The 72089-nt window shown below is 46.2% G+C and overlaps 2 protein-coding genes across 6 annotated transcripts in view; one reads left to right on the top strand and one right to left on the bottom strand.

Annotated features, from left to right (window-relative positions):
- Positions 1 to 15692: 15692 nt before the first annotated feature.
- PHAF1 (phagophore assembly factor 1) lies at positions 15693 to 64767 on the top strand. 3 transcript variants are annotated; one of them, XM_088471915.1, is made up of 17 exons: positions 15693 to 15748; positions 28041 to 28165; positions 39810 to 39892; positions 41071 to 41154; positions 41245 to 41288; positions 42692 to 42771; positions 42866 to 42960; positions 43161 to 43258; positions 43355 to 43467; positions 43571 to 43704; positions 44669 to 44752; positions 46911 to 46993; positions 49945 to 49988; positions 50166 to 50209; positions 52571 to 52629; positions 59358 to 59430; positions 60301 to 64767. In XM_088471915.1, exons 2-17 carry the CDS (start codon positions 28102 to 28104, stop codon positions 60388 to 60390), a joined length of 1272 nt encoding a protein of 423 aa, XP_088328041.1. In that variant the 5' UTR covers positions 15693 to 15748; positions 28041 to 28101; the 3' UTR covers positions 60391 to 64767. The 3 variants fall into 3 exon arrangements, with proteins under 3 accessions (XP_088328041.1, XP_088328039.1, XP_088328040.1); XM_088471913.1 differs by having other exon boundaries at positions 43337 to 43467; XM_088471914.1 differs by lacking the exon at positions 15693 to 15748 and adding an exon at positions 15773 to 15857 and having other exon boundaries at positions 43337 to 43467.
- Positions 64768 to 70785: 6018 nt separating this feature from the next.
- The window catches only part of B3GNT9 (UDP-GlcNAc:betaGal beta-1,3-N-acetylglucosaminyltransferase 9), a 23407-nt gene continuing 22103 nt past the window's right edge, over positions 70786 to 72089 (bottom strand). For all 3 annotated transcript variants that reach the window (XM_088471980.1, XM_088471979.1, XM_088471981.1), the window contains exon 2: positions 70786 to 72089. This exon is cut by the window's right edge and continues 451 nt beyond it. In XM_088471980.1, the coding sequence (XP_088328106.1) occupies positions 71250 to 72089 (840 nt within the window). In that variant the 3' untranslated portion in view covers positions 70786 to 71249.

Below are 72089 nucleotides of genomic sequence, written 5' to 3'. Positions count from 1 at the left end.
AGAGACAAATAATGCACACCCACTCTATACATTCAATATATTCAAAGTTCATAGCAATAGTCCTGTACAACCAGAAGAAACCAACACTCCAGTTTACATTTTTCACAAACAATCTATATATTGTGCAAAAGCATCCAAAAAACACCTTCAGTCAATATATATATTGTATATATATATATATATATATATATATATATATAGTCAAAGAAGAAGATAGGGTGCGCACCACAATGAGTGTAGTATAAAAGTATTTCATTAATGCACAAATAAAAAAACTTATATCAAAGTTTCCATAGCACAGCATAGATTTGTCAACAATGGCGGGATACACAATACGGAAGTAGTGGTCATCACAGGGATCCGAAGCCGGGACGCTGTTTTTACTGCATGTATTGTAGCGTTACCTTGCTGTTGGTACCAATCATTGACCACATGCCTCCATTAATGAGAGGGGGTGATAGAAACGGGAGACCCATTGGTTACATACTTTGGATACACTGGCTCCCAGAGGACTTAACGAACAAATTAATTGGAATGTATTCTTATAATATTTGCAATATGTTGTTACGGGCCATCTACTATGACTATATATATCAGCGGATCATTCTTGATTTATTACATATGGACATGTGGAACATGATGTATACATAACAATTGTGTAACAATGTATGAAGATTTATTTATACTGTTTCAAAAGATATATAAGTATCTACACATTGAGGGTCTCATTCAGACCCGGTCGCAAGCGCCGATGCGCTCGCAACTGGGTCGATGGTCCCCACAGAGCATGCGCACGACGGAGCCGGCTCCGTCGTGCGCATGCGCGAGACCCGGCTAGCGACGGGCGCTCCGTCGCTAGGGGTCTCGTAGCAGACGGGGCGAGCTGTTGAGTGACAGCTCACCCCATTTGCTGGGCGGGCCGGGGTGTGCCCGGCCAAACGGAGGTGTTCCAGTTGGAACGCTTGCCGTTTGGGGGCGGCCCCACTGACATCATTGATGATGTCAGTGGGGAACTTCCTTCTCAAACAGAGCAGGAAGTTCCCTGGGGCTTATGAGTGCCCAGACCCAACCTTAGGGTCTGGTCTTAAGCCCCGATGGTCGCGTTGGTGATGACCATCGCGACCATCACCCTGATCGCAAGCTAAGCTGTGGGTGGTAACCCACAGCTTAGCTTGCGACCTGGAGGCAGCACTTCAAAACAAGAAGTGCCCGCCCTCATTCAGAGTGAGCGATCGCTTCTTGCGATCGACTCTGAATGAGGGCCTGAGTGTATTATTATTATTAGGGGTGTGCACCGGCCACTTTTCGTGTTTTGTGTTTTGGTTTTGGATCTGGATCTTTCTTCGTGTTTTGGATCTGGATTGGTTTTGCCAAAACCACCCTTCCGTGTTTTGGGTTCTGGGTTTTGTGTTTTGGATCTGTATTTTTTTGAAAAAAAGGATAAAAACAGCTAAAATCACAGAATTTGTAGGTTTTTCTGCTCCTATGCTATTATTAACCTCAATGACCTTAATTTCCACTCATTTCCAGTCTATTCTGAACACCTCACAATAGTGTTTTTATGTCCAAAAGGTTGCACCGAGGTAGCTGGATGACTATGCTAAGCGACACGAGTGGGCGGCACAAACACGTGACCCATCTAGGCGTGAAACTGCAGTGGCAGACAGGATGGCAGTTTGAAAAACTAGGCCCCAAACTGTACATAATGCAAAGAAAAAAGAGGTGCAAGATGGAATTGTCCTTGGGCCCTCCCACCCACCCTTATGTTGTATAAACAGGACATGCACACTTTAACAAACCAATAATTTCAGCGCCAGGGTCTGCCACACAACTGTGGCTGAAATGATTGGTTCGTTTGGGCCCCCACAAAACAAGCTGGCAATTAATCTGTCCCTGCACAAACTGGCTCTACGGAGGCAAGATGTCATCCTCATCCTCCTCATCCACCGATTCCTCACCCTCTTCAGTGTGTACATCCTCATCCTCACAGAGTATTAATTCGTCCCTGCTGGAACCACAGGTCCCTCTGTACGTTCTGGAGGCTGGTCTCCCTGGAAGAGTTGATAATTCATTTTATGAACATCTTCTCCACATTTTGTGGAAGCAACCTCCTACGCCTTTCGCTGAAAAGGTTCCCGGCTGCACTAAACACTCTTTCGGAGTACACACTGGAGGGGGGGCAACTCAGGTAAAATAGAGCCAGTTTGTACAGGGACCTCCAAATTGCTTCTTTTTCCTGCCAGTACAGGTACGGACTGTCTGACATGCCTACTTGGATGCTGTCACTGATGTAATCCTTTAACAGACAGACGCACGCTTGTCGCTGCTGCTTTGAGGATGCAAGTGCGGCTACAGCCCACACAATTCACAAAGACAGAAAAAAGAAGAAGAATATTTTTATTGTTTGTGTAGCACACTTTGAGGGTGTCACCACCCTTTAACAGACAGACGCACGCTTGTCGCTGCTGCTTTAAGGATGCAGGTGCGGCTACAGCCCACACATTTCACAAAGACCGAAAAAAAAGAACAATATTTTAATTGTTTGTGTAGCACACTTTGAGGGTGTCACCACCCTTTAACAGACAGATGCACGCTTGTCGCTGCTGCTTTAAGGATGCAGGTGCGGCTACAGCCCACACAATTCACAAAGACAGAAAAAAGAAGAAGAATATTTTTATTGTTTGTGTAGCACACTTTGAGGGTGTCACCACCCTTTAACAGACAGACGCACGCTTGTCGCTGCTGCTTTAAGGATGCAGGTGCGGCTACAGCCCACACATTTCACAAAGACCGAAAAAAAAAGAAGAATATTTTTATTGTTTGTGTAGCACACTTTGAGGGTGTCACCACCCTTTAACAGACAGACGCACACTTGTCGCTGCTGCTTTGAGGATGCAGGTGGAATCTAGACGGGATTTGGAACCGGGGACACACTACCTCCATCAATTGTCTAAATCCCACTGCACTAATGGCGGATACCGGACGCACGTCTAACACCAACATAGCAGTCAAGGCCTCAGTTATACGTTTTGCTTCAGGATGACTGCTGTCGTACTTCATCCTCATCGCTAGGGACTGTTGGAGGGTCAATTGTTTAGTAAAAGTAGTGATGTTCCTAATTCCTCTCTGGGATGATGAACAACTCCCAGCAGCAGCAATAGCACTAGGAGGAAGTGGTTCTTGATCTTTCCCTATTTTATTTTTATCGGAGAAAGTTTGGTCCTCCATTTATGTTATATTGATATATATGTGCGGCTAAAGCGCACACAAACACAGAAAATATTTTTTTATTTTTGCTGGAGAGTAGTGCACTTTGTGGGTTACACCACCCTTTAAGAAATGAGCCCGCCGGCTCTTTACTTATGGGACACAGGCGCACGCTTGGCGCTGCTCCTTTGTTGATGCACGTGCAGCCACAGTGCACACAAGTCACAAACACAGAAAATATATATTTTTTTGGTTTGGAGTGTACTTTGGGGGTTACAGCACCCTTAAACGGTCAAGCCAGCCGGCCCTTTACTTATGACACAGGCGCACGCTTGGCACTACTTTGTTGATGCACGTGCGGCTACTGCGCACACAATTCACAAACACAGAAAATAATTTTTTTTTGGTTTGGACTGGAGTGTACTTTGGGGGTTACAGCACCCTTTAACGGTCAAGCCAGCCGGCCCTTTACTTATGACACAGGCGCACGCTTGGCACTACTTTGTTGATGCACGTGCGGCTACTGCGCACACAATTCACAAACACAGAAAATATATATTTTTTTGGTTTGGACTGGAGTGTACTTTGGGGGTTACAGCACCCTTTAACGGTCAAGCCAGCCGGCCCTTACTTATGACACAGGCGCACGCTTGGCACTACTTTGTTGATGCACGTGCGGCTACTGCGCACACAATTCACAAACACAGAAAATTTATTTTTTTTTGGTTTGGACTGGAGTGTACTTTGGGGGTTACAGCACCCTTTAACAGTCAAGCCAGCCGGCCCTTTACTTATGACACAGGCGCACGCTTGGCACTACTTTGTTGATGCACGTGCGGCTACTGCGCACACAATTCACAAACACAGAAAATTAATTTTTTTTTGGTTTGGACTGGAGTGTACTTTGGGGGTTACAGCACCCTTTAACGGTCAAGCCAGCCGGCCCTTTACTTATGACACAGGCGCACGCTTGGCACTACTTTGTTGATGCACGTGCGGCTACTGCGCACACAATTCACAAACACAGAAAATAATTTTTTTTTTGGTTTGGACTGGAGTGTACTTTGGGGGTTACAGCACCCTTTAACGGTCAAGCCAGCCGGCCCTTTACTTATGACACAGGCGCACGCTTGGCACTACTTTGTTGATGCACTTGCGGCTACTGCGCACACAATTCACAAACACAGAAAATAATTTTTTTTTTGGTTTGGACTGGAGTGTACTTTGGGGGTTACAGCACCCTTTAACGGTCAAGCCAGCCGGCCCTTTACTTATGACACAGGCGCACGCTTGGCACTACTTTGTTGATGCACGTGCGGCTACTGCGCACACAATTCACAAACACAGAAAATAATTTTTTTTTTGGTTTGGACTGGAGTGTACTTTGGGGGTTACAGCACCCTTTAACGGTCAAGCCAGCCGGCCCTTTACTTATGACACGGGCGCACGCTTGGCACTACTTTGTTGATGCATGTGCGGCTACTGCGCACACAATTCACAAACACAGAAAATAATTTTTTTTTGGTTTGGACTGGAGTGTACTTTGGGGGTTACAGCACCCTTTAACGGTCAAGCCAGCCGGCCCTTTACTTATGACACAGGCGCACGCTTGGCACTACTTTGTTGATGCACGTGCGGCTACTGCGCACACAATTCACAAACACAGAAAATAATTTTTTTTTTGGTTTGGACTGGAGTGTACTTTGGGGGTTACAGCACCCTTTAACGGTCAAGCCAGCCGGCCCTTTACTTATGACACAGGCGCACGCTTGGCACTACTTTGTTGATGCACGTGCGGCTACTGCGCACACAATTCACCAACACAGAAAATAATTTTTTTTTTGGTTTGGACTGGAGTGTACTTTGGGGGTTACAGCACCTTTTAATGGTCAAACCAGCCGGCCCTTTACTTATGACACAGGTGCACGCTTGGCACTACTTTGTTGATGCACGTGCGGCTACTGCGCACACAATTCACAAACACAGAAAATAATTTTTTTTTTGGTTTGGACTGGAGTGTACTTTGGGGGTTACAGCACCCTTTAACGGTCAAGCCAGCCGGCCCTTTACTTATGACACAGGCGCACGCTTGGCACTACTTTGTTGATGCATGTGCGGCTACTGCGCACACAATTCACAAACACAGAAAATATATTATTTTTTTAGCACTTGGGGGGAGCACCCCTGATGGACAGAGCACCCCCTGGACAACACTACAGCACCCCTTTAGGATTGGGACACTGCGCAGGACTTTGGAGTGGACACAGCCCCTATGGAGAACTGACTGCACAACACAGTCCAGCCAGCCCCTATGGACTTTGAAGTAGTGGACACAGCCCCTATTAACAACAGCAGCACAGCACAACACAGCCAGCCCCTATGGACTTTGAAGTAGTGGACAACAGCAGCACTACACTACACTACACAGCCCAGCCAGCCCTAACTCCCACCCTCCCTCTTCACTGTCCACAGCCGAGTGAGAAAATGGCGCCGACGCGGGTACCTTACATAGGATCCAAAACCCACGAGACTCGGAAGGCGGGATGATGACGTTTTGCCTCGATTTCAGATCCGAGTCAGGCGGGAAAAGTCGAGCCTGACTCGGATCGGGGGGGCTCGGATTTCAGAAATCCGAACCCGCTCACCCCTAATTATTATATTACATTATTTTTTAAGTATCTATATATGTATGTTTGACACAGTACATGTTTTTTAGTTTCACACTAGCACTTATTTGCACTTTTGTTTCCCCCAGCAACCGCGGTTGGTAGCGTCTAGGGTTGCAGGGCAACCAACTGACGTCATTGTCCCGGGCTGGGCCCGCAGCAGCTCTTACATGCGACTTAGTCGGTGGCTGAGGGTAATCCAGCATGGATGCATGCACTTGACTAGATTCACACCACTATTTAAGTTAAGATGTGTTTTACTAGCACCTTTACACATGCCCTGAAGAAAAGGCCGGCGGGCCTTGAAACGTTGACTTATATGTGATGTTTTAAACTCTGCGCACAGGATCTCTAAGAAGTGAGAACACTGTAAGTGCTGGGCTGGTCCTACCTGGTGGCGGAGGCCTCCTTCTCCTCAGTTCTTCCATATCTGCATACACTGGGCTGGTAGGGTTGCCTTCCTCTCCCTCTCCTGCCAGAGTCCTGCTGCGCCCATTCAAGCTCCTCACAGAGGAACGGGAGTGGTTGCAGTGGCGGTTCTAGGGGCAGGCAGCAGGACTATTGCCCGGGGCACTGTGGCCTGAGGGCGCGGTCGCAGTCTCTCCCGCTGGCGCCGTCTAGGTAGATGGCACCCGCTCTTGCCCGCCCTGGAGCTGCCATCTAAGCCATCAATCCGGCGGTGCCATGATGACCACCACCTCCTTCCCATTGTCTCTCAGACCTTCCCATTGTCTCCCAGAATACCTGTGCGGCGCACCGCGTGACGTCATCGCGGCCACGTCTGGCATTCTGGGATGCAGGCGAGAGAACTGAAGACATGGAGCAGCCTGCAGGACCGGGACACGGAGGAGCAGCCTTTACCTGGAGGGACACACAGCAGGTGAGTCGACTGGGGAATCGGGGGGGATTAGGAGGTGGTCAGTTGCTGGGGTGGTAGGATTAGGAGACAGTGAAATGCTGAGGAGAGAGGGGACATTACAGTGTGGCATAATGTATTATAAAGGGCATTACATTTGTGTGGCATAATGTATTAAAAATGCATTACATATGTGTGTCATAATGTATTAGAAAGGGCATTACATGTTTGCGGCATAATGTAATAGAAAGGGCATTATATATGTGGCATAATGTATTAGAAAGGGCATTACATGTTTGTGGCATAATGTATTAGAAAGGGCATTACATGTGTGTGGCATAATGTATTAAAAAGGGCATTACATGTGTGTGGCATAATGAATTAAAAAGGGCATTACATGTGTGTGGCATAATGTATTAGAAAGGGCATTACATGTGTGTGGCATAATGTATTAGAAAGGGCATTACATGTGTATGGCATAATGAATTAAAAAGTACATTACTGCTTGCGGCATAATGTATTAGAAAGGGTGAAGAATTGGGGGTGTTCCGCAAGGACACGTCCCCTCCCGATCGACTACGCCCCCTTTCCAGAAGCGCATCTGTAAAGACCTTTTCTTTGGGGGGGGGGGGGACAACTGGGAATTTATGCCCTGAGCTCCACAATGTCTAGAAATGGCCCTGAGTGGGTGCAGCAGGTCTCCGGGAGCAGCATGAGGGGAAGGCAACTCTTCCCGTTCTGTGAGTTCCCATATATACCAACTGTGTACATTACAGCGTCATTCGAGAAATGCATGTTCCCAGCGTTTACAGTGAGAGCAAGAAATCACCTATTAAACCTATATACCTGCCACTATATATAACTATATGTAAATATATATATATATTTGTAACTGTAGCAGCATATGATATAGGGTTAATGAAACCTTACAATGTAGGTGGCATACAATGCTGAGAGTTTAACCCAGCTGGGACTGAAAACAGGGGGGGCAGGACTGGAAGTGGGAGGAGTAATGAATAGAGTGGGGAAGAGTCAGGATTAATTCCTAAACAGCCCCCCCCCCCAAAAAAAAAAAAAAAAATTCTAGATCCGCCCCTGCTCACAGTCACCTCCCAGGAATGCCCATGGCTTTCCGCCATCAGCTCATATAGGAGCGATTCCATACACAGCAGCGGTCTCTGCCTACACTCAGTGGTACACATGCGCCAAAGTGGTTTCCAGGAGATAGGCAAACACAGGGGGGGTTTTCCGTCTGCCTGGAAACCCCCCTCCCCAACACATACCAGGACCACAGTAGAAATAGTAATATAATAGAATTTTACTAGTGCTACATGTTCTTCTCAGTATCACAAATGAAATAATTAGCACCACCTATGGATCTTTTAACATGTATCAGCCAGTAATAAATAACCTGTGCACCAACTAGGAGATCTGGAAAACATGCACTGTTAGGGATGCATTGCTATAGAGGCCAACATGTACATATATGTCCAGGGAAGTGTCTAGGTTCTTCTGCTGCTCCTCCAGGCTCCCGGACTTGCTCCAATGCTCTGGAATGGTGCTTACATCTAAAATAAAAACATTCAGTTCAGGCAGGATGGCCCTACTGCCGCATCAAATTTTTTACTGTGATCCTGTATATGCTGGAATTATGACACACAATACACATTGTATGATGCATATTAAAGCTGGATACTAATTCTGCCCCCTTCATGGACTGGCCAGACATGCTCTAAAATCAAGCATTTGGAAACCCCACTCTAGAAGTCCTACGTTTGCTACTGCAGGACTATTCTCACATGCACAATAGCAAACAATCGCTTAACTGAGAGATGCTGCTCTCTGATCACAGACACATGCAGGAGATGTCTATTTCCTACAGGCACCTCCTGCTGTATCTGCATTTTGGTTAGACTATATTGTACAGCTGCTTCCCTGTGTCTGTACTATACTGTCCCACACCTGTATTAGGCCCTGTGTGTGGTGGTGATTTTATTGTTTGTTTGTTAAAATGAAAAAATTGCAAAACATATTTTTGTCTTGTTGTCTAAAACTTTGCAGTCTTTACTAATTGAATTTAATAATTGTTTTGTGTGTTCAGACGAGTGGCGCAACAGATATTACTGTTCTGTGTGCCCCCATCATATGCACCCCAAAACATCTCTCACAAAGGCCTGTTCCTCCTAGTGCGTGAAAACAATTGAACAATTGCCAGTGTTGTGTGTGTATAAAAAACAGAAATGACTGCACAAAATTTTTTCATAGGATTTTCCTTCCAGTGTAAGCAACGGTGTCCCCCTATAATCTGCACCCAAAACAATTCTCACAAAGGCCTGTTCCTCCTAGTGCATAGAAACAATTGCCAATGTTATTTGTGTATAAGAAACAAAGAAAATAGTGCAAAATAAATTGCATTTTGTGCTTTTCTTTCAGCATAAGCAACGGTTTGTGCAGTGGTATCCCCCATCATCTGCACCCCAAAACAATTATCACAAATGATGAGTAGCAGTAAAAGTAATTATAGTGACATATAAATTGAGGATGCTACTGTGGAAGTGCAACAGGATGTGGGGGGTATTTGTGTATCTGACGCTAATGAGAATGTCGATGATGAATGTGTTGGACAAGAAGTAGTTCATAAAATTCAGGAGGAGGATGTTGTTTGTGTCATGTGAGCCAACAGTGGCAGTTCTTGCCAGTGATAAGAAGAAGGCCATTGTCAAGCCTGGGCATAAGACCAAAAAACCACCTCTTCTGTGTGGAATTATTTTTACCCAAATCCTGACAACATATGTCAAGCCATCTGTACCATTTGTGAGTCCAAAGTAACTAGGTAGGGATGTTCACCATCTAGGCAACTCCTTTGTTTTATGTTATTTGCTGTGAGATTATGCATATTATGTAGCAAAATCTAAACAATCCTGTAAAAATAAAGCAGTCCAGCATCAGCATGGATAGATCCCAGCTCATGCAATCTAAATAGAGGTAAGGACTGTGAAACATTCATTAGCAAAAGGAACCAAGTATGAAGCTGCGATCCAGTTGCACAGCGGATCACAGAAGCCATGACGGCTATGCTAGAAGTAGAACTAAAAATCTAGAAAAGTGGAAAAACTGATGTTTATAAAAATGAACTAAAAAGTCTATGAGTAAGACCTTTTTTACCAATTACAACAAAGTACAGAGACTTCTGCAATGGTGTATTTCAGTGGGGATGCGCTAATATAGTGTGGTGATGATAATATTAACAACACTGATGAGGGTGAGGATGATAACGACATCTTCCAACTGTAGACATGATTAAGAACAACACTGTTAGCCACTTTAAATCCTTTAGTAGTTTGTTTTAGTGTAGGGCCTGGGAGGTTCTGGTTTTGTTGTGGACCCGGGGTGGTAATAGGAGCAGACACTGAAGCAGATTTAAAAATAAACATGGAGTTTTTAATGAGTGGCTTAGCAGACATGAATGTGGTAAAACAGAAAGTCCGGGTATAGCACTAAAGTGCACTTAGGAACTGTAGTGAGGCAATGGGAAAAAGTCCAGGTAGTGAAAACAGAAGGCAGTCCAGTATTCCAGGTCTTGTGAGGCTGAAATGAATTGTGGCCGAAGAAATAATGTCCAGAGGAAGGTGCAAGTGGAGGTAAGGTGCAGGGTAATAGCTGACACAGGTGTTCAGGCAATGGGGAAGGCAAAAGGAGGAGGCAGTGGGAGAAGGCAGTGAAAGTCCAGCAGGGTAAGGAGCAGGTTAGGCAGAGATCCAACAGATAGACGAACAAGCTCAGGAACTCTCTCTCAGCTTGCGCTGAGAAACACATTGCACTGGCAATGCAAGGGAGCTCTGAACTCCCTTTTATACCCAGCGCCCAGCCGTGAGTGGTCAGAGAGTGAGCATGTGACACGCCAGGATTGGGGAACTAGGTCACATGGCCAAAAGCAAGATGGTGGCGCCCATGCTGGAGCGGAATGGAAACACCGCCAGGCCTACCCAGCACAGAGTGACAATATGCCCACACAGGACCAAGCACAGCCAATGCTCCCCGCAAGGCAAAAGAACCACCACCAGACGTCCCCCGCCATAACATCCGCACAGGTAACACCCGCCGACCACCATGCCGATAAACCCTGGTCGTGACAGGGCCCAAACAAACCAAACACTTCAGCCACAAAAGTGAAGTGCTTGGTTTGTTAAACTGTGTATGTCCTTTTTAATTTACAACATAAGGGTGGGTGAGAGGGCCCAAGGACAATTCCATCGTGCACCACTTATCAATATGGGCATTGCCAAGATTCTGTGTGTTTGACAAGCAGTGTACTGTATATTATGGTACTTTACTGGGGCGTTTATGTTCTTTCGTATCTTGCAATGCCTTCCATCACCAGTTTCTCATCCAAGCATATTGGCCCTATTTCCTGCAGCTTCTCAGCAGATACAAACTAGTTTTTCAAAGAATTCCGCAGTGTCGGGCTGTGCACATAAACCCTTACTATAGAAGACAATCTTTGCTCATTTTCTTGTGCATCTATATGGGATGCAATGAGAAATGACCAAACATAATGGTTGCAGAGAACCTTCACCTGACTGTTCCAGAGGCATTCTGCACATATAACTGTGAAATGACTTGCCCACTAAGACAGGACTATGTTATACAATCTTCATTATAGTAGGGATTACACTGTCTTGAGCTTCTCTGAGAGGCTGAGAGAGCCTACCAAAAGGCACTAAGAACTTCCTGGTGTCTTCTGACAGGATCTCTCAGCCTCTCAGAGAATCTCAGAGCAGCAGCCCCGGCCCTCGGACCTGGTGTTGATTGCAACTGTACATGAGCTACATTAATATCATGGTAAAGAAAATTTTCAATATTATTCCCATGATATTGTCAATCCCGAATCACTACAGAAGATCGATACAGATGGGATCTCCGGGTTGGCCTCCTGGCATTATAGCGACATAGCCAGAGTGGTGTAATAAAATGTTAATGACGGCTCTCCCCCATCATATCTCCTCACTATACTGTAGTATGTACGTGGCTGACATTCCCTCACCAGTCACGGCACACACAGCTATCCTCAGTCACCTCTCCCCATTATATCTCCTCACCAGGGGTGTATCTAGGGGCCTGAGCGCCCCTGGCAGAGTAAAGGACTGGCACCCCCAACCTCCATATTTTCTGAATAATTACATTATGTCTCCCCAGTCATCCCACTTCTTTCTCCACAGCCACCCTCTTTCTGTATCCCCAGCCATCCCTCTTCTGTGTCCCCAGCCATTCCCCTTCTGTGTCCCCAGCCATTCCCCCTTCTGTATCCTCAACCATCTCTCTTGTCCCCAGCCATCCCTCTTCTGTGTCCCCAGCCATTCCCCCTTCTGTATCCTCAGCCATCTCTCTTGTGTCCCCAGCCATCCCTCTTCTGTGTCCCCAGCCATCCCTCTTGTGTCCCCAGCCATTCCCCCTTCTGTGTCCCCAGCAATTCCCCCTTCTGTGTCTCCAGCCATTCCTCTTCTGTATCTCCAGCCATCCCTCTTCTGTGTCTCCAGCCATTCCCCCTTCTGTGTCCCCAGCAATTCCCCCTTCTGTGTCTCCAGCCATTCCTCTTCTGTATCTCCAGCCATCCCTCTTCTGTGTCTCCAGCCATTCCCCCTTCTGTGTCCCCAGCCTTCTCTCTTCTGTATCCCCAGCCATCACCCTTCTTTCTCCACAGCCATCCCTCGTGTCTCCAACCATTCCCCTTCTGTATCCTCAGCCATCTATCTTTTGTGTCCCCAGTCATCCTCCTTCTGTGTCCTCAGCAATCTCTTTTGTCTCCAGCCATCCCCCTTCTGTGTCCCCAGCCATCCCTCTTGTGTCCCTAGCCATTCCCCCTTCTGTCTCCTCATCCATCCCTCTTCTGTGTCCTCAGTCATCTCTCTTGTGTGTCCCCAGTCGTCCCTCTTCTGTGTCCCCAGCCGTCCCTCTTCTGTGTCCTCAGCCATCCTCCTTTTTTCTCCACAGCCATTCCCCTTCTGTGTCCCCAGCCATCCTTCTTCTGTATCCCCAGCCATTCCCCTTTCTTTCTCCACAGCCATCCCTCTTCTGTGTCTCCAACCATTCCCCTTCTGTGACCCCAGCCATTCCCCTTCTGTCTCCTCATCCATCCCTCTACTGTGTCCTCAGTCATCTCTCTTGTGTGTCCCCAGCCATCCCTCTACTGTGTCTCCAGCCATCCCCCTTCTGTGTCCCCAGCCATCCCTCTTCTGTGACCCCAGCCATTCCCCTTCTGTCTCCTCATCCATCCCTCTACTGTGTCCTCAGTCATCTCTCTTGTGTGTCCCCAGCCATCCCTCTACTGTGTCTCCAGCCATCCCTCTACTGTGTCTCCAGCCATCTCTCTTCTGTGTCTCCAGCCATCCCTCTTCTGTGTCCCCAGTCATCCTCCTTCTGTGTCCTCAGCCATTCCCCCCTTCTGTGTCCCCAGCCATTCCCCCTTCTGTATCCTCAGCCTTCTCTCTTCTGTATCCCCAGCCATCCCGCTTCTTTCTCCACAGCCATCCCTCTTGTGTCTCCAACCATTCCCCTTCTGTATCCTCAGCCATCTCTCTTCTGTGTCCCCAGCCATCCCTCTTCTGTGTCCCCAGCCATTCCCCTTCTGTGTCCCCAGCCATTCCCCCTTCTGTATCCTCAGCCATCTCTCTTGTGTCCCCAGCCATCCCTCTTCTGTGTCCCTAGCATCCCTCTTCTGTGTGCCCAGCCATCCCTCTTCTGTGTCCCCAGCCATTCCCCCTTCTGTGTCCCCAGCCATTCCCCCTTCTGTGTCCCCAGCCATTCCCCCTTCTGTGTCCCCAGCCATCCCTCTTCTGTGTCTCCAGCCATCCCTCTTCTGTGTCTCCAGCCATCCTCCTTCTGTGTCCTCAGCCATTCCCCTTCTGTATCCTCAGCCATTCCCCTTCTGTGTCCACAGCCATTCCTCTTCTGTATCCCCAGCCGTCCCCCTTCTTTCTCCACAGCCATCCCTCGTTTCTCCAACCATTCCCCTTCTGTATCCTCAGCCATCTCTCTTCTGTGTCCCCAGCCATCCTCCTTTGGTGCCCTCAGCCATTCCCCCTTCTGTGTCCCCAGCCTTCTCTCTTCTGTATGCCCAGCCATCCCCCTTCTTTCTCCACAGCCATCCCTCGTGTCTCCAACCATTTCCCTTCTGTATCCTCAGCCATCTCTCTTTTGTGTCCCCAGTCATCCTCCTTCTGTGTCCTCAGCCATCTCTTTTGTCTCCAGCCATCCCCCTTCTGTGTCCCCAGCCATCCCTCTTCTGTGTCCCTAGCCATTCCCCCTTCTGTCTCCTCATCCATCCCTCTTCTGTGTCCTCAGTCATCTCTCTTGTGTGTCCCCAGTCATCCTCCTCTGTCCCCAGTCATCCTCCTTCTGTGTCCCCAGCCGTCCCTCTTCTGTGTCCCCAGCCATCCTCCTTCTTTCTCCACAGCCATTCCCCTTCTGTGTCCCCAGCCATCCTTCTTCTGTATCCCCAGCCATTCCCCTTTCTTTCTCCACAGCCATCCCTCTTCTGTGTCTCCAACCATTCCCCTTCTGTATCCTCAGCCATCTCTCTTTTGTGTCTCCAGCCATCCCTCTTCTGTTACCCCAGTCATTCCCCTTCTGTCTCCTCATCCATCCTTCTTCTGTGTCCTCAGTCATCTCTCTTGTGTGTCCCCAGCCATCCCTCTTCTGTGTCTCCAGCCATCCGTCTTCTGTGTCTCCAGCCATCTCTCTTCTGTGTCTCCAACCATCTCTTGTGTCTCCAGCCATTCCTCTTCTATGTCCCGTCATCCTCCTTCTGTGTCCTCAGCCATCCCTCTTGTGTCCCCAGCCATTCCCCCTTCTGTATCCTCAGCCATCTCTCTTCTGTGTCCCCAGTCATCCTCATTCTGTGTCCCCAGTCGTCCCTCTTGTGTCCCCAGTCGTCCCTCTTCTGTGTTCCCAGCCATCCTCCTTCTTTCTCCACAGCCATTCCCCTTTCTTTCTCCACAGCCATCCCTCTTATGTGTCCCCAGTTATCCTCCTTCTGTGTCCTCAGCCATCCCTCTTGTGTCCCCAGCCATTCCCCCTTCTGTATCCTCAGCCTGTCCCCAGCCATCCCCCTTCTGTGTCCCCAGCCAATCCTCTTCTGTGTCCTCAGTCATCTCTCTTCTGTGTCCCCAGCCATCCCTCTTCTGTGTCCTCAGTCATCTCTCTTCTGTGTCCCCAGCCATCCCTCTTCTGTGTCCTCAGTCATCTCTCTTGTGTGTCCCCAGCCATCCCTCTTCTGTGTCCCCAGCCATTCCCCTTCTGCCAAACACCCAGCCCCCGCAGCTCACACAGATACTTACCATCTCTTCTGGCTGTGGCTGCGGCAGACGGGCTTCTCAGTATATCACAAACTAAAACTTTATTAATTGCTCGTACATGGCAGCCGCCAGCGGCTACCCGGCCCTAAATATCTGCCCCAAGTAGGAGCCAGGGGCGTACATGGGAGCCAGGACTCCAGTCCTGGCAGTCCCGGCACAAGTCTACCCCTTGGCCGCAGGTGGCACTGCTGGGCAGCACCCTCCCTCGGCCAGCACCCCTGGAGAATGCTATCCTGGCCAATGGGTAGATACGCCCCTGCTCCTCACTATAGTATGTATGTGGCCGACATTCCCTCACCAGTCACCGCACACACGACTATCCTCAGTCACCTCTCCCCCATCATACCTCCTCATTATACCATAGTATGTACGTGGCTGACATTCCCTCACCAGTCACCACACACACACAGTGACACATTGCTGCTATCCTCAGTCACCTCTCGCCATCATATCTCCTCATTATACCATAGTATGTACGTGGCTGATATTCCCTCACCAGTCACCACACACACACACACAGTGACACATTGCTGCTATCCTCAGACAACTCTCCCCCGGGCCCCTCCCCTCTCCTGGCGCTGGGCGTGGCCACGTCTCGCTTTACGGTCGTTCTCATCAGAACCGGAAGTTTTACAGCAGCGGCCGGGAGAGGAACATAAACAGAGGTGAGACACGTACAGCGCCGAAACCTCGTATGTATACGGGCTGTCACTCAACCGGGACGCATAGAAATGGGGCATGTAGCCCGATCACAGCTCTGTACTGAGAGACTACGTGGGTATATGCGGTGTCTGTGTATCTGTACACTGTGCTGCAGCTCTGCTCTGTGTGCTCTGCAAAGGCAGTTTTATACAGACAGGCCATTGTACACAGGTGCTCTATGCCCTACAGGCTACTACTGTATATACAGGGGCTTTGTACCCTTCAGGCAATTACTGTGTATACTACAGGCCAGTGTATACAGGTGCTCTATACCCTACAGCCAATTACTGTATATACAGGGGCTGTGTACCCTACAGACTGTTGTATATAGGTGTTGTGTACCCTACAGGCCATTGAATACAGTGTGTAACCTACAGGCTGTTGTTTACAGGTGCTGTGTACCCTACAGGCCATTGTATACAGTGTGTAACCTACAGGCTGTTGTATACATACCCTACAGCCCTTTACTGTATATACAGGGACTGTGAACCCTACAGGCCATTGTATACAGTGTGTAACCTGCAGGGCGTTGTATACAGGTGCTGTGTACCCTACAGACCATTCTATACAGTGTATAACCTACAGGCTGTTGTATACAGGTGCTATATACCCTACAGTCCATTACTGTATATACAGGGGCTGTGTACCCTACTGGCCATTGTATACAGTATGTAACCTGCAGGGCGTTGTATTCAGGTGCTGTGTACCCTACAGACCATTGTATACAGGTGCTGTGTACTCTACAGGCTCCTGTATAAAGTGTGGTAACCTACAGGCCGTTGTATACAGGTCCTGTGTACCCTACAGGCCATTATATACAGGTGCTCTGTACTCTACAGGCCATTATACACAGGAGCTCTATGCCCTACAGGCTATTACTGTATATACAGGTGCTGTGTACCCTACAGGCCATTGTGTACAGGTGCTGTGTACCCTACAGGCCATTGTGTACAGGTGCTGTGTACCCTACAGGCCATTGTGTACAGGTGCTGTGTACCCTACAGGCCATTGTGTACAGGTGCTGTGTACCCTACAGGCCATTGTGTACAGGTGCTGTGTACCCTACAGGCCATTGTGTACAGGTGCTCTGTACTCTACAGGCCATTGTACACAGGTGCTCTATGCCCTACAGGCTATTACTGTATATACAGGGGCTGTGTACCCTTCAGGCAATTGCTGTGTATTCTACAGACCAGTGTATACAGGTGCTCTATACCCTACAGTCCATTACTGTATATACAGGGGTTGTATACCCTACAGGCCATTTTATACAGGTGCTGTGTACCCTACAGGCTATTGTATACAGGCGTGTAACCGACAGGCCGTTGTATACAGGTGCTATGTACCCTACAGACCATTGTATACTGGTGTTGTGTACCCTACAGTCCATTACTGTTTATAGAGGTGTTGTGTACCTAACAGACCATTGTATACAAGTGCGGTGTGAACTATAGGCCATTATATACAGGTGCTGTGTACCCTACAGGCCATTGTATACAGGTGCTGTTCTCCATTACATGCCAATGTATTCAGGTGCTGTGTTCCCCACATGCCATCATATTGAGGCGCTGTGTCCCCAACAGGCCACTGTATAGAGGCGCTGTGTCCCCAACAGGCCACTGTATAGAGGCGCTGTGTCCCCAACAGGCCACTGTGTAGAGGCGCTGTGTCCCCAACAGGCCACTGTATACTGGTGCGGTATGCACTTTAAGCCATTGTATTCAAGCGCTGTGTATTCTACAGGCCAATGTATACTGGTGCGGTATGCACTATAGGCCATTATACACAGACTCTGCATACTCTACAGGCAATTGTAAACAAAGCGCTGTGTATGTTACAGGCCATTGTAGACAGGTGCTGTGTTCCCTACAGGACATTATATACAGGCACTGTGTACCATTGTCTACTGGAGCTGTGGGCCTACAAGCCATTGTCTACAGGTGCTGTGTATGCTACAGCCCATCATATACAGGTGCTGTATTCCCTTCAGACAACCTGTGGCACTCAAGCTGCTGTGCAACTACATGTCCCAGCATGCCCTGTCTGAGAAACTGGTGTAGTTTCATGGGACTAAGTAGTTCCACAACAGCTGCAGTGCCACTGGTTGCATTTTGTACAGGACGTGCATCCATATAGTCACTGAGAGCCATGGCCTGCGTAGCACAGATCTGTAAAGAGAGTGACCTGGTTATAAATACTATACTGGCTTTAGTAATTGGGTAAATATTTACACAAAATGGGGTGATATAGCTCCTTCTCTGCAGATATAGGTGTGTAAAACAGGGGAATTACATTTATTTTGCAAATTAGGGATGTCTAAGTAATTTACACTGTAACGATAATTGACAGAGCTGGGTGAGATTCTTAAGGTGCGTACACACGGTACAATTAAAATGCACGATATGAATGATATCGATTACATCGTTTTCGTTCATATTTTGCATTTTCGGTGCCTCCAACCCACCAACGACCTGCGATGCACGGGGATGATAACGATATCGTCCATCGCCTGTGCATGCAGGCCAACCTGGTCGATATCGACCAGGTTACTATCGCGGGTCATCGTTGGTGGTGTGCTAGATTATCGATTATCTAGCACACCCGGGAGATCGTTCAACGATATCGTTATCGTTGGCAATCATCCTGTGTGTATTCACCAATAGAAACACTAATTTATACATAAACTGGTGCCACAATTCTATCCAGTCCCACTCTTCTCCTAGTGCCAATAGTAATATATAATCAGTATGGAAATGGTCTCAATAGAAATGTGTGTGGATTACTCCATTGTTAGAATGATCTGTTTCTGCTCTTTAGTGAATAGTAATAGGTGTACACAGCTGTGAATAATGAACAGACATTATACATTTGTGTACGCAAGCAGCATAAAACAATAATTGACAGCCAGATGACGATGATGGCAGCATACCTGCTAATTACGCAATGCAATGATAGTCTGCACCTGTCTTTTCCACTCATTTCCTAATTAAAGTTACCTGGCATGTATCATTATTATTATTCTCTATTTATATGGCTCTACAGCGCCTTACAAAGTACATAAACAGAAGTCGAATGAACAAAACAAGAGAGACCTAAGGCCCCCATACACGGTGCAATTTTTTATTTATTTTTTACATGATTTGGCCGTTTTCGATCGATTGGAGCGACCAATCGTGTAAAAAGTGCTATGTGTGGGCATGATAACGATGCGCGCCACCGCTGTCGTACATCGTCGTCACAGATCAATTGTACCTGCAGGTAGATCTCAACCTATCTTTCACGATTTGAATGACATCGTTCAGTGTGTGTGCACACGGAACGATATCATGCACGATACAGATGCATGTAGCACAGACCAGGGAGATCTGTGCTACTGGCATCTGTGTAATTGACAGAAAAGCACGGACGGGATCAGTGAGACTCGTCTGTGCTGCTGCGGTTAAAAAAAAGTCCCCCCCCATCCAAAGAGCAACCAGCCCAGGCTTTTAGTGACCCAGTCTGGTTGTGCTTAAATACAGGGGACAAACAACGTAGGGGTCCCCTGTATTTGAGCACAACCAGCGCTGGGCTAGTCAGAACCAGCCCTGGTTGCCAAAGTACAGGGTACAAACAACGTAGGGGGTCCCCCGTATTTTGCGCAACTAGCACTGGGCTCTGATCCGGTCCTGGTTCTGGAAATACAGCCTTAAGTTATCTTTGCGGTTCTCACCATTGACTTCAATGGTGGGAACCGTTCATTGGCTGAGAGGCAAAAGGCTCGCCTCTCTCAGCCAATGAGCGCTCAGTGCTCAGGGTTTCCATAGTGAAATCCCGCTGCTGAGCTCTCATTCGGGAAGTACCGTCCTTATAGAACGGTACTAAAGTCTGTGGGTCCGCGAAATTCGTGTTTTTATTTTGCCAAGTCCGGGGATGCCTACTTTGGAATGAAGAGGACCCGAACTTCGCATAGGAGAAGGTGAGTATGGTAATTGTTTTACAGGTACTCTATGGATTTTCTACATGGAGAAGAGGACACGATGGGCTTCAGGGATACATAGGTGAGTATGTGAGATAGTGTGTGTGCATGTACAGTACCAGTCAAAAGTTTGGACACACCTTCTCATTCAATGGTTTTTGTTTATTTAAATTATTTTCATCATAGTATATTAACACTGAAGACATCAAAACTATGAAAGAACACATGGAATTATGTTGTAAACAAAAAAGTGTTAAACAAATCAAAATATGTTTTATATTTTAGATTCCTCAAAGTAGCCCCCTTCTGCTTTGATGACAGCTTTGTACACTCTTGGCATTCTCTCAATCAGCTTCATGAGGTAGTCTCTTGGAATGGTTTTGAATTAACAGGTGTGCCTTGTCAAGTCAATCTGTGGAATTACTTGCCTTCATAATGTGTTTGAGACCATCAGTTGTGTGGTGCAGAGGTAGGGTTAATACACAGTGGACACCACTATTTGACTACTGTTGTAATCCATATTATGGCACCAACCACTCAACTCAGTAAAGAGAAACAACAGTCCATCATTACTTTAAGACATGAAGGTCAGTTGATACGGAAAATGTCAAGAACTTTGAATGTATTATCCTCAAGTGCAGTTGCAAAAACCATCAAACGCTATGATGAAACTGGCTCTCACGAGGACTGCCCCAGGAAAGCAAAAGCAAGAGTTACCTCTGCTGCAGAGGATAAGTTCATTAGAGTTACCAGCCTCAGAAACCGCTACTTAACAGCACCTCAGATTAGAGACCACAAAGTCTTCACAGAGGGCCTGATTCAGACCCGCTCGCGAGTGCTGAGCGCTCGCAAGCGGGTCGTAGTTGGCCAAGTGCGCATGCGCATGACGGAGGCGGCTCCGTCGTGCGCATGTGCGAGACCCGAATAACGACGGCCAAGCCGTCGTTATGGGTCTCGCACCAAAGGGGGCGTGCTGTCGATGGTGATTGACACCACGCCCCCTCTGGTGGGCGTGCTGGGGGCGTGACTGCCCAGACGGAGGCGTTCCCATGGGAACGCCTACCGTCTGGGGCCGGCCCCACTGACATCACTAGTGATGTAAGTGGGAGTGCTTTTGGCTCTGATAGAGCCAAAAGCACTCCAGGGCTTGCGGCAGATGAGACCCTACCACAAGGGTCTCGTCGCAAGCCCGATGGTTGCGATGGTCTTGACCATCGCGACCATCATTTTGGCCGCTCGCTATAGCTGTGGGTGGTCACCCACAGCTATGCGAGCAACCAGGCTCTTAAAAAAGATAAGGACGGCCCTGATTCAGAGCGAGCGCTCTGGCAGAGCGTCCGGCTCTGAATCAGGGCCTGAGTTCAAGTAGCAGACAAATCTCAACATCAACTGTTCAGAGGAGACTACGTGAATCAGGCCTTCATGGTCGTATTGCTGCAAAGAAGCCACTACTGAGGATGAACAACAACAAGAAGAAGAGAATTGTTTGGGTAAAGAACACAAGGAATGGACATTAGACCAGTGGAAATCTGTACTTTGGGCTGATGAGTCCAAATTTGAGATTTTTGGTTCCAACCGCCGTGTCTTTGTGAGACACAGAGAAGGTGAGCAGATGATTTCTGCATGTGTGGTTCCCACTGTGAAGCATGGAGGAGGAGGTGTGATGGTGCTTTGCTGGTGACACTGTTGGTGATTTATGCAAAATTCAAAGCACACTTAACCAGCATGACCACCACATCATTCTGCAGCGCCATGCCATCCCATCTGGTTTGCGCTTACTGGGACCATCATTTGGGGTCATTGTCTTGTTGAAAAACAAACACACCTCCAGGCTATGTAATGGCTACTTGACCAAGAAGGAAAGTGATGGAGTGCTGCGTCAGAGGACCTGGCCTCCACAATCACCCAAACTAAACCCAATTGAGCTGGTTTTGGATGCGTTGGACCGCAGAGTGAAGGAAAACGGGCCAACAAGTGCTCAGCACCTCTGGTAACTCTCCTTCAAGACTGTTGGAGTCTTGTGTTGGAGTCTTGTGTTGGAGTCATTCCAGGAGACACCTCATGAAGCTGATTGAGAGAATGCCAAGAGTGTGCCAAGCTGTCATCCAAGCAAAAGGAGGCTACTTTGAGGAATCTAAAATATAAAACATATTTTGATTTGTTTAACACTTTTTTTGTTGACAACATAATTCCATATGTGTTCTTTCATAGTTTTGATGTCTTCAGTATTAATCTACTATGTTGAAAATAATTTAAATAATTTAAATAAACAAAAACCATTGAATGAGAAGTTGTGTCCAAACTTTTGACTGGTACTGTAGGTTTTAATAAACTTTTTACTTTGCACGGTGTGTGTGTCCTGTGTTTATTTTAATATCCCTTTTGCTGTGGAACTACAGGTACCAGCGGGCCCGTAATTCCCCACATGCTGGTACTTGTGGTTCTCCAAGTAACAGCATGTGGGGGAGGCTTTATTGGGGGGTCCCCAGCTCTCCAGGAATCCCCTGCCTGTGCTGATTAGCAACCAGGACCGGATCAGAGCCCAGTGCTGGTTGCGCAAAATACGGGGGACCCCTACATCGTTTGTCCCCCATATTTTGGCAACCAGGGCTGGTTCTGACAAGCCCAGTGCTGGTTGTGCTTAAATACAAGGGACCCCTATGTCGTTTGTCCCCTGTATTTAAGCACAACCAGCACTGAGTCACTAAAAGCCTGGGGCTGATTACTCTTTGGGGGGTAATCAGCCCCGGAATTTTTTTTTTTTCAACCACAGCAGCACAGACCGGTCTCGCTGATCCCATCCGTGCTTCTGTGCCAATGACACAGATGCATGTAGCACGGATCTCCCAGATTCGTGCTATGCATCTGTCATATCGCACACAATCTATCGTGAACGATAGATTGGGGGAACATCGTGCAGCCTTTTCTGCACATCGTTCCCTTCAGCTCCCGGGGAGAGCTCAAGGGAGATTGTAAACGACATCAGATTGTTTGCAAATCGTCCCGTGTATGGGGACCTTAACAGTACAAAAAATTGCAGAACATGGACTACAGGGTTTATAAACATGGCTGCATAAGCAATCATAATAACCAATTTATTCTTTCTTTTTTGCTGGATGTGTAAAGTCTCTATTAATCTCTCCAATATGCTACTCTTATATTGTACAAAGTAATACTTTTTTTTTTCCTTACCGATCAGACTAAAATTTATATTCCAATCTAACAGTCTTGTTATGGCAATGGGACACCAAAACTGTTTAGACTGAAATATTAGTGTTCTTAGCTTTGCATAGATTTATAACCTTGTTTACCTAGAGTAAGTCATTATAATTGGTTCACAACATGGTGAGTAGTGTGTCAGTATGGGGGATGTAGTCATAATGTGGACACCACAATGTTGACATTGAACATGTCGGCAGCAGCAGAATGTCACCATGGGAAATGTCGACATTCTGCAGGGAGTGGAGAGTTGGGCTGCGGCAGCAGAGGGTTAGAGTATGACAGTAGGGGGGAGGTTAGGTTTAGGCTATGGGAGAGAGGGTTAGGGATAGGCATTCTTGCCGCCAGAAGCGAATCGCTGGAAGTCATCAGGATGTCATTGTCGGAGCCACCAGACACGCCGCACCAGGTAAGTCACCACTAGAGCACCATGGTCATTTTGCCGACATTTCATCAGTGTCGACAAAATATACCACAACTTGTCAGTATAGCCTTAACCACCCATTAACATTTAAACAAGTGTCTTTATTATAGTTACTGTAGTATCGTGTACATGCAGCACACACGTGGTTATCAATAGATGCTACATAGAAGGTTAATTATTTTCAATTCTTTTTACTATTTCCCATGCTGCCATGCACATACCACTGTCCATTTAATTTGGAATGTTTTATAAAAATTCTGTTCCACTTACACTACACACTGGGGCCTGATTCAGATTTTAGAATATAGTAAAGCTATGTACACATTAGACGATATTTTGATCGATTTGCACAATTCCGACTGATCGGAACGCCAAATGGTTCAATTTGTCAAGTGTGTACTGTACGCACTATGCGCGCTCCCGTGGTGGCGTCCGTCGCACCTTCAGGTCGCCCCTACATGCGACTTAATCTGACAATCTCGTTATTTGTTCAAATCGTGCAGTGTGTATGCTCTACCGGATGACCAGGCGATTTGTTAACATTGTACAAAAAGGCAATTTAAACACACGCGATCCACATTAAATAGGGCAGCACTCAAAACAATGGTGATTATCACTTAATCACCCTAATCACAATAAACAGACAAAAGTAAAAAAAAAGTTTCAGTGCGCTCCTAATGGGATTTTAAAAAAAAACCTTCCAAAGAAATTGCAATCAATATGTCCACAATAATTCTATATGAAGACTGTGATGATACCACTACTCCATAGGTCCACTCTAGTTATTTGAACCACTTTGTTTTTTAAGACAATCCTTATAATTTCTGTGATGTGACGACTTCACCATTCAGTTCCTTCAATAAACAATGGCTGTAATATACCACTATGCATGTGGATGCAACACAATTCTTTATCAAAATTGTGTCAGACAGTCTATAAGAAGCAAATAAAATATTTATAACCAGTTCACTGCAGATTCACCATTCCAATAAATTTTCCGTTCTATTCCTCTCTTAGATGCGGCTCTTCTCTTGTGCAAGCTTCTTATAATATTTGTCCATGAAAAACACAAAGAGAGGTAGCCACCATAGCATAAAATCTTTTACACTTTATTGGGAATATAATCAGAAACATAAAAATGGAAGCGTACCAAATATGACCTTTTGATAAAGGCACACTTTAACACATATAGGGGTATTATTATGCTCCCCCTATAGAGCGTTACCTTCCCCGTCTGGGTATGCGTCCAATATAATCACCAACGCGTTTCAACCACTATCTGGGTCTTTATCAAGGTGATTTGTTAACATTATATAGTTAATGATGAAACGACTGACCGATGCACAATATATTGTTTGGTAGCACAGACGGTGTAATGGTTATCGTTACTGACTCACAGCACTGAGGTCATGGGTTCGAGTCCCACTATGGCCCTAACTGTGTGGAGTTTGTATATTCTCCCTGTGCTTGCGTGGGTTTCCTCTGGGTATTCCTGTTTCCTCCCACACTCCAAAATATACTGGTAGGTTAATTGGCTCCCAACAAAATTGACCATAGTATGTATGTGTGTGCGCATGTGATAGGGAACATAGGGCCTGATTCAGACCCGCTCACAAACACATAGCGCTCGCAAGCGGGTTGATGGTGGGGTACTGCGCACGCAGAGCGCATGTGCAAGCCTCGGAGCGAGAGAGAAATTTTCTCGCTACGGGGCTCACTACAAAAGGGGCGGCTGTCGATGTTGGTCGACAGCTCGCCCCGTTTTGTAGGCGGGGAGGGTGGGTGGCTTCACAAACGGAGGAGTTCCCTAAGGAACGCTTGCCGTTTGTGGGAGGCATCACTGACATCACCAGTGATGTCAGTGGAGAGCTTCCTGCTCTGTTAGAGCAGGAAGCTCTCTGGGGCTTACGACAGATGAGACCCTACCACAAGGGTTTTGTCGCAAGCCCCAATGGTCGCGACCATCACCTGGCCGCTCGCAAAAGCTAAAAAAAAAACCTTAATTCAGAGCGAGCGGCTCTGAATCAGGTCCATAAGAGTGTAAGCTCCACTGGGGCAGAGACAGATGTGAGTGGTCAAATATTCTCTGTAAAGCGCTGTGGAATATGTGTGCGCTATATTAATAACTGGTAATAAATAGATTGCACAGTGTGCATGCGCTATATCGTTTGTCTGGGAGTTCAAGGGAAATCTGGACGACCATCGCATCGTTTGCTGATCGTCTAATGTGTACCCAGCTTAAGATAGATCAAGTAACTTTGCACCTCGACAAACCATGTAGCAATGTAAGGGGTGCAATTACATAAATGGTTTTGCATGTAGGGTAAATACTGGCTGCTTTTGCATTTATCCCACAAATCCTGGACAGCTTATTTTTACACTGCAATTTAGATGTCAGTTTGGCCACACCCCTCCCACGTCTAAAGGCCCCCATACATCTGTGACGGATCGTCGCAATGTAGCGATTGGATCGGTATCGCTGATCCACCGGTCGGAAATGCCGACCATCAGCCATCGATGTTCCACTATCCGTCGCATGATCGGTGAAATTCTACATGTTAAATTTCACCGATCTGCCAATCAGGATCATTTATTACTCGTGATCGGCATATCTGTGAAATCCAACATGTTGGATTTCAGCGATCCTGCAATGCCGGGCTGGAGGATCGCTACATCGCGACGATCCATCGCAGATGTATCGGGGCCTTAAATCTCTTTGCACATGTTACATCTGCCCCACCTGCAGTGTAGCATGGTTTTACCAAGATGTGCAGTCACTTGCTCTTTCTTACTCTATTCCCAAAGTTCAATCAGGTCCTGGGTCTATTTAAATTAGGGATGTGCAGGCTCGGTTCTACTCGGTTCCGTTCGGTTCTTTTTACCGAATCTTATTGGCTATCCAAAACTCGTGACAGCTGAAACCCAATAAGATCCGGTAAAAAGAACCGAACGGAACCGAGTAGAACCGAGCCTGCACATCCCTAATTTAAATACCATGTATTTCTATTATATTGTTAGTTATACAGAAGTCAAATATAGTTTTAGGTTGTGTTATCTTTATAACCCATTTCTCTATCTGCTGTAGTGAGCATTTAATGTGATACATGAGTCACTAGGGTGTTGTAAACCTTTTAGGAACTGTAAAATAGGTTGAAATGGTGTCTTTCCACCTTATACAAATATTCTCTCCGTAACCAAATTGCTCTCTTAAGTCCATCTACACATGTTCCCTGTAATTATATGGCGCATATCCACATTGACAAAAAAAACACTCAATAATAAAGTAGGAAGGCATCCATGTCTGCATGACAATCATTAGCATAATTAGAAACTCACGGGTTTGCCTCTGAAACAAACAACTGCAGAAAAGACACAATGTTAACTGATGCTATGATATAAATATTACAATATTTAATCTTTGTTCACAAGTGTATGCATTGAACTTATGCAACATCTTAAACAGTAATGTTTTGCTTTGTTGTTTACCTAAAGCAATGACTTCATCAAATTTGAAAGTAGGATAATTTAATTTTTAGGTGTTGAAAATCCCATTTTGTTACGATGGGTTGCTTTTTGGGGATGGGTACGGGATACCGGCTGTCAGAATCCCGACAGGTGGCCTGATTCAGCAAGGATCGCAACTGATTGTCGCGTTCTGTGTATGCATTGCATCGCGTACGCGAACACTCCACTGCGATTGCAGTAGCTATGCAGATCCAACGCAGAGTGATTGATAGGAAGTACCGTTTGGGGGGTGGTCAGTGAGTGTAGGCGTGCCAGTGCGTTTGAACACCACTCCAGGGGCGTGCATTAATTAGCCACTGCAATGCCATACGCAGCTTGTGAACTCACTGTGTGTGACGAGGTTAGCAATTCCTGAGTAAGGTCAGAGCTTGTGCAAGTGTGAGTGAGGCTGCGATGGTGCTCTGTTACCGATGGTTTCGCTGTCTTGCTTAGTATTACGTATGTGTGTAAGGTAAGGTGGGCATCCGTATATTGTGCTGCGACAGCATAGCGATCGCAGAGGATTAGCATATCATCGCAGTGAGACTGCCTGCGTAATTAATCGCTATTGCAATCGCAGTTGCGATCCGTACTGAATCAGGCCCAGGGTTAGGATACCGACACCTGTTGGGTAAGTATCCTAACCCTCCCTCCCCACACCCTAAACCTACTGTATCCTCTCCCCCCCCCTCCCCCCTTTAGTACCTGACCCTAACCCTTCCACAGTGCCTAACCCTAACCCCGCAACTTACCCTCGTGATGCTGGCGCCGGCATTCTGAGTGCCGGCATCCCGCACACCTGTATTTTAACTGCATCCATGTTCATGATCTCATAGTTGCCAATTCCACCTAGAATAATTTGGCTTTTTAGGACTGGTTTGGCCTTGTTTTTCACTTATCTGTTGCTTGTTTTTCATTTCAGAGTTGGCGACCTTGGTAAGGATGTACTTCTATTTGTAGAATGTTAAACCACTGCTTGTAGGACTCTGGTTGTGTAAATAAAGTTCTTCATTTAAAAAAAAAAAAATGTTCACTCAGCAAAACCTTTTATCTGTATTTTATGCAACATAAAGGGTCCACATCTACATAGGAATTGCAGAAGGCAAATATCACCTGATGTAAGCAACATGTTTTTATTTATGTACTTTTGCAGGTTCAGTCGTGGTAACATTCTGGATCTCAGCTGACCCCTGGAGCCTCCCTGCCCTGAGCCAATGCTGGATCTGGAGGTTGTGCCAGAGAGATCCCTGGGCAACCAGCAATGGGAGTTTACCTTAGGTAATCAATATACTCTGTTTGTGCATTAGTGCTTGCAGGGAGAAAATAATGGTATTTGGGTCTGAAGGTGTCTGGAAAAAGACAGGCAGGTGACTACTCTCACATATTACAATCTTATACAACAAATTCTAATTGTAGGTTAGCCGCCTTGCAGCTTCGCTACATCCAGTACCCACCGAATTATATGAGATCCGATTTTCACATTTAATTTGTATCTTTTACTGCAAAATTTTAACATTCCCCAACAAATGCAGAGATTTTCTTTTTCACTTTGGTTGAGCATGCACAATGCAATGCCAAATTGTACTGTTAAATGCACGAAAGCTAAATTTATATAAGATAAGAGCAAAAATACAACTCAACATTGATAAATTTTTTACAGTCTGTAAAAGCCAGTAGCTCTTATGCTATCAACCTTAAGCCCATTTGACAAAAAGGTAGCTTGAACTTTTGTTGAACTTTGTAAAGGATGACTTTACCCAAATCTAAGCCTTCAAGATTGTGCACGTGCTGCTCCCTACCGCTGGACCTCTCTCCCTCTCCCTGTCAGGCTCTCCACCTCTCTGCAAAACTTCAAATGGGCTCTGAAGACCCACTTCTTCCTCAAGGCCTTCGTCTCTCATCCTAACACTCTGCCCCATGCACACTATTTGCCCCATCTGTGTCACCCCTGTCTGTCTGCCCCTACCCTTTAGAATGTAAGCTCTCATGAGCAGGGCCCTCTTTCCCGATGTGCTTTTCTCTTCCTTACTACTATTTACGGCACTTTACCCTTGACTTCTGCCACGTGCTACTTATTTGAGTGTTATGACCACTGTTGCATCAATGTTTAAATACCATGTACGCCTGCATTGTCTTGTACTGTAAGCCACTGTTCTCTTGTTCTGTTTAAGTACTTTGTTAGACGTTGCGGAACCCTTGTAGTGTAGTGTATAACCCATTCAGGGTTTGGGGAAACCCAGTAAATGAGAGCACAAAAGCAGTAACCTATATTTAGAATTTAAGAGCTGTTAATCACTGCTATTCCTGTGATGTCTTGGGTTAGAGCAGTGCTGGTTATCTCCTGCATTCCAGACTGCTCTGTGGCTGCCTTGTGTGATGCCAACTGGTTCTATGTGAGTGACGGTGATCTTGCATTTCCACTGTGTCCACCTTTATTGTCCTAATATAGAGGGAAGACAAATATCAGGCCTGGGAGACTGTGGGGGTCATTCGGACCCGCTCGCGAGCGGCAGGAAGCTCGCAAGCGGGTCGATGTTCCCAACTGCGCATGAGCACGACGGAGGGAGCTCCGTCGTGCACATGCGCGAGACCCGGCGAGTGACGGGCTCACCATCGCTCCGGGTCTCGCACCAAAGGGGGCGTGCTGTCGATGTTGATTGACAGCACGCCCCCTTTGGTGGGCGTGCCTGCCAGACGGAGGCGTTCCCATGGGAACGCCTATCGTCTCAAGCCGACCCCACTGACATCACTAGTGATGTCAGTGGGAGTGATTTTGGCTCTGATAGAGCCAAAATCACTCCAGGGCTTGCGGCAGCGAGACCCTACCGCAGGGTCTCCGTCGCAAGCCTGATGGTCGCGATGGTCAAGACCATTGCGACCATCATCATGGACGCTCGCTATAGCTGTGGGTGGTAACCCACAGCTATGCGAGCGTCCATGAGGACTCTCCATAAACAGGTAGGACGGCCCTGATTCAGAGCGAGCGATCAGCTCTGAATCAGGCCCAGCGATCCTAGAGAACTAGGAAAAAATATGCTGGTATTGTTTAATCATGCACCAGTCTTCAATGTTAGAATAGCTGCCATGTCTACAGCAGTGAGCTGTTTCCAGTTTATACTTTGGTTACAGATGTGTTTTCAATCGATTCTTTGGCAACAAGGCCGGCTCCTCAAATACAAGGGGGGTAGGAAGACATCAAGTGCAATTTCCAAATGTTGAAAGCTGGCCGCATGCCACGGTGTCTGCAAATTGGCATGGTATCAGCAGTTTTGTGGGTACAAAACAATTGTCGCGTTTAAGAATGAGCTGATAAATATTGATGGGATTACTTGTGGGCCTTGTTCAGCAGATGACCATATACAATATCTGGGGGTGCATTCATCTGCCGGTTACACTAATAGGCCCTTGTTGTGATACAAATGTTCATTATAATTGCTGAATGGGAGCGTCTGTTCTGTTTGGTGTATGTGACCATATGGGAAGCTGACCCTGTCACTCTGATTGGGATGAGCGGCAGGATCCCTCCCGCTCCCATATATGTGGTCAGGTAGTCAGCATCCTGACGAGCAGGGTGCCGACGGTCAAAAAGCCGGCGCCGGGATCCTGGCTCCAGTATTCCGACCGCCGGCATCCCGAACGAAAGTATCTGGGGTTAGGAAGAGGGTTAGGTTTAGGGTTAAGCACTAGGGGGAGGATTAGGGTTAGGCACTAAGTGGGGGAAGGGTTAGGTTTAGGGTGTGGGGAGGTTAGGTTCAGGCACCGATGAGGGAGGGGTAGGGGTGTAAGGGCTAGCGTTGGGGTACTTACCTGATGGTGTCGGGATACAGACTGTCGGGATGCCGATGTCTGTATTCTGATGCTGCCGGGATCCCATACCCAACCTGTACACTATACATCGCTGACTTATTCCCTTTTACATTGTTTGGTTTAGAGCTGCTGCTGATATGTGACTGCAGAAGGACTGAACCAACAACTAAATGATACAGAAGTCTGAGGGCATGGGGCCTGATTCAGACCCACTCGCGAGCGGCTGTCCGCTCGCAAGTGGGTCGATGTTATGCACTGAGCATGCGCACGACGGAGGGAGCTCCGTCGTGCGCATGCGCCAGACGCGACGAGCGAAGGAAAGTCCTTCGCTCGTTGTGTCCGATCAAAGGGGGCGTGCTGTCAATGTTGATTGCCAGCACGCCCCCTTTGGTGGGCGTGCCGGGGGCGTGCCTCCCTGACGGGGGCGTTCCCACGGGAACGCCTCCCGTCAGAAGCCGGCCCACTGACATCACTAGTGATGTCAGTGGGAGTGATTTTGGCTCTGATAGAGCCAAAATCACTCCGGAGCTTGCGGTTGAAAACCTCAACCGCAGGCTCCGGCTCGCAATTTCGATGGTCGCGATGGTCTCGACCATCGCAGCCATCAAAAAGCACGCTCGTATAGCCTGTGGGTGGTGACCCATAGCTATACGAGCGTCCAGGAGGACGCTCCATGAAAATGGAGCCCGGCCCTCATTCAGAGCGTGCGCTCTGCTCAGAGCGTACGGCTCTGAATAAGGGCCATTGTTCCCTATTGTTCATGGTCACAGCATATAAGAAGCAGTATCTGAGTCTTAATTCACTGATCAGGCTTTAGGACATTTGGCGGCATGTCCCAGGTGGTGAAGTGTGTGTGTGGTGGACAGGGAGTAACCAGGTGTGTTAGCTTGCTGTTATTGTGTGAGTAACCGCATCATTTATCAGGTTGTTTTTCTGGCTCATGTGATCACCTGATTTCAGGAATCCGGCCTGTCGTGTCCCTTGTTATTTGGGCATTGTGACACCAGGAACATTTTGGGATGGGTCATTCGGGCATTAGTCAGTTCTTTTCCTTTAACCGTTTACTAACATAGGGGAAATACAAACATGTCATTAGGCTTATAAGTTTATATAGTACATGATAACATGTAAAATAAGATTAATTTTAGCTTATTTATATGTGAATTTACACAAACTAGCTTTACAATAACTCTAGTGACTCAGGTACAGAAGCCTGAGCCCGGTGCAGTCGCGCTGCCTGAGCCCGCTGTAATCACACAGGGAGGGAGCTCCGTCGTGCGCATGCGCGAGACCCGAATAGTGACGGCCAAGCTGTCGCTATGGGTCTCGCACCAAAGGGGGCGTGCTGTCGATGGTGATTGACAGCACGCCCCCTTTGGTGGGCGTGCCGGGGGCGTGGCTGCCCAGATGGAGGCGTTCCCATGGGAACGCCTACCGTCTGGGGCCGGCCCCACTGACATCACTAGTGATGTTAGTGGGAGTGCTTTTGGCTCTGATAGAGCCAAAAGCACTCCGGGCTTGCGGCAGACGAGACCCTACCCCAAGGGTCTCGTCGCAAGCCCGATGGTCGCCATCTTTTTGGCCGCTCGCGTAAGCTGTGGGTGGTCACCCACAGCTATGCGAGCGCCCAGGAGGCCGCTCCAATAATAGGTAGGACGGCCCTGATTCAGAGCGAGCGCTCTTGTCAGAGCATCCGGCTATGAATCAGGCCCAGTGATCGGTGCTCTTACACAGTGACCAGCATGGTTTATCTGGCACCACAGACTCTGTGAATGCGTTTTCTTAGGCTTATAGGTACATCTTGTTGTAAAAGGGTATTCTACTAAAAAAAAAAAAAAACTTTGAATGGACCTTCACTAGATGGGACAATGGAGATATTTCTACTTCAGGGTCCATAGGGGGTCCACAGGGTTGACCTTGGGGTATAGCTGGATCTGGATCCACGGGCACCACGCAGTTAAAGCTTTGCTGCTCCCAGGATGCACTTGGGTCCGTCCTCCTCTATACTCCGCCCCCGACCACAGGCACCTCAGTTTTAGTTGGTGCCCGGCCGGAGTCGGGTCACTCTGTCGCAGTGGGGCTGCAGGAGCAGCCCCTAAGCTTTATTTTAAAAGATAAATTTTTTATTTTTTTCTACTTTTTTTACACTTTTAGAGTTGCAGCATCAGACTGTCCTTTAGGACGTCCACGCTGCCGCTCCTTCTCCCCGCTGGCGCCGCGACACCAGTACAGCTCTGTTGATCGCGGCGGGACCCCAGAGCCTGTACTGGCCGGGCTCTGGGGACTCCCTTGACTGCTGCCGGATGCGACGGGGATCAGGTAAGCCGCGGGTCGCCGCGTGCGGCGGCCCGCAGATACTTTATATGCAGTCAGAAGCCTCCGGTCTCTGGGGACAGATCGGAGGCGCTAGCGGCGGCGGCGGGCTCCCCCTCTATAGAGGAATACCCCGCGTGTCCGCTAGACCACCAGGGTAACAGGCTGGTAGCGGGACCGGCAACCCGGGGGTTAATTGCTAGCCAGGGGAGGCAGCCTTCCCTGTCTAGCGGCTCCTCCCCTCAGCTCAGCGCGCCTTTCAACTAGCAGTCTGGCGTCGCTGAGCTGCTCTTATCTCTCGGCCACTCCTCCTCTGAGGTCTCCGGCGGCCATCTTTACTGGCAGGCATCGCAGACTCCCAGGCGGTATCAAGTGGACCGGTCCCCCTGTGTACCTCTCCCCTGCTAAAGGACAGTGTACACAGCGCTATAGCCCTCCCAGACACTGAATCTGGGCGGTTGATTGTAGCAGAAGGTGCAGTGAGTACTAACTTTTCTGCATTGTATGTGACTATTGCTAGTGCTGCCTGTCTGTGACTTATTCTCCATTACTGTCAGCTTATAACTATCCCTTTCCTTCTCCTACGGCCCGGCAGGTGTGTGGGGGAAGGGCGTTTTTCTGATACCCTCACTTATATAAATCACGTATTTGTGGGGTCAGTCACATACTGTTGTGTGCTACACAGTACCATATCTGGGCTGTTGTGTCGCATACTGGTGAGTGCGCGGGTGTTAAATCCGTAATTCCTCTGGTGATACGTATTTCTTGTGTATTTACTGTATCATGTCTGATGAGGAGACTGAGCGCTCTGTGGCTCCTGTGCTATTTTCCTGCAGACGCTGTGCTGCTGGAGTTGATGGGGAGGACTTATCTCAGGATGGTCTCTGCGGGCGGTGCCAGCTGGTACCGGGCCCCTCCAACCCCCCTGTGTCACAGGACCCTCCTTGGGCGATGTTTTCACAGGTGCTGGCGTCTATTGCGGACTGGTTATCGGTCCCATCAGTGGTCCCTTCTAGGGCGTTGCCTCAGCCCACCATCCCCCATTCCCCAGGTGTTCCGCAAATATTGCGGTCTCCCCCCGGGGCCCAGACTGTGGGTCCTTACTCGGGACTGCCTGTGTGTATGTGCAGTCTCCCCCAGTGACGCGTCAGTCTGTAGTGCCTTTGCAGAGTTTTGCTCCGACGGCTCCTCCGCCTTGGGTGGATGTTCTCTCCAGCTCCGTACAGAGTCTGGCGGCTTCATCCTCTGCGTTTCAGTCGATGTTGCAAAGTGATGTGCCACCAAGGCCGTCTAAACGTCCGGTTGTGAGTTCACTAGCTGCGCAGTTGTCGGACTCGGAAGTGTCCTCAGATGATGGAGAAATCCATGAGGACTCTGACTCTGATGCCATGGGGCAGGAGGTGGAAGCTAAGTCCTCCATTAATGTTCCAGCCTTAGTTAGGGCGGTGCGGGCTATCCTACATGTTGAGGATGATGCGCCGCCTCCTAGGTCGAAGTTTCCTAATTTTAAAAAGGCCAAGGTGACTTCAACTGTGTTCCCCCCTGTCTGATCAATTAACGGATCATATGGCGGCGGCCTGGCAATTACCCAGTAAGAGGTTCCATCCACAGAAGAGGTTGGCGGCGAACTATCCTTTTCCTGAAGCTCATTGCAGGAAATGGGAGACTCCGCCGGCGGTGGATTCCCACGTTACCCGCTTGATCAAAAGCGTGACGCTGCCATTGCCGTCTATCTCCTCTTTGAAGGATCCCACGGACAGGAAGGTGGAGACTTGTTTAAAGTCCATTTATTCTCTTTCCGGGGCGGTGGCTCGCCCGTCCATGGCTATCTCCTGGGTGGCTAAAGCCATTGAGGCCTGGGCCAATGCCTTGGAGGATACCTTTCCTGATGAGGCTCCGGATATCCAGAGAGCGTTAGTGGGACAGATGCGGGATGCAGCTTCCTATATCGGGGAAGCGTCTTTGGATGCCAGCCTGCTCACTTCTAGGGTGTTGGCTGCAGCGGTGTCTGCTCGGCGCTCCCTGTGGCTGAGGTCCTGAAGGGCTGATGCAGATTCAAAAAAGGGTCTGGAGGCCTTGCCTTTTAATGGTGATTTACTATTTGGTCCGGATTTGGACAAAATAGTGGATACTCTGGCTAAGTCCAAGTCGGCTTTCCTCCCTTCGGCCTCTGCACCGGCTAAAGTGAGGAGCTCTGCCTTTCGGTCCTTTCGGGTTCAGGGTAAGGCCAAGGGCCAGTCCTTCCCGAGACATTCGGCGACCAAGGCCGCACGCAAGCCCAAGAAGCAGGCATGGAGTGCTCGGCGCCCTTCTTCCAAGCAGGAGGATAAGCCTGCTGCCTGAAGGGACGGGCCTCTCTCTGGGGGACCCCAGAGTGGGAGGCCGACTTCTCCAATTCGCCCAGTGTTGGCACAATACCACCACGGATGCCTGGGTTCGAGAAGTAGTCTCTCAGGGGTACACCCTGTCTTTTCGGTTCAGGCCGCCCCACCAGTTTTTCTGCACGAGTCCTTCTCTGGACAAGACCAAAGCTGGCCAGATTCAGGTAGCTATAGAATCCTTGCTACAAGCAGGGGTCATTGTTCCCGTTCCGCAGTCTCAGCGCGGGACGGGGTACTATTCTACTCTGTTTCTGGTGCAGAAACCCAATGGTTCTCATCGCCCTATCCTGAATTTGAAGTCTCTGAACAGATACCTCAGAGTTCCCAAGTTCAGGATGGAAACGTTACGTTCCATCATTCTGGCGATGGAACCCGGGGATTATATGGTCTCCCTCGATATCCAGGATGCCTATCTCCATGTGCCCATAGCACCGGCACATCAGCGGTATCTGAGGTTTGCTATCCTGAACCATCACTACCAATTTCGGGCGTTGCCTTTCGGCCTTTCCACGGCTCCAAGGGTGTTCACCAAGGTGATGGCAGTTATGGCTGCCCACCTTCGGGGTCAGGGTATACGTCTGTTGCCGTACCTGGACGATCTGCTGCTGCTGGCGAGCTCCCCGGAGATGCTTCTTCGACATCTCCACCTGACCATTGCTTGTCTTCAAGCACACGGGTGGTTGATAAATTGGAAGAAGTCCTCCCTGATTCCATCACAACGGATGGTTCATTTGGGAGCCCTGCTGGATTCTCGTCAGCAAAGGATTTTCCTGACTCCGGAGAAGGTCTCCTCCCTGCAGCTGCGGATACACAGTTGCCTGAGCAGTTGCCGCCTGTCTGTCCATTCGGCTATGAGAGTTCTGGGGTCCATGGTGTCGACATTCGACATGGTGGAATTTGCCCAGTTCCATTCCCGGCCCCTGCAGGGGCTGATTCTATCGGAATGGAACGGGTTACCTCACCGGATCCGCTCTCAGATGCTGGTGTTGTCCCCGGAGGTTCGGCAGTTTTTGACTTGGTGGCTTCAGACAGCGCATCTGGTCGAGGGGCGCCCCTTTTGGATCCCGGACTGGGTCCTGCTCACGACGGATGCCAGTCTCCGGGGTTGGGGGGCAGTGACCGGCTCATTATCGCTTCAGGGTCATTGGTCCGCGGAAGAAGCACTTCTCCCCATCAACATCCTGGAACTGCGGGCAGTATACAGGGCCCTGTAGCCGTCCGGCCCCGCCCTTCACGGAAGGGCGGTTCAGGTGCAGTCCGACAACGCCACCACGGTGGCGTACATCAACCACCAAGGGGGAACTCGCAGTCGGGCAGCAATGTCGGAGGTGTCTCGCATTCTTGCTTGGGCGGAGTGTCACATTCCAGCGATCTCGGCAGTCTTCATTCCCTGAGTCCTCAATTGGGAGGCGGACTTCCTCAACCGTCACGACGTGCATCCCGGGGAATGGTCGCTTCACCCAGAGGTGTTTCAGCTACTCGTGGACAGGTGGGGGCTGCCGGAGCTGGACTTGATGGCCTCCCGTCACAATCACAAGTTGCCCGTTTACGGGTCAAGGACAAGAGACTCAGGCGCCTGTCTGGTAGACGCACTGTCGGTGAAATGGACGTTTCACCTGGCGTATCTGTTTCCTCCGATATCCCTGCTTCCTCGAGTTCTGCGGAAATTCAAGCAGGACGGCGGCACGCTCGTGCTGGTGGCTCCGGCGTGGCCCAGACGTACTCCGATCTGAGGTGCCTCTCCATCGACGCTCTGTACCTTCTCCCTCAGCGTCGGGACCTGTTGTCTCAAGGGCCCTGCCTTTACCCGGATCTGGGTCGGCTGTCTTTGACGGCGTGGCTCTTGAGACAGCCGTCTTGACGTCTAGGGGTTTCTCCAGTTCGGTCATTGGTACCATGCTTAGGGCACGCAAGCCTGCTTCCACGCGGATTTACTACAGGGTGTGGCGCACTTATTTTCAGTGGTGTGAATCCAGAAACTATGATCCGCAGGTGTTCCGGTTTTCCAGAATCTTGGAGTTTCTTCAATCGGGTTTGGACCTCGGCTTACGCCTGGCCTCTCTGAAGGTTCATGTGTCCGCCTTGTCCGTGTGGTTTCAGCGACTGATTGCTACACTGCCAGATGTTCACACCTTTTTCCAAGGTGTTCTCAGGATCCAGCCTCCCTTCGTGCCTCCGGTGGCTCCTTGGGACTTGGCGGTGGTACTGCGGGTCTTGCAGGGTCCTCCTTTGGAGCCGCTTGAGTCGGTGGAGCTCAAGTGGCTGACGTTTAAGACCATTTTTCTCCTGGCAATTGCTTCTGCCAGGAGGGTGTCAGAATTGGGGGCGCTTTCCTGTCTGTCGCCCTCCTTTTCTGATTTTTTACCAGGACAGGGCGGTGTTTCGCACGCGTCCTGAGTTTTTGCCCAAAGTGGTCTCAAAGTTCCACATTAATCAGGAACTTGTTGTGCCAGCTTTTCAGTCACCTGATCTTTCAGCTGGTGAGGCTTCCATAGATGTAGTCCGGGCACTTAGAATCTATGTGGACCGGACTGCTTCGGTTAGGAAGTCGGATTCTTTGTTTTTCCTCTTCGGTTTTCACAAGAGGCGTTGCCCTGCCAACAAGCAAACGTTAGCCCGTTGGCTTCGTTCTGTTATTTGTGAGGCTTAAGCACAGGAGGGTTTACCTGTGCCAGTCTCTGTTAAGGCTCATTCCACTCGTTCTGTGGGTCCCTCTTGGGCTGCTAGACGTGGCGCCTCCGCTGTTCAGCTGTGTAAGGCGGCCACTTGGTCTTCAATTCAAACGTTTTTGAGGTTCTATGCGTTTGACACCTTCGCCTCTCAGGATGCATCCTTTGGGCGCCGGGTACTCCTTTCAGCACAGGAGCGTCCCCGCCCTTAGTTGAACTGCTTTGGGACATCCCCAAGGTCAACCCTGTGGACCCCCTATGGACCCTGAAGTAGAAAACAAGAGATATGGTAAGAACTTACCTTTGTTATCTCTGTTTCTACGAAGTCCATAGGGTCCACAGGGCGTCCGCCCTGACGCACCTGGCTTCAAATGGGCTGTGTGGCTGGTCACCGGTTTTCCGTCTCCCATTTCTGTGAGTATGGTTTTTTGTGTGTTCCAGTCTTCCTTCTCTCTGTTTAGTCTCCTCCTCCGGCCTTCGCTGCTTACCAACTGAGGTGCCTGTGGTCGGGGGCGGGGTATAGAGGAGGATGGACCCAAGTGCATCCTGGGAGCAGCAAAGCTTTAACTGCGTGGTGCCCGTGTATCCAGATCCAGCTATACCCCAAGGTCAACCCTGTGGACCTCGTAGAAACAGAGATAACAAAGGTAAGTTCTTACCATATCTCTTGTTATCTGAAGGGCTGCGCTCACATTAACTGAAAGCTTTCGTAGCTTACTTTTGTGTGTTTTAACATTGTGGTTATCGGTTGGAAGCTATGGGTATGCTATTCTGTAGTACAGTGATGGTTTGGGTGAGTTGGAGACTGTTAGTATGGTTTATGGAAATTGTGTGGTCTGAACCAGTGTTCATGGTAATTAAGATTATCAATTCATTCATAAGCCTGTAATCTCGCTGGTTAATAATTAGTAGACTGCATTCCTATTAATATATACTCAACCCACCAGATGGCAGTCTTCATTACACCTTAGTGATCAGTCATTGGTACCTACTGAAGTCATAGGCTGTATTTCCAAGCGTATTTGCGCTGCCCACAATAAGGGAATAAAACAGAACATATGTATACACCTTCCATAATTCTGAAATAAATAAACTGTCCACTCATGTGATGTGTAGTTTTGCTTTGACCTTGGAATCCATCCCATTCCTCCAATGCAAAAGAGTTACGGGAATATTTTCCTGCATAACCTTTTAAATGGTATATACTGGTACTCTGCATTGTGGCACAATAAATAGTGAGAGTTCATTTTCAGGTGGACTGGTCTGATTAAATTGCAAAATATGGGAGTCCTACAAACATGGATATTACTATACTGTCCACTATCCTTGACTGGTTGATAGCTGCAGTGTACCAGCGGGTTGGGTACGGGATGCCGGTGCTCGGGATCTCGGCGGTCAGAATCCCAACGCCGGCGTCCTGACAGGGTTAGCATACCGACACCGGTTGGTATCCTAACCCTAACCACCTCCCTAGTGCCTATACCTAACCTGCCCCTGACCGCAACCTAAACCTAACCCTCCCCCCTTAGTGCCTAACCCTCCCACTAGCCCTGTTACTTACCTTCGGGATGCCGACGCTTGGATTTTGAAACGTGTCAGGATTCTGGTGCCGGTATTCTAAGAGCCGACATCCCATGTGCCGGGATATTGTCTGTATCCCGCACCAGCTAGAGACCTGTCACTCCACGGGGCTGGAGTCTTGTGCAGCGTTATTGGTGTAGCCCATGTAATCATGTTGTTCCTCTGTGACAGGAATGCCCCTGGCTCAGGCAGTATCAATCCTCCAGAAGCATTGCAGGACCATCCGGAACGTGCAGAACCTCTATAGCGAGCAGGTGGGTTTTCTAACTACAGTGCAGAAAATATAATGGCTGCAACCTGTACCAACCCAATCAGGTGTTTGCTTTCATTTTCTAATCTTTCCTACAAAAATAACAGAATGTGATTGGTTGCTCTGGGGCACATCAGTTACCTGTGCCTCGATTTTTATATTTGTCTTTCAAAACACTGACAGCAGATAATGATTGGTTATCTAGGCTGCCCATTTTACTTAATTGGTGTGTTTGTCTGCCGTGCAAGTTTGCCAGTCAACATGTACTACAGTAAACCCCGATTGTTAGTGCTCCATCATTCTGGGGTCCCAAAAGTGTCCGTTCTAGCAGATGGAACTTCTAGGGTGGGTTCGGTCTTCCAGTTCTCTCTCTTTATCTCTCTCTCTCGCTTTCGCTCTCTCTCTCGCTTTCGCGCTCTCTCTCGCTTTCGCGCTCTCTCTCGCTTTCGCGCTCTCTCTCGCTTTCGCGCTCTCTCTCGCTTTCGCGCTCTCTCTCGCTGTCGCGCTCTCTCTCGCTGTCGCGCTCTCTCTCGCTGTCGCGCTCTCTCTCGCTGTCGCGCTCTCTCTCGCTGTCGCGCTCTCTCTCGCTGTCGCGCTCTCTCTCGCTGTCGCGCTCTCTCTCGCTTTCGCGCTCTCGCTCGCTTTCGCGCTCTCGCTCGCTCTCGCTTTCGCGCTCGCTCTCGCGCTCGCTCGCTTTCGCTCGCTCTCGCTCTCTCTCGCTCTCTCTCGCTCTCTCTCGCTTTCGCTCTCTCGCTCTCTCGCTTTCGCTCTCTCGCTCTCTCTCGCTTTCGCTCTCTCGCTCTCTCTCGCTTTCGCTCTCTCGCTTTCGCTCTCGCTCTCTCTCGCTTTCGCTCTCTCGCTCGCTCTCGCTCTCTCTCGCTTTCGCTCTCTCGCTCGCTCTCGCTCTCTCTCGCTTTCGCTCTCTCGCTCGCTCTCGCTCTCTCTTTGTGTGTCTCTGTGTCTCTGTCTTTCCTTCCTTCCTAATACAGCCAGCTGTTTGAGGGATTCCAACCAAAGTGTTACATTTGAGTGGAAAGTATACATTGATATAAACTAAGGAGACAATGCATACCTGACAATCAGGAAACTAACAAATACAGATTAGAGCATCTCTGCGCTATTGTTTCGGAGGCATAATAAGTTGAATTTTGTTTCCACTGATACCCCTTCTCTGTTTCACAGTGTCCTCTGAATCATGACCTCATTCTCAGCCTGACTCAGGATGGGATCAAACTGCTGTTTGATGCTTATAATCAAAGGCTGAAGGTGAGAGACTATTGGAGGCCCATTACAGATGGGAAGATGCTGGCAGAGATGGTCCCCATTACCTCCTTAACTCTCTACCTCTCCTTTCAGGTGATAGAAGTCTATGATTTGACGAAAGTAAAATTAAAATACTGGTGAGTGTAAATATTAGTGTATCTGTAACTAACATTCATTAGTGTTATTAAAGGACCTTGTCTTAAATTTATTGTGTTGCTTTGTTAAATGGATAGTTTTCAAAGTGTATTTGTCTAGGGCCAGAGTACCTTTTCACTCTTTATCTCATGCTCACAGCAGCACAGAGTGATTCAGAGGATGAGTGTGTTAATATTGTGTGAGAGGAGAGAGATGCTGGTGGGGTAAAACATACCTCTTTAGAAAACAAAGCTCACACATCCAATGTGTGTTTATAAAGCAGTAACCCCATGAAAATTATTTTTATTAACATAGGGCCTCAGATTCATGTTTGAGAATCTGCGCAGCCGCCGAACCCGTACTGCGCACGTCCTGTAATGGTCCTGCATGTTCACACGCAGACTGGCAGTGATTAACAGTCTGCTGCTGATAAGTAATGCATGCAGGAGGCCTGATGCTTCCTGCTGCATTACCATAATTGCAAGGACGGAATTGCAAAGCTGCTTGCATGCAGCTTTGCAATTCAGTCCTACGCTGAATCAGACCCATAGATCACTGTGGCAGGTGTTAAGAGGAGTTTTAAAATTCACCATTTCTAGTTGTGGTGTTTGTATGTTTGTTTTTTTTCTTTAGATTGCTATTATTTATAATTCTTCAGATTGCTATTAATTATTTATAATTCTTCAGATTACCATGACAACCACAGTCGCATGGGACATGATGATTTGAGCAGATAATCTTTAGTACACCCATCTGAGCTATGTTTTCAGTATAATATCCTCCCTCTCCTTCTCCTCCTCTGCCCTGACAGGACATGCTCCCCCTTTGAGAGTTGTGACCCCCATGGTAGAAATATTGGTTTCTCCGATGAAAGTTATTGAGATGGATGTAATGTTTGGTATTGGAGTATAGATAATAAATAAATGCAGTTATGGGGTACATATATAAAATAGCAAATAAAAACAGCACAAATCTCCCCTCTTTAAGTAGTACCACCTCTATGTAGCACTTCAGAAGGGGATCCCACTTGTGACCTGAACATCAGCTTTGACAACTGAGAGAGGAGTCACTGCTTCAGTAAGAACCAGAAATGGGTTTGAGAGATGTAGTATTAAGAGGCAATCAGGTGAGGTTGGAGTGGACTCTACCGAAGTGTTACTCGTCCCCTATAGAAGGGACGTTGTACTTAACTGGGCAACAACGCAGAAGAAATTGAAATAGTGGCCACAAGATTTTTCTATGACCCTCATACTAATCTCCACAGTGTCATTTGCCCATCAAGTGGATCTTTGTTCTTTATTGACCCCCACGGCCTGTCTTGCTCTATCTCCCACTTTGACTCTAGTATGGATCGCCTCTCATGTTTGATCCTTCACTGATGAGCCCTATCCTTGTATTGTTACAGTGGGGTTCACTTTAACTCGCAGGCAATAGCTCCCACCATCGAGCAGATCGATCAGTCATTTGGAGCAACACATCCAGGAGGTGAGAACACATCAGCTCTTACTAGGACCCACTTATGCCACTTTTCCATTGTCCCTGATTTAAGATGTCATTCATTTTCTTCTGTTTACTTCAGTATATAACTCAGCAGAACAACTGTTTCACCTCAACTTCCGTGGTTTATCTTTCTCATTTCAACTGGATTCCTGGACAGAAGCCCCCAAGTATGAGGTGAGGAAGTGAGCTTGTTATGTATTCCATTACTACTAAGTAGCTGTGTAGTGAATATATTGCTCTATGGTAGTGGCTCTTGGAGAATGCATTAGTGATTGCTGAACAATGATAATGGTGTACATTCAGAGCATCATTTACCTGTTATGCTGATTATATACATGGAGAACAGAGACAAATTGTTGTTTTTGTTTTCACAGCCCAACTTTGCCCATGGATTGGCATCCATTCAAATACCCCACGGAGCCATGGTGAAACGTATGTACATCTACAGCGGTAACAGCCTCCAAGATACAAAGTGAGAGTGAATCCAAGCAGAATTAACTTTAGGAGTCTCTCCCGGTTTTCCCATAATGCAATGCTTTATTTATCCCAGTCTCTTCTCGCCTGGCAGAGCACCGCCCATGCCGCTGAGCTGCTATCTGGGCAATCTGTATGCAGAAAGCGTGGATGTTCTGCGAGATGCTTCTGGGCCGCAAGGACTGAAACTCCGTCTGCTCAGCACCGGTACGTAAGCTTGTGTATATATATTGTTTGGGTGGTCACTCATGCATAGAAACTTATACATCTATCTGCTGCTTCAACGTCTTGTTGCGTCTTGTCTTGGCAGGTTGTGGTCCTGGGGTGATGGCTGAAGCCAAAACACGGGTGTCTGAGCGCTGTGTGTGCTTCGGAGATTCCTGTCAGGATGTGCTGAGCACACTCGGTGCCCCACACAAAGTCTTCTACAAGTCTGAGGATAAGGTATGTAGAGAAAGAAATCGGGCGGTGTTAGGGATTAGCCACATATCTGGGAAGTGGAAAGGGTTTGTCCACTTTTACACAATCCCTTATTTTTAAAAAATTTGGATTCTAACTCCCTTGTTGACCTCCATCGTGACCCGGAGCCATATTGTGCAGTCTGTTCACAGTTCAGACTGTAAGATTCAATGGGGCAGAGATTGATGCTAATGACAAATTTTCTCTGTTCACCGCTTTGTAATTGGTGGCACTATATAATTAAATGATGATGATACTATAATAACTTAAGTGGATTAAATGTGATCTTTCCACGGCTAAAGAGAACAATGCTTCTGCTCGGTATGCACACGGCATGATATGACTAACAGGACCCCCTTGTTTTGCTACATGGCAGTGGCCGTAGTAAGTGAGCTAATGCGTTGTTAGTGTACTGATAAGATGGTGCTGTGGCTTTTCCTTTTCTCTGCATTGACCACGTTTTAAATCTCCTATAGCTGCATACACACGCAACGATTTTGTTACCAACGATTTTATGAACGATTATCTGTCAGATTTTTTTAAAGTGTATTGAACGATTTTTTTGAACTACAAACGATTTTTGCATATTCCCTTAATGATAATCGTTGAGTTGACAAGTCTGACTGAACTACAAACGTGAACGCACATGAACGATAATCGTTCATCGTTTGATTCAGAAGTGAACGTTTAACGATAATCGTTCAAAAAAATCATTGTGTGTGTACGCAGCTTAAGTTTCTTTCCAAGTTTCTACCATCTATGAACATGAGAACGTGTCCATTGCATGGGGGTATCTACAAACCTGTACATGTAAGAGGGTTGAAATTTGGAAAGTATACTGTTTTTGTTGAATTCCACCTAAACTATAATTAATTTATAGAATTATCTTCCTTGTGCTTTATTGCTGACAAAACTGGTATTTATTCGGTTTCATGTTTTAATACTTTAGATGAAGATTCATTCCCCGTCCCCCCACAAGCTGGTTCCTGCCAAGTGCAATGATTATTTCTACAACTATTTTACACTGGGAGTGGTGAGTATAGATGCTGCATTAAAGCCTCATTGTGCTGTTCAGAGACCAGGGACTTGTTCAGCTGTTAAATGGCAACTTATGAATATTAATATTTACAGTGTAAAGCACATTTTTGCATTTTACATAACACGATACAAAATAAACAAGTATTAATAGGCTTACGGAAATTGTTTGTAGTGGGAGAAACGTGTGACTCCGCTCTGTGACTGTAACAGACGGGCCACGATATTGTAATAAGAAATCAATGTGTATATGAGCAGTGAATGGGATTTGGGACATGAGGCTACGCATTACAGCACAGACTTGATAAGCCTCATGGAAACACTACAGCATCACAGATAAAAGAGCTAAATCATATTAAATGAAGACTCATCTGTTTGAAAGTAATAGCTGTATATATGAACTGTGAGGGAGTTCATGACTGAAGCATATCTGCAACGGTATCTTTATTCCAATGTGTTACAGCTTTGTTGCGAGTATAAAAGACAACATATACTAACAACCTAGAAATATTGACAGGAGGATAAGATATAATAAAAAATATGTATACAGTAAAATTTACTGTTACTCTCAAACAACATTATATGAAAACTGTTTCCTAAATTCAACATCACAGGAGTTATAAGGATATAGATTGCAAGCAATATCATTTATCTCTTCCTTCCCTTCACTCCTTAGTAAAACACTTATGACATACAATTCCCATCTAATAATCACCAGGTGTAACTATTTATGAATTATATGGTGTAGTAACATTAACACCATCTATACATTTGATTAAGTTGCACCATATAAGCCTCAGGTATTGTAATATACGTTGAATAAACCGGCAGCAGGTGGCTTTTTAAATCACTTTATATTACTCTTTACTTATCTTTCTTTATTTTAATCATATTTCGCCTACATTTTTGGACTAAATTACTGGAATTTTAAGTATACTTAAATAAAGGTTATATTTTAATATTGCTTCAGAGAATTGTCTAAATACTGGAATAATTTGACCCTATAAGTGCACCTGATAAAATCTTGTCTTTATTCTATGTTTGTTTGTCACTATGATATTTACAAGATCATAAGGTAGCATCTTCACCTATATCATAAATACGAATTTAATAAAAGAAGTGAAGTTGCAGGGTCCCCTAAATTAATGGGAAAGTCTCTCTGGAATGGAGAATTTGTAAATATATTGGTGCGAGATCACATTCTTTGTTAATTTACAAGTATTAATAGACAACGAAAAGAAAGCAAAGCATTTGGCTGGTTATCTATTGTTTTGTTTTTTTAGAAACTAAAGGAGCATTCATGAAATGCTGAATAACCACGTAAAGCTGGGTACACACTATACCATGTGTGACCCAGCCGTCTGTGTGATGCGAAATAACGATACATCACGCGCATCGTACGCACTACACAATCTAGTGTATGACAACGTAATGTGTTGTTACATCCTGCATGTACAGCAGCAGGTCGTTCATTGTATCAGCCCATCTACTGTGCAGAACGCTGCAGATGGGACGATGCGATGAGCAGCCGTTGTGAACTACTGATCGGGCTTACACACTAAATGATGTATACGATATATTGTTCCAATCCGCATCTGAATGATATATCGTACGATATATTGTATAGTGTGTATTCAGCTTTAGCCTTGAGTCTGTTATTGAAGACTTCTGGAGTGGACGCATCTCATACTGTGCGAGTAGGCAAGTTCCAAAAAGTTGGGCCGCAAAGCTAAAAGCTCAGCCCACAAATTAATTGAGGGAGATTCTAGGTGCTGCTAATTACCCTTCATCTGCAGATCGAAGTAAGTGTGAGGGTGTAAGGAATCAGGGGCTGCTAAAGCTTAAAGAAAGCACAGAACACAACATAGAACCCAGAGGTCCTTTTATATCTGTCTGTACATTCAAATCATCATCGGTTAGGGTAGGATGCCCTCATTGGCTATTTACCTTTCTATGCCTAAGGAAACACAAGGCTCTTGCTTGTAGACATTTCCAGTGATTGGAACCTACCTTGCTTGTTCATCTTTGTTTTTTTGTTTTTGCATTTGTATATTATTGTTCCCATTCCCAAGCAAATAACAGTTATAAAGGTTACTTGGCTGCCATGCACTTTACCTGTTTCTCACTTGCTTTGTTCACGTGTCTGACATTTGCAGGATATTCTTTTTGATGCAAACACACATAGAGCCAAGAAGTTTGTACTGCACACAAATTATCCCGGACATTACAACTTTAACATGTGAGTAGACGTGAGCGAGCACGTGGCATGTAGATGTGGAATTCCCGTCTTTGCTGTTTGTGTACAGTGTATACCAGTCTTACTTTTAATAGAGCTGTCATGTAATGTGGCCTAGCTTTAGGCAGAAAGCGAGTGCAGAAGTGTAAGTGCAATAACTTCATGAATGAATTCTGTCAGTTTGCATACACTTGGTTTTTCATGTAAAGGAAATATAATTTCTTCTTCCTCCATAGGGCACACAGGCTTTACCCTGGGTATAGGTTGGTAGAAAGGAGTCTTGGCACTAAACAGTTAACTTTGTTAGACGCAGCCCAGGCTCCCCCTTCCCCCTAAATCCCACCCCCAGCCACAGGCCACTTCAGTTTTTTCGTTGGTGCCTGTGTCAGGATCTGTGGTCGGATTTGGAGAGTTGGCTGCCGATCAACAGTCTGGAACTTCGAGCGGTGTACAGAGCTCTTTGTCGGGCCTGAACTCTCCTTCAGGGTCGCCCAGTGCAGGTACAGTCCGACAACGCGACGGCTGTCGCCTACATAAATCATCAGGGGTGCAGTCGCGCCGCCATGAGGGAAGTCACTCGTATTCTCCGGTGGGCGGGGATACATCTTTCGTCCCTGTTGGCAGTTTGCATTCTGGGAGTGCAAAATTGGGAAGCGGACTTCCTAAGCAGTCAGGACATTCATTCGGGAGAATGGGCCCTACATCCGGATGTCTTTCAACTCCTGGTTCTTCGCTGGGGTTTGCTAGACATAGACATGATGGCATCCCAGCACAATCGCCAAGTGCAGAGGTACTGCTCTCACACCAGAGATCCGGAGGCCTTTCTGGTGGACGCTTTGGCAGTCCAGTGGACCTTCTCGCTCCTGTACATCTTCCCTTCAATCCCTCTGATTCCTCGGGTTCTCCGCAAATTGAAGTTGGATGGCGGCAAGGCGATCCTAGTGACTCCCAATATTTCCCGCGGAGGGCGTGGTACGCAGACCTTCAGGGCGCCTCTATCGAGGCTCCTCTGCGTCTTCCACTGCGGCCAGATCTTCTGTCTCAGGGCCCGTGCTTTGACAGGGTGGCTCTTGAGACATCCGTCTTAAGAGCTAAAGGATTCTCTAGGTCAGTCATTAACACTATGCTCAGGGCGTATCTATAATGTGTGCAGGATGTGCGATGTGAGTCTAGGGGGGGGGGCGGCCGGCCGCACCCATATTATCTAATACTTAACTCTCCGAGGTCCCGCGTTGGGTGTCTTAGCCCTGCACAAAACGCCGGAAAACGGCTGCCACGGACATTTTTCCGGAAATCTGTAGCACAGGGGAAAGGGCAGAGCCAGTCTTCTTTTCATATCACTAGAAAGCAGCTGAATCTGTCTCCTCCCTCATAGTTGCATGCTAGGGCCATTAGCAATAAACTTGCAAATGTTAGCAGCTAAAGGAGGAGACCGGTTAAAACAAATGAACCAAATGAAGAGAGCCTTTTCTCGAAGGCATGGATTTTCCTTCTTCTGTGTGTCAGCCCCATCATATCCTTAGTGTTTACTTCAGCCTATTCTTCAGCTTTGAGCCTCATCAGCCTTGCCCTCTATATGCCCCGCTTTTTCCTCTATTCTCATTGTTTTCAACCATGTGTGTTAGTATCAACTGTAATAGACTATAACATGTAATTGGAGGGGGTGTGTGTGTGTGTGTGTGTGTGTGTGTGTGTGTGTGTGTGCGCGCCCCCTCTTCGTCTGACTGCTAAGTCAAGTAGCAGGAGGTTTGTTTCTGTTACACTGATTTTCCAGCTTACTGTTCTACCAGTCATGGGTCTGTGCAAGCATTTTATTTTAATCCCACATGTCCCATTAGTTAGTAAATGTTATATATTTTAATTGTGTTTGCCGTAAATGCCAGATGTAATATATGTTAATCAGGGCTGGATTAAGGTCTGTGGGGGCCCCTGGGCAACAAACATGTGGGGGCCCCTATTACGTGCTCTTTATCCAGTGCACCCAGTAGTAGTGCCCCCAGGAGTGTTGCCCTTATGCAGTGCCCCCTATGCAATGCCCCCTGTAGTTATACCCCCAGTAGTAGTGTTCCCAATAGTAATGCCCTCTGTATAAATACCCCCAGTAGTAATACCCCTGTAGTTGTGCCCCCAGTAGTCATGCCCCCTGTGTGTGCCCAATAGTAATGCCCTCAGTAGAAATACCCCTGTAGTTGTGCCCCCTGTGGTAGTGACACCAGTAGTAATGCCCCCTGTGGTAGTGGCACCAGTAGTAATGTCCCCCCCGAGTAATGCCCCCAGTAGTAATGTCCCCCTCGAGTAATGCCCCCAGTAGTAATGCCCCCAGTAGTAATATCCCCCCCGAGTAATGTCCCCCCCAGCAGTGGAAAAGCCGCTTGCGCTAAAGAGAAAAAAAAATACTTACCTTAAGCCCCGCTCCCGCTGCCTTCTGATCCGCTCGGCTGGCGCTGCTCCTCTGCACTATGGGAGAGACACATGACGTCTCTCCCATAGTTCACTGCCTGAGCCGGAAGCCGGAGCTCTCGGGTGAGCTCTAGTCTCCGGCTCTGGCTGCCGCTGCGGGGAGGAAGCCGGGCGCCCGCTGGTTACAATCTCAGCGGGCACCTGGTGTCTCCATGCGGCACCGGGGTTAGGTGTCCGGAGGAGGCGGAACTGGTTCCGTCTTCTCCGGTTCACTTTAACCCCGATGGCTAGGTGTGGGGGCCCAGGGACGATCGCCCCTGTCGCCCCACCTTTAATCCGGCCCTGATGTTAATATACTAGTGCTTAATTGCCCCAAATGTATATACACCATTCACTTCAATGTAACATTTCCAACAGGACAGGCCTGCTCTAAGAAGAATCTGCAATACCTATGATTCTCATAACTGTTCAACCTTCTATAAATGTACTGTATGTGTCTTGTGCCGCTGGCTGCTCCCACAGTGTTGCCATCTGATGGACTTTTCTCTCCTCAGCTATCATCGCTGTGATTTCCGGATTCCATTAACAGTGAAGCGAGGTAAACTGCATGGCCTGGCCTCACGGAATTTGCTGCGCTATATAAGAAACTGTTAATAAATAAATAAATAAATGTACTACTTGCCATTTCACAAATTCCCTCTATTTTCATATATTCATTGCATGAGCATGTGTAGTGATTTAATAATCATCTTTGTTTCTGTAATTCTTTGCACAGACGGCTGTGAAACACAAACCGAAATCTGTACGACATACAGCAAGGTGAGATGCTCCGTCACGTAGATTAGTGTACGCTCACCTGTTGTTATTTATTACATATATGGCGCCACCTAGTGTCTGTAGCGCTGTACAGGGGGATAACAATGGCAGGAAAATGCAAATTAAAATGACAAAAGTGCAAACACACACCATACAAGGAGATTCATCAAACCGTGAAATAATGAGACCTCAAACTGAAGGGTGAGAAGTAATATCAGTAGATTTGTTATATCCAGTTCAATTTGACTCATATCAATATTCTACATGTGCTAAGGCAGTTACCGTAGAGCAAATCGCTTTTCTCTATGGTCTCTGCATTCAAGTATTGATATCGTATATACAGTTGTATGGCGACGGTAATTCGATAAGCTCAGTTTTATGGCTTATGGTTTTATCGCCTTTCTTTCCTCCCACTCCCTCCTTGACCCATTTCAGTCTGGTTCCATTCTTTCCACTCCACTGAAACTGCGCTCACAAATGTCAGCAATCACCTCCTTGCTGCCAAATCCAAGGGCCATTACTCCCTGCTCATTCTCCTTGATCACTCTGCTGCTTTTGACACCGTTGACCACACTCTCCTGCAAGTCCTTCACTCCCTTGGTCTACGTGACACTGCCCTCTCCAGCCTGTCCTCCTACCTCTCTGACTGTTCCTTCTCTGTCTCCTCTCATGACTCCTCCTCCACTTCCACTTACAGCATGTGTTCCCCAAGATTCTGTTCTTGGACCCCTTCTATTCTCCCTCTATAAGTCCTCCCTAGGTGAACGCATCAGCTCTTTTGACCTCCAATATCATCTCTATGCTGATGATACTCAGATCTACTTTTCCTCCCCTGACCTCTCCCCCGTGCTCTTCCTGCTATTTCCAACTGTCTCTCTGCAATTTCTTCCTGGATGCCCCAGTGGTTTCTTAAGCTTAGTATGTCTAATTCTGAGCTGATCATCTTCCCACCCTCTTGAATAACCTCACTTCCCACAATTGACTGCACAATTATCTCCTGTAGCCCCAAAGTGTGCTGTCTTGGAGTTATCCTGGAGTCCTCCCTCTCCTTCAAACCACACATTCAGCACCTCCCGCAGTCCTGCAATTTCCATCTCAAATATATTTCCAGGATCAGACCCTTTGTGACCCAGGATGCTACTAAAACCCTCATACACTCACTGGTCATCTCCAGATTGTATTACTGTAACCTCCTCCTAACTGGCCTCCCTGACACCCACCTCTCTCCACTCCAACTGTCCTCAATGCTGCTGCTCAGCTAATCTTCCTCTCCAAACCTTCTACATCTGCCTCCCCTTTCCTACAAGCCCTCCACTGGCTTCCCTTCCCCTTCAGAACACAATTAAAGGTTCTTACACTCACTTACAAAGCCCTCACCCATTCCTCTCCCATTTACATCTCTGACCTCCTCTTGCCTCACACTCCTGTCCACCCTCTTTGCTCAACAAATGCATGCTGCCTCTCCTGCCAACTCATTACTTCCTCCCACTACCGTCTCCAAGATTTTGCCTGTGCTGCTCCCTACCTCTGGAACTCTCTCCCTCTCCCCATCAGACTCTCCACCTCTCTACAAATCTTCAAACGAGCTCTGAAGAACCACTACTTCATTAAAGCCTTCCAGCTCTCATCCTAACTCACTGCTTACATGCTCCTTGCTCTCTGTCTACCCCATCAGTGTCATGCCTGTTTGTCTGCCACTCCCCATTAAAATGTAAGCTCTCACGAGCAGGGCCCTCTACCCTCTTGTGCTTCTCCTTACTTATACTTGCTACTGCTAACTCCCCACTAGGGCACCTAACGTACCCTGTTGCTTATTTGAGTTTTATGATCACTAATGCAGCAATGTCTACAAAACTTGGTCTTGTCCTGCATTGTATTGTACTTAAGTCACTGGTTTCTTGATTACTTATTTATGTACTATGTAAGGCACTGCGGGACACTTGTGGCAACATATAAATAAAGTATAATATTATTATCAGCAGGATTACTTTTACGTGATGTGTAATGTCCAGCAGCATCATCCTCTGCATAAGAGCTATATTGCTTTATTTGTGAGATTTCGCTTATAGGGTTGGCCAGGAGACATGACATAGCACATCAGCACCAGTTTTCTCTCCCTCACCAACAATCTGGTGTTATTGCTTCCTGAAACAGGAAGAGCTTTGACGGCACAGTAAGTGCCCTATTAATCCATCTTCCCCTGAGTGAAGACTGTTAAAACTGTATCACTCAATGAATGGATCTTTGAATGGATCAGGGTTCAAATCAAATGGATTATCCGTGAAAGTGTGTATTAGATCACCGTATAACAACAATACAGCACATTAAATGTCACATTCAGTATATACTGTATTTTTATTACAGTGGGACAGTATTCAAGAACACCTGGGCCACCCTGTTGAGAAGCCAGTTGTCCTGCACAGGTAAAATAAATATTCATTTGTGACATGTATTTACCCCATACTACAATGCAGGCAGCAGTTGTGGGAACTGAACCAGTATTCATTAGAATGCAGCCAATCAGTCTTCTAATAGCTAGTGACATCACCGAGACATTGGGCAAGCAGGCATTTTATAGGCTGGCAGTTCATGGTTGTCTCTGTTCTGTGTAGGTGATGTTCATTTTTAAGACTGCATTCTATAGACTTTACACTGCATAATATACCCTCACATTTTTTTTTAAATTGAGTTTATTTATAAAACTTTTGTATTTTTGTATAACACACATCAAATCTCAACATAAGAAATAAAATAAAATACCCCCACCCCTATGAAACCCTCTCCCACAAAAAAAACAAACACCCACATAATAAACAGCCATTCACATATAGTCTCGTTAATACGTTAATACCCATGGACAATTAACATCAATACATAAGTAATACAGAGCAAAATATCAGCATAGAAGAAATCTCAGCTATTCAGTGTAGCAGAAAAATCATTACAAATAACTCAGAATATCAAAACATTATCGCGCCGTCTCGCTGGCCGCTAATCCATCAGCATCTTGGGATTCCCCCACCTCCATTAACATAATGGGAAGATGAAGTCCATGGGCCCCAAATACGCTCATATTTCAAAATACAGTTACGCTTAGTGTATAAAAAACGTTCGTGCCCCACCACTTCATTCATCAACACACACCATTCAGCGAAAGTGGGGCTCCTAGCTGCCATCCAAGTACGGGCAATACAGACGTTTGCCAGAGTCATCGCATTAATCACATACTGGACCGTCGAACGATTAGCCCTGTCCACAAGACCCAATCCAAAAATACACATTTTAGGGGACAACATGGGGATACCACGTTCCGTGTTGGTGACACAGTTAGTGACTTGGGACCAAAACATCTGGACAGCAGAGCACTCCCAGAGGAGATGCCAAAACGAGCACTGAGGTATAGAGCATTTAGGACACCTATCAGACGCTCTAGATCCAAATCTATTCAATAATAGGGGAGTAAGATACACCCTGTGTAATGAAAAAAATTGTATCTGTTGAAATCGCACTGCAGAGGTGGCAGTCACATGACTGTTCAACATTAGAGACCATTCATCATCATCTAATGGACCCAAATCATCCACCCATTTGAGTCTAAGTGGTGCTAGCGTATCATCGGAATTAGCAGTAAGGAGGTAGGAATAAAGTCGAGAAATTAATCTCCTACCACTGGTCACTTGCAGCATAACCCTAACAGGATCAGTTGTAAGTTGCGGAGGGCCAGAAGAAAACTGGACGGCTAAAGCATGTCGGAGCTGTAAGTAGCGGAAAAACATAGTATTCGGGACCCCAAATTCAGTCCTAACATTGTCAAAAGATGGAGAGAACCACCCTCCTAGACCACAAAGAGCTACAATCTAATAGGGCCAGCTCTCTAAGAGCCGAAGAATGCCATAAAGACAAATCAGGATCGATACCTTCTGCCCCCACCAATGTACGGGCCTGTTTCCACAGCTTATGAGCCTGTGTGACCAATGGAACTCCCCCCGTAGGGCATCTGTCATCGAGTAATAATTTCAAAGGGGAACACCTTCTAGAAACAGTATGTACCAAGAAATTAGGTAGATCCCGGCTCCCCTCAGCCAACACCCACCCCTGTAGATGAACCAATTGTGAAGCCAAATAATAAAGGCGGAAATTCGGTAATGCCAGGCCACCCAACTACTCTCTGGGTCTACATAAAGTATTAAGTTTTATTCGAGGACGTTTCTCTGCCCAAACTAAAGAGGAGATATAACTATCAATCTAAATATGTGAGGAGAAATATAAACGGACCTGCTGAAAAACGTACAAAAATTTGGGGAGAACAATCATTTTTACCAAATTCACCTGACCCGTGACAGTCAAGGGAAGTTTATTCCAAACGTGCAACTTGGATTTCAAGAAGTCAATTTGTGGCTGAACATTAAGTGGGACAAAGTCCGACATAGATGACGTTACCCAAATTCCCAAATATTTAAACCTGGAGGTCCACTCCAAAGTAATACTCACAGCACTAACAGGAGTAGAAGGACCATGAACAGGAAGAATGCAAGATTTGTCCCAATTAATGCGCAGCCCAGAAAATCGTCCAAAAGAATCTACTACAGAGAGAAGGGCGATTAAAGACTCTGATGCATCAGACAAGAATAGCAGCATGTCATCTGCATAAAGAGCCACCTTGTCGACCCTTTGTTGTATTTGAATTCCCCGTATTCTGGGATGACTTCTAATAAGTCACGCCAAAGGCTCGATGGCCAGGGCAAAGAGAGTTGGGGAAAGAGGACATCCCTGTCTAGTACCTCTAGCGAGGCGAAAAGAAGGAGAAACATATCTATTAATACAAATTTGCCCTAGAGGGGAAGAATATAGTAATTTAACACAGGCTATAAATCTAGGTCCCATCCGAAAACGAAACAGGATCTCCCAAAGATAGTGCCACTGTACAGAGTCAAAGGCTCTGGCGGCATCCAAGGACACCACCACAGCCCCGTCATCCACAGAATCCGCTAGCTGTAAAATTGAATATAATCTCGTAAGGTTTTGTGAGATAGACTTCCCTGGCATAAAACCAGTCTGGTCAGGATGCACCACCTCACTAATTACCTTACTAAGCCTAAGTGCAAGCATTTTAGCCAATATTTTAATATCCGTAGAGAGGAGTGAGATCGGGCGATAAGAGCCAGGATCAAGGGGATCTTTGCCAGATTTAGGGATCATAACAATAATGGCCTCTGACAAAGAACAGGGAAGAGTACCCAGGTCTCACAGTTCATTAAAAAGGTTAAGAAGTCTGGGAAAAAAGAAAAGGGCATGTTTCTTATAAATTTCATTGGGAATCCCATCTACTCCTGGGGCCTTACCTCCCGGAAATGAAGAAACGGCAACCCCAACTTCCTCTACAGTAAATGGGGAGTCAAGAAATGCTCTGCTATCCTGGGAAATAGATGGGAGGGATATATGTCCCAATTATTCAAATAATTCATCTAAAGTATAGTGGGCCTGAGAACAATAAAGACTAGCAAAATATTCATAAAACACCTTCGTAATAGCTGGTGTAGAAGAGTGCAGATTACCTAGGGAGTCCCGAATTTGAGCTACAACTGTGGTGGGTCGGACCTCTCTAGAAAGATACGCCAGAAAAGCCCCAGATTTATCCGAATCTGAATAGTGACTATGCCTAGCAAATAGCAGACGTCTTCTGGACTTATCTAAGAGGAAATCGGATAAAAGTTTAGCAGCCTCCATATATGAGGATCTAGCAGTAATAGAACCCGAAGACAGATATTTCTGTTCCAACAAAGTACAACTATTTTCCAGCTCAGTCTCTTTTTTTTTTTTTTTTTTTTTTTTATGAAAAGTTTTAATACTTATCACCCTACCAATTAAAGAACCTCTCAAAACAGCCTTAGAGGCATCCCACAAAATGTCAGAAGAAACAGAGCCAGTGTTCTCAGCGAAAAAATTAGCCCATTGGGAGTCCAATTCCGAGCCCGCACCCATTAATGTAAGCCAGAAGGGATTAAATTTCCAAAAAGAGTGACCTCGTGGAGCAGTAACATCAATAGTCAGTGTTAAAGGGGCATGATCCGACACACCTCTGGATCGGTACTCCACCTCCACAACCTGCGGGACCAGCCTCCCCGGATATCAGAGCAAGATCAATCCTAGAAAAGGAATGATGAGAGGCTGAAAAGCAAGAGTACCGAGCCAAGCGAGGATGCCGAACCCGCCAAATATCCACCAAATTGGCAAATGAGGGGAGGGGCCAGACACACTCGAACTTTCACGCCACCTATCTAGGGCAGGATTTAGCACGTTATTAAAATCCCCGACACAAATAACCGGGGTATCGGGATAAAGAAATAAATTCAGCAGACTTTTTCAGAACCTCGCTAGTATAAGGAGGGGGAACATAGACTGCAAGAATATGGAATGGAGAGGAGTGAATAGAAGCCTGTATAAAGACATATCTACCCAAGGGGTCCACTCTAACATCATCCAGCACAAAACTTAGGGATCTACGAACAAGGACTGACACACCTCTGGAATACGAGGAGTGTGTGGAGTGATAAGCCCAGCCTATCCAAGGTTTACGCAAGGCCAAGACTTTCCCACCCACCAAGTGTGTTTCCATCAAACAAATAATATCAGCCTGAGCCTTTTTAACCTGAGTCAATACTAAGGAGCACTTAACCCTATAATTGAGGCCCGGACATTCCAAGAGAGAATTTGGAGAGGGAAACCTAAACTAGTAGATGTCATGGGGTTAGCCACACATCAGGGGGAAGAGGAGATACAAACAACTGAGACATCACAGCAGGGGGCGACCAGCGAGACATGGCAGCACTACATAATAAAAAACACAGTAAAAACTGAGAATAAAATAAATACAGACATAATAGTTTAGAAAATGACATTACAATGGCGTAAAGTAAAGACAAAAAATAAATTCCCATACAGTAACCCTGAAGAGAAACCCGCATCCCACACTGTATGTCCACCCCAACCAAATATACCTAAATCCCTAACCTCCCAACTATTAACCCCAAAACAAAATACCCGATAAACCCCTTATTTTATTTAGTTATAATAAAGAGTAAGATAGAAGGGGGGAGCAATTCTTACCTCAGCCGTAAGGTGGAGTATCAGCCAGGCCCAGAAAAAAATTGCCCTCCCCAGCACCTAAAATAACTGTATAAACGGGTACCACATCACTAATACCAATTAAAGAGCTACCAAAAGCTAGTAATCATTAGATTATCTAAAGAGCAAATACAGCTCACGGAGTAATAAGTCCAGGTCAGTCCAGAGGGGCATCTTCACCACGGCCCCTAAGATGCAACCACGACGAAGCTTCACGTGGGGAATCAAAGAAATGAGATCGACCATCAGCCACCACACGCAGACGGGCAGGAAACAACATGGCGTAGGAGAAGCCCAGATCACGTAAGCGACGTTTAATCTGTATAAATTGGGACCTAGACTTCTGGACCTCCATAGAGAAGTCCGGGAACACTGCTAAACGATTCACATTATATTCCAAAGGACCACGTAGACGAGCCAAACGAAGAATCGAATCTCTGTCCTTGAAATGCAGGATCTTGGCAATGAATGTGTGTGGGGGGGGGCACCAGGAGGCAGAGCCCTGCCAGGGACACGGTGCGCTCTTTCTACTGCAAAGTGGGCAGTAAAATCATCTCGGCCAAAGGTGTCCACCAACCATTTTTCCAGGAACGCCTCTGGTTGAGACCCTTCCGACTTCTCGGGCAGACCCACAAAACGGATGTTATTTCTACGAAGTCGGTCCTCTATATCAGAGATTTTGGTACGACAGGCCACCATCTGGGACTCCAAGGTTGTAAGCCGTTCCGCAACCGGAGCAGTAATATCCTCTAACGTAGAAATACGAGTCTCGGCCTCACCAACACGTTCTCGCATCGTCTGCATATCATGACGGATAAGGGAAAGCTCCACATGAACTTCAGAAACCTTGCCAGACAGCGTTTTCTCTGAAGAGGTAATTGCCTGCATTAAATTATGCATAGTGATTTCAGGCTCCGAGGGAGAATCTTCAGGAGCAGGCGGAGAGGAGGGCTGAGAATGAGACTGAGTCCCTGAAGAGCTAGATCCCGTAGCCCCGCCGGTTCCAGAACGGGAGAACCTCTCCAGCCGTTGGGAATTTTTACCCATTTTCACTGGACCTCAAGGACAGATGCAGGGAACAGCAGACAGTGAAAATCAATACAGGATGATGATCAGCAGCTGGGTACAGGAGGAGGAGGAGGGTTTATAATGTCCCAAGTGACCCCAGAGATCCAGGGAGAAGATGAGCCACCTCTCCTATCTGGCCAGGACACTAACCAGCAGAGTGCTGCACCCAGCACTGAAGACAGGAGCCCCAAAGCAGCTTGATCCGGATCCAAAATTGCGGCCGCGATCGGGAATCGCGGGTCCGCGACGTCAGGCAAGATGCTATTGCTCCTATGTAGAAGGGTCCATCACCTCCCCATCACTCCAGGCCACCCTCCGGTGGAAAGAGGAGACAGGCGCCAGAGCCAGGAACAGCCTCAGAGACCGGGGACCGGATCCAAGATGGTGCCCGCGACGAGGAGACGCTGCAGGGAGAGATCTTCAGCTCCCGCAGCACAGCAGCCAGCGCACACAGACTGACCCAAGGACTCCTGCAGCAGGCAGTGGTAAGTAGCATAGGGGAATGTAAGTGCCAGGGACCGGGTAGAGGGGTCAGGATGCTGCAGCGGATATTAGGGCCTAGGAGCTGCGATATTAGCTGCCTACAACCAGCTCATCCAGGCCACGCCCCATACCCTCACATTTTAAATAATATTAAGTCCTATAGATGCTCTGTGACTTTCTGAATGCAGTAACCTCTGTTTTTAAAAAATGTCCCAAACTTCAAAGTTACCAGCAATGAACACAAACGGACTTAAATCATTATTCACAGATTGTATAGCTATTATATACATGGAAGCGTGTATACATGTTTTATTTTGGGTAACGCACTCTGCATTTAGGTCATTGGCTGCTCTACATGATTTAGCTGTCTATAGACTGACATGAGGACTGGAGGGAATAGGCTGCATATATATCTCCAGTAACACAGGTCTGCCCATGAAATGCAGTAACATAATGGCTTGTTATTTATTTTCAGATCATCCTCGCCAAATAATACCAACCCGTTTGGCTCAACCTTTTGTTTTGGTCTGCAGAGGATGATTTTTGAGGTTAGTATGTTTTTTTTTTTTTTTTACGTTAGAGGCTTTTAATTTACTAATGTTGTTGAAAGGTTCAAATTTACGCTAAACTACAGCACTTAATCTGACATTTGTTTTGCCTGGTATATGCATTATTGTTATTAGCCGATTGTGTTAGTTATGTTAGTAAATAATCCTTTTTGTTGAGTAGCTCTGGCTTACTTTTATAATAGTTCTAGAATCCGCTTCTTTTATGGGTACAGGGATGGAAGATCTACAGCGTCTAGATAGACAGTCCAAAGATCTACACCAAGTGTTAGACAGGGTCAAATGGTTGACAGTTAAAAGGTCGATATGGACTAAGTTCAACAGGGTCAAATGGTTGACATGGTCAAAAGGTCAACACAAAACAGGCGACACATGGTTTTTCATGATTTATAGGGTTAAGATGAGTTAGGGTTAGGCACTTAGTGCAGGATTAGAGTTATGTGGCAGAAGGGAACGGTTAGGATTAGGCACTTGGGGGAGGATTAGGGTTAAAATAACATGAGTTTACCTTTTATGTGTTGACCATTTTGTGTCGATCTTTTAACCCTGTTGGCCTTAGTCCATGTTGACCATTTAACAGTAAACCTTTTGACCCTGTCAACCTATTGCCTGTCTAACATGTTGTGTCAATCTTTTGATATCCTCACCTTTACGGGTACCGGGATGGAACTGCTCTGTTTATGGTGCACTACCTACTGACAACCTCTAGGTAGAGGTACATAATTATTATTTCATGGTTAACTTTTTACCATTGTGAAATAATCTGTGTAGACAACATCGGAAGTAGCGGTATCACACAGTGCTTGGAGTTGGTGACTTTTGCACATCCTTTCCTTTATGTTTGCATTTTAGGTGATGCAGAACAACCATATAGCATCAGTTACCCTTTACGGGGCCCCAAAAACCAGCGGGCAGCAGAAATCCTCTGAGCTGAGCCAGTAAACCACGGATCGGTGTGGGGTGGTACAGCCCGGCGTGCCTTCACTTGTTGACGGATACCCACACAAGACACAGCAGCCTGTGCCGTTGGCAGAGCGGCAAAGTGCTGTATGGATTGTGGGTGTTTTCAGCGGCAACGTCATTTCCAATTACTGCCAGGCATCCTCCTTGCAGCAAACGCGCCCTCCAAGTCCCTGTAATCTCTACCACCGAATGTCAGGGCCGCAAGGGAGCTCTCTGCTGCGTGTAAAAGCACAAACATGCACGAGCCATGTGCAGGAACAGGACGCAAGAAGCCTTCGTGTTAGTGTTATTGGATTACGTGATAGTCACATCTGTATATATTAATATACATGGGTATGTAACACATTGATATTTCTGTGGTTAAGGACAGTCTAACATGTAACTGGTGTGTGTATATGAACCTAGATTTATATATACAGCCACGCATTCAGGTACCGCATCATGTGACTTTAAAAATGGAGTACACACAAACTACCGTCAGCATCTGTGTGTGCACATAATGAAATATGTTTTTGGTTTTTTTTCCTATATGGCAGAGGCAAGAATCATTCTGTTCCTGAATAATGACACAGATAACAAGGGGATTATCCTTTCTTCATTTTTTTTTCTTAACTGTATATTATATAGTGACAGATTTTCATCTAAGATATCAGCATTTAAAAGTATCATTCATTGATGCCCAATACTGTATGTCTGGAACATGATTTTGGGACAAGTAAAAGATAATTTCCCTTTAGGATCCAGGATCAGAATCCCGGCAGTTTTCAAGACTGTGGTCAGGGGGCCTCTCCATACACATACTGCCAAGCAGCCGGCATTTCAGGCAGACGGTGACCATTGGCTTTTAGTACCTATGTGTTCTGTACATTTTAAAGTACCTCCATCGTCTACGCACAGCCGAGGCTGACATTTGGTGGGCTTAGCCAATAATAACAAGAATGTGGCCTATCGATGCACTAGTAACTAATGACAGAGCGGAGACATCTCATACCTCCAGTGATGACTACAGTTCCTAGTAACTTCATAGGGCTGAATATTGATTTAGCCAACAAAACAGCGGCCGGGACTGACTGTAGGTGAAGGACGGACTTTAAAAATGGGTGTAATGTCTTCGTACCCATTATTTTGGCAGCATCCCACAAACCCTGTAGTCCTTCCAGTAAGCACGCAATGCTTGTGGCCTGCCTGCTCAGTGAGGCCAAGCACCCAAATAAACGGGCTTGTTGCCTATTTTTTAATATTATTGTTTTGTTTTTAACCATATGCACTACATACACTTTACTTGATCAGTCAATGTGTTCACTCAACATTACCTGAGGGATCTTATGGACATTCTCACGTTGAGTGAAATGCTGATTCATACAGCGGGAAGTAAATCCCCCTCCCCATTTTCCTGCACTAATAATTACTTGAGAAGCTGATTTTTCATTTTACAACATCCAATTCACCTCTGTACTTAAATTTTGCTCTCTCGTCCATTTAGTCGTTGATCTTTTTTCTTTGTAACATTTTGTGTTTCATTACTCCACTCTTTTGATTCTTTTAATTGATATGATGTTTTTATTTTCTTATGGGAAACCTCCTTACGTTTCAAACAGGCACAGCTTTATTTAGACTTTTTGCTGTGTTTATGTGACTTCCCCCTTCCACCCTCTGATCCATGACGATTGTAATAAAATGTACACATAAAGTCTTATATATATATATATATATATATATATATATATATATATATATATATATATATATATATATATATATATATATATATATATATATATATTGGAACAGTGTTTCAAAACCGAGGCCAAACACCCTTCTCATAATATATCCCCCCCCCTCCTCCTACAATAGACGATAGCCAAAGACCTATTCAGCATGTGTGTCTGAAATTTTGCCTGAGAATGTCCAAGTATCTATTATGTATTGACCCACAATCCACATCCTTTGGTGACTGAATGAACTAGATTAGAAGCATACAGAAGGCCAGGCATGGATTTGTGCTGCAGAATGCTAGAGTGTTGTATTTATGTCCTTTTAGGACTGTCTTGCCTATTTCCTTTGTAACGTGTTCAGCAACATGTGGCTTCCTAGCTCCAGCTGAGCATCTCCCAGCATGCCACAGGTTGCCTAAACCCAATGCATAATATACTACAGGCCTGTCAATTTTATTGTGGCAAAAGCAGCTTTCAGCAAAAGACTTGGCCACTATTACCTTTGGGTGTCGGTTTGGAGGGGAGTGATTATGTACAGAAATGTATCCCATTTGTAATATTTTGCTGTAACAACTTGTGATACATGGACAGATTTTGTGCATTTTCCACACAAAAAAAAAAAAGTGTACAGATTTTTGTATATATGTTTGTTTTTTGTAAGAGTAACTTGTATGTATATTCTATGAACATGCAGGTAGAGAGCCAGACTGAAAAAGAGGAGGGCACCCCTGGAATCAGGGGGCAGAATAATGTGAAAATGCAGGAATATGAAAATTATATATTATGTCTCTCCCCATCCCCCTGGCAGCCATCTTGTTTCCCATTCTCCTGTCAGAGGGTCAAGTCTGCATTTATGGTCACTTTTCCCATTGGCTGCTATATGCTTCAAAAAATAAAAAACATAAGGGACAGTGGTTTCAGGTTATGGCTCCCGCTGACGTGTTCTACAGTGTCCAGCCATGATGTAGCAGAATATTGTACACTGTTGGGGCAATGAACACAATATTGGATTCTAAAGGGGGCATTTAATTAGCAGTGATGTGCGGCTGTACACATCACCACACCATAGCCCAACATTGCAGAATTTCCAGCATACTTCTACGGCAGTGCTTAGCAAATCCAGTCCTCGCGACAGACTAACAGAGAGCGTGTTTTCAATATCTCTTTGCTGGAGCACAGCTGTATCCATTACTGACTGAAAGATTTTAAAAGATCCACAGGTGGTTCTAATTATATCACTTGTGATTCTGTAAGGAGATCTGGAAAACATGCATAGTTAGTGGGTATAAAGACTGGATTTAGGAAGCACTGCTCTATGGGGTGCGAGGGAAAAATTCTGTGATTTATTGGTCATAAGGTGCCAGTGAACATATTGTACTGCTGGCACATCACAGCCCTCGCACCAACTGAATAACCCCTATACCTGTATTGGGTGATATATAACCTCTGACCTTATCCAGTAATTTCCAATTCAAGTGAGACTTTGCTTATAAGATCAGCAGCAGTTAAAAAAACCTTTATTATCTGACTGTTTGAAATATGTCATATTCTTCGAGGTTTCCTAGGACAGGCAAACCACAATAAAGGCTTTTTATTCATATAGCCTTGCACTTAATGGAAAATACTGTTTTAGTCATTATAACCTTTCATGTATCTGTTGTCATGGAAGTCCTCCAGGGGGTTCAAATATATAGCTAAATCTAATTCAAATAAAATGAATATAATGTACTAAAAGCAGAATTTTATGAATGGCAAGTTTTCAGATATGTTTTTTATGTTTGTGAATTAACAGTAATAATTTCTGAGAGATTTATACAGTCTGCACAATATTTTACTAGTACTGGACACTGCCGCCTGTTATCTGTTTCGTCACTTCGAGTCACTATTTATTAAGCAGATTTTTAATAGTTTGAGCCATGATTTTAATCCTGTCTTCAATATTACTAACAATAAATGCTGACATGAAAACTGTTGATAATTTGCCATTCAGAAGATGAGGACAATATGGCTATTTGAATTGCCCCCTTTCTAGAAGCTTTGTGGAGGCGTCTGCGTCCTCTGGAGAAGGCCTCTGCGTGCTGACATACTAGCCTTCAGCCGGACTCTTGAAACCTCATACACATTATGAATGGGAGCAGTACGGCCAAGGTCTCATTAAAAGCCAAGTAACCCATTTTACCGCAAAGTGTAATGCAGATTATCGTCCCCTTCTTATCCAGCCTGGGGCAACCTCCTCTGGTAGCAAAGCTGCTGCTTGTGTTTTATTTTTGTTTACATTGCTCATCCCTTATAGTATTATGTCCTGTAGGTCATGGGGACGTCACCGGTCCATGTAACTGATGTGATGTATACGGGGAGGAGGAGCATATCCTGGGCCAAGAAAGAAAATCACTTTACAAATAAATATACAATTAGGGATTATGGCGGGGTTCAGAGCCAAGATGTGTGGTATCTCGTGTGGGGTGCTTTTTCTGTACAGGGTCAGTTCAGGAAATTGATGTTTTAATAAAAATGAGGATGTTTGTGATTTATGCTTTTTTTTTTTTTTTATTTCTAATTTTTTTTACAAATACTCTGGAATCTGTAGCCCCCAAAAAGCATGTGTACCCACAGGTCAATAAAGGGAGACCCTTGGTCACAACTCCTGTGTTTTGCCAGTGATTTATTTTGTTGTACATTGTTACATGTGCATGAAGTATTTACATAGCACTATATGAATAGACAAATCAGACGAAAGGAATGCATGTAATAGCACTATAGCATTATAGCCATGGCAACTGATGTCTGCACCCTAATAGGAGCTGGCGTTTAGTTACAAAGGGCTACACCATGTCTGATATTACAGTGTGCTCCTTTTTTGGAGCATTTATGAAAACTGCCCATAGTAATCAATAGGACACTTCCTTTCATTTACTAAACTGTACAATTAGAAAGTCATCGGTTATTGTGTAACCCATTATCACGTTGCTATGATATAGCATTGCAATTCCTCAGTGAAACCTATCATGTCATATACACACATTCTGAAATTTCAGATCACCTACAGTATAGTGCCCTTTCCTCAAGGTGACAAAAAACAACTGGGTATATGTGTGTGTATGTATATATATATGTGTGTGTGTGTATATATATATATATATATATATATATATATATATATATATATATATATATATATATACATATATATAAATAAATAATATGGGAACGCTAGATGATTAGAAAACCCTTGAGCAATTATGATAGCACTGCTGAAAACGGGTTTGCTCATTAGAGAAGCTATAAAACTGGCCTTCCTTTAAGCTAGTTGAGTATCTGGAGCATCACATTTATGGGTTCGATTATACTCTCCAAATGGCCAGAAAGAGAACTTTCATGTGAAACTCGACAGTCTATTCTTGTTCTTAAAAATTAAGATTATTCCATGCGAGAAATTGCCAAGAAACTGAACATTTCCTACAACAGTGTGTACTACTCCCTTCAGAGAACAGCACGAACAGCACAGGCTCTAACCAGAGTAGAAAGAGAAGTGGGAGGCCCCGGTGCACAACTGTGCAAGAAGACAAATACATTAGAGTCTCTAGTTTGAGAAATAGATGCCTCACAAGTCCTCAACTGCCAGCTTCATTAAATTGTACCCGCAAAACGCGAAGTGTCAACGTCTACAGTGAAGAGGCGACTGCGGGATGCTGGCCTTCTAGGCAGTGGCCAAGAAAAACCCATATCTGAGACTGGCCAATAAAAGGAAAAGATTAATATGGGCAAAAGAACACAGACATTGGACAGAGGAATATTGGAAAAAAGTTTTATGGACAGACAAATCGAAGTTTGAGGTGTTTGGATCACACTGAAGAACATGTGTGAGATGCAGAACAAGTGAAAAGATGCTGGAAGAGTGCCTGACGCCATCTGTCAAGCATGGTGGAGGTAATGTGCTGGTCTGGGGCTGCTTTGGTGCTGGTAAAGTGGGAGATTTGTATAAGGAAGGCTATCATTCCTTTTTGCAACGCCATGCCCTGTGGACAGCACTTGATTGGAGCCAATTTCCTCCTCTGTTGGGGTGACTAGGCTTCCTACCCCTGGATCACGGTATACAAAACACTGCTCCTGTGCTATATCAATTTTCCTTACAGCCGGCTGGGAAGATAAGGAAACTCAACACACACTGTGATGAATCCACTTCGCTCTCTGAGGTACATCCTCGTTGAGCCGACTTTTATAAGGTCAGAAAACTGCTGTCACAAACATTTGCCAAAAATGGTACATAATAGAATAGAATACATATGATTGGTTTTAACAAGTACATAGGATGTGTTAATGCATCTTCAGTTTGTCGTTTTTTCACAGTGTCCAGACTTAGTATCCTATTCTGGGATCCTTCAGCTGCTGTTGTCTTGTAACTGCTCGTTCAGTATACCGTAATGTGCTTCAATCTCATGATATTTGTGTAAAGGAAAATGGCTTTTTCTGATTAATCATACAGTATGTTTTAAATAACACTATAAATTATTATAGACTCTCACACCTCCAACAGGACAATAACCCAAAGCATACCTCCAAATTATGCAAGAACTATTTAGGGAAGATCCAGGCAGCTGGTATTCTGTCTATAATGGAGTGGCCAGCGCAGTCACCAGACCTCATCCCCATTGAGCTGTTGTGGGAGCAGCTTGACCGTATGGTACGCAAGAAGTGCCCATCAAGCCAATCCAACTTGTGGGAGGTGCTTCAGGAAGCATGGGGTGAAATTTCTTAAGATTACCTCAACAAATTAACAACTAGAATGCCAAAGGTCTGCAATTGCTGCAAAAGGAGCATTCTTTAACGAAAGCAAAGTTTGAAGGACAAAATTATTATTTCAAATAAAAATCATTATTTCTAATCTTGCCAATGTCTTGACTATATGTTCTATTCAGTTTGCAACTCATTTGATAAATAAAAGTCAGTTTTCATGTAAAACACGAAATTGTCTGGGTGACCCCAAACTTTTGAACGGTGGTGTGTATGTGTGTGTGTATATATATATATATATATATATATATATATATATAATATAGAGCAGCACAATGAGAGGCACTCCAATGGACTTGAAAATCAAACACCGGGACATAGTGGTCCAAATCTTGATTTGGACCACTATGTCCCGGTGTTTGATTTTCAAGTCCGTTGGAGTGCCTCTCATTGTGCTGCTGTCTACTATTTCCTTGGAGTGGAGCACCGCAGCTGTTGATTTGGGATTCGGGGAATGCCAACTTTTGTGGAATATATATATATATATATATATATAATTATTCCATACACTGCTCGACACTCCGGCAAAAGAGAGATACAACAAATCCTGGGTGCCTTCCCAAATAGGATGAATGAAATTATAACAAAGAAAAACGGGTGTCACTCTCAGTGTACGTGTAGACTTGAAGAAGAGGGTCCCAGTTCTCTCACTGCGTTCAACGTTTCCAATTTAATATAGTTTCATTAGGAATTTTCCTGATGAAAAATGTATATTAAATTTGAAACGTTGAACGCAGTGAGAGAACTGGGACCCTCTTCTTCAAGTCTACACTTACACTGAGACAGGCTTGCCTACCCTCCCGATTTGGTCGGGAGCCTCCCGATTTTCGGGTGCCGCTCCCGGCCCCCCGGAAAGGCAGGCAAGCCTCCCGGAAGCTTTCGACCCTCCCGACCTCCCCCCTGAAAGAAACGGAAAACCCCGCAGCAGGGGGCCCGGTGACGCGATTCGCGCAGAATCGTATCTTCGTGGTCCCGCCCCCTGCTTCACAATGCTGAAAATAACAGCATTGTGAAGAGGGGGCGGAGTCATGATGACACCATCGTGCGTCCCCGCCCCCAGTGTGCCACCAAATGGCCGCCCCCACCCCGGCTCCGCCCCCAAAGGCCAGCCCCGCCCCTGCTATTAGCCGACAATCAGCTCCCTCCCGGAAGGCTGGAGCTGATTGTCGGCAAGTATGCACTGAGAGTGCCACCCGTTTTTCTTTGTTATATACACACACACAGTGATTCAGCAGAGAACGCAGTAACTATCGCAGCTGCTAACAGGTTCGTGCCTCCTTCCTTAGAGTATTGGTCCAAATTTTGTTTGCAGATGTCCACACGCTTCTGTTTCTGCTCTTCAGTGAGTTTTTTCGGTACCCATCTCGTACAAACCTTTTGAAACCCAAGTCTGTTGTGGATTATTGCGTAGGCAGTGCCATGGCTGATTTGCAAATGATTTGCAACATAATTCACTGTCACTCGTCTATCCAACAGAATCCGTTCACGTGCACGCTCAATGTTCTCATCAGTCGTGGACGGTCGTCCGGCTCCTTCTTCATGGCTGACACTTGTGCGACCTTCTTTGAACTTCTTTATACATTTATACATACTTCTTTGCGACAAATCACTTTCTCCATACTATGCACAAAGTCTTCGATAAATATCGGCACCAGACACCCTCAGACCGCAAAAAACGAGTCCCTGTGCGCTGCTCTTTCAGGCAAATCGCAAGTGGGGCAACCTTTTTTTCTTGCACTGCAATCACAAATGATCTGACGTAACACGTTCAAACCTGCACAGTAGTGACTGGGGAGACTGTGACCTAGTACGGAAAGCATTAATAAGATAAGTGCGGCCAACCGAAGTGTTACTATAACTGGAGTGCGGATCATTTTTGACTCTTATACTCGTGTATGTATGTAATATATATTTTATTATATAACAGTCACAAAAACCGGCACTCACCCTTAGATGTAGGCTATAGGCCAGGTGCACAAACCTAAATGGAGGATATGTAGAAAACGCAGGGATAGGAGGCATTCCAGGACTTGTAAATGATGTAGACAGCAATACTCCATGCTAAGCAACGTTTCGGTTTATTGCAAATTGTCATAGCCTGATGACTGTTTGAAATAAACTGAAATGTTGCCTAGCATTGAGTATTGCAGTATACATCATTAACAAGTCCTGGAGTGCCTGCTATCCCTGCGCTCTTGGGTTTCTACCCAAATTAACCAAAAACATTGATCCATGTAGAAATAGAGATAAATCTCAGGGTTGCACTCACCTGTCTTCTTTAAAGGAATAATTTTATTTCATACCAGCAGAAGGATTTCACAGCATCAACGTTTCAGTCCTTTGTCTTGACCAAGACGTTGATGCTGTAATTATGCTGTGAAATCCTTCTGCTGGTATATGAGAGGGAGAAAAAAAAATTATATCTATATATCCAGGGCTCGACAAAACCCGGGGGCCAGGTCGCCATGGTGACCAGGTTTTCAGCAACCCCTGGGCCCTGTAGTGCAGACCGCGAGCGCGGTCCACACTACAGAGTAACAAGCATACAGCTGTCAGCGGCGGCTGTGTTATAGCAGCCGATGAGTCTGTCAGACTCTCATTGGCTGCTGCGTCGTTCACGGAGTGAGCCGACTGGAGCTCACTCAGGAACTCTACCTTCCGGCTCACCCCGCAGCAGGTTGGGAGAGACGTAACGTCATGACGTTTCTCCCATAGTGCAGAGCGGCCAGTGGCGGTCGTCGGTAGGAGCGGAGATCAGGTAAGTTGCATTTTTTTTTTTTTTCTTTTTAGGGGCACTGCATAGGGAGGACGGCAACTACTGTAGGGACACTGCATAGGTGGGGGTGGCTGCTACTAGGGGAAATGCATAGTGGGGTCTACTACTGTGGGCAATGCATAGAGGGGGCACTGAATAAAGAGGCACTACATAAAGAGAACCACTACTGGGGGCACTCCAGAGGGGGGATTATTACTGGGGGCACTGTTGAGGGGGGGGATTACTACTGGGGCACCCCGTTAGTGGTGTGGCCATGGGGGTTGTTTGTCAGGGACGTAGGTGCTCAGTAATGCTTCCCGGGGGGAAGGGGGGGGGGGTCTGGCTCCTACACTTTCATCCTGGCTCCAAAGTGTTAGAAAAATTTGTCAAGCCCTGTATATATCCCCCTCTCCCATATATACTGTACAGTATGTGTGTGTGTGTGTGTGTAAATACAGTGGATTAGAACCTATTATTTATAATATTTAGTGGTCACATTTCCTCGGGCACCACATCTTCCCATATGTAACCCGATTCTTGTTGGCTAATTCTTCTTGTGCTTATTAATTAATATGCTTCAGGTTCTCTCTCTTTAAGCTCATGAGCTAACAGACCTCAATCCACAAAAAAGAGCATAGTTTATGTATAAACTGTGTGATACCTACACAGTAGGGTTTGATGGAATTTTCACCTGAATTTAAATAAAATACAATTTGAAGTGTCATTAGGTGATCGATTAAATAATGAAAAAATATGCCCTCTTTCTATTGTGTGTGTAAGTATGTATGTATATATATATATATATATAAAATTAGCTATGTCGTAGTGGCTATATAATATATATATATACACAAATATCTCAAGCAGATCAACCTGATTCCTGTGCTACACGTAGTATAAGTAGACATTTTTACAAATAGCAACCACCTATATTGGTGTTAGAAGGGCAGTGCAGGGGTGGGCAGCAGGCCAGTTGTGGTACCCTAACTAGTTTGCACCTCAGGAGACCCTTCATCACATGCTCATCCTTGGACCTTTACATCTGGCCCTGTAATGGCAAGCTGGTGCTCCATCCTAATACAGTAAGACATGACAATAGTGTAACCTGTTTGATTTTATTATTGTTATGGCAAACTCTCTGCAATAAATTTTTATTGCAACTGTCTGCTAAACACACTGGAGTCAGCTGTTCACTATAAGTTAGTGACATCCCAATTTGAGCCTCGTGCCTCTGGAGGTGTCACTGGTTCCTAGTAAACCGATAGGCTGCAGTGTAGGTGAAAGTACATTTAAAGTCTTATTTTACCAAGTCCAATAAATGTTTCAGCTCTTAAACAAAGTTACTAAAAAAATGTGAAAATAACAGAGTGGGCATAGCGATAGATAGCGCAAATGACTTTGTAGAAGCTGCAGTAAAGACTAGTCGATCGTTCTAAAACAGTTAGAGACGTGCCACATTCTGCAACTCATTGAGAAGCATCTGAGTTGTCCTTGGAGACGTTGTTTTACCTCACGTTAGATGAGTATTACTCACTGCAATAGTACAAGGTGGTTTCCCAGTAGTCTGTATCCCTTGTTTAGTTGGTGACAGCCTTCCCTGTCGGTTTTGTCTTTTTCTTTTTCCAGTGGAAGGGTTTCTTTATCCGCTGTCTTTGGGAACATGGCGGTTGTTGACTGTGGAGAAGATTCCACATTAGCCAGATCTCTGCTGCCTTCAGGCTATGCACTACCATCAAGTCCCGATAGAAGCAGGGATCAAAGGTCTCCAAATGAGGAGCAGCTGAGGGCTTTGTAATTCCAAATGTTTTAAACCCTTCATGAAGCACTGGTGTGAGATTGATCCTTTGCAAGCACATACCCAAGAACACATCATCTATAGGGAAGAGCTCCACCTCCTTGCAGGATTGGGACAGTTTCCTCATGGTGACACCTGACATTAGAAACCCTCCCCCACCTGCGTATGCTGGGTAATTGCCTAAGCCATACATAGTCTCTGGGATGTAGTATTTGCTTTTCTTCGATCGTATTGGCTTGGCATGGTTTATAATGTCACCAACAAACAAGTCACCTGAAGGGTCCTGTGTCTGCAAGAAATGGATCAAATTCTCTACATTGACAAAAACGTCCGCGTCGCCCTTGAATATAAATTTAACATTGCTGCAAAAATCTTCTGCCCAGCTGAGGAAGTGGATCTCCTTCAGGGTTAGGTTGAAGAAAGTATCAAGGAAATCCCATAGTAATATATCTTTGTAGTAATGACTTTCATGTTGCATGAGTGACTCCCACAAAGACACTGCAGTCTTATTCCTGGGAGTGGCCAAAAGAAAGACTCTCCGCACCCTCAACCCATTGATAACTCCTTCTCTGCCCCAAGTCTTGCGGACACTTTCTCGTCGGTCAAAGTCTTCCACGATGGA

Source organism: Taudactylus pleione, unplaced genomic scaffold, assembly GCF_031769625.1.
Source record: "Taudactylus pleione unplaced genomic scaffold, aTauple2 ptg000117l, whole genome shotgun sequence".
NCBI lineage: Eukaryota > Metazoa > Chordata > Amphibia > Anura > Myobatrachidae > Taudactylus > Taudactylus pleione.
This window is presented reverse-complemented; position numbering and strand designations above follow the sequence as displayed.

Coding starts and splice junctions, on each gene's coding strand:
- PHAF1 (XM_088471913.1), top strand. CDS start 28,102: ATGCTGGATCTGGAGGTTGTGCCAGAGAGATCCCTGGGCAACCAGCAA. Junction 28,166..39,809: donor GCAATGGGAGTTTACCTTAG/GTAATCAATATA, acceptor CCTCTGTGACAG/GAATGCCCCTGGCTCAGGCA. Junction 43,705..44,668: donor TCTACAAGTCTGAGGATAAG/GTATGTAGAGAA, acceptor TTAATACTTTAG/ATGAAGATTCATTCCCCGTC.